At 39.6% G+C, this 72,089-nt stretch overlaps 1 long non-coding RNA gene across 2 annotated transcripts; it reads left to right on the top strand.

The window, feature by feature from the left end:
- The first annotated feature begins 43,196 nt into the window (after positions 1-43,196).
- LOC130142915 (uncharacterized) lies at positions 43,197-55,326 on the top strand. Of its 2 annotated transcripts, none has more exons than XR_008819572.1 (3): positions 43,197-43,293; positions 47,738-47,856; positions 54,452-55,326. It is a non-coding gene; the product is annotated as an uncharacterized LOC130142915 (long non-coding RNA). The 2 variants fall into 2 exon arrangements; XR_008819573.1 differs by lacking the exon at positions 54,452-55,326 and adding an exon at positions 49,560-49,836.
- The last annotated feature ends 16,763 nt before the right edge of the window (positions 55,327-72,089 follow it).

Raw genomic sequence — 72,089 nt, 5'->3', positions numbered from 1 at the left:
TGAGGCTCAGCAGCTTTTTCTACATGAGAGACCACCCAAGGTTACGGCAGTTAGTTTTCAAATGGTTTGGAACTGCCTGCACATCATAAAAGCAAATGCTTTAAACGTTGCACCATTAGCATTTTCTTTTAGCTGTTTTTATAATGGTTTATTTCAATACATATGTGAGGATACTCTGCTCCTTTTGGATGCAATACAGTGGATGTTCACAACTACCTGAGAGAATCCCACTGGACACCAAAGTTATTCTACAGAAGAAAGTTATTTGGAGAAATTTTGTAGTAGTTGCTCATGAAATGTACATATATTTGTTATATACAGACATAGATATATTTGTAAGGAATAATAATACATAATCTTGTATAGATGTCTAAATTGTCTAAGTAGATCAAAATCTAGATATGAATACTAATATGAACATGCATTTATTTGTCTAAATATGAATAAATATATAAATGTATGTGCATACATTACTAAATATTTCACAGACATATAGAATTGTTGTATTTATATACACATATGCAAGTTACATATATAGATATGTGGATAGCTTGATGTATGCATCATTATATATCATGTGTACATATGGTTACTCTTTTGCCATAAAAATGATATTATTTTTTATACACTCGGGACAAAAAAAAAAGAGTACAGTTCCCATGCTTTTTTGTGACTTTTTTGGTTTGTTCCTTTGCTCCTAGCACCCCCCCACCCCCCACTCCCCAATATTTTAAGAAGACGAGTGTAATTCTACTGTAAAATAACTTCCAGATCTGAGATGCTATTTTGTTTATCACCAAGCCTGGGGATGTAATTTTTTTCAGATTATATCAATGTCTAGATGATGTGCATATAGATGGGAGAAATAAAGTCATTTCCTGTTAGGGGGCATGTTACATTAATGATATTTGCCACTCAGTCAGATTGACAATCAGCTTGAAACCATGCATTGGTTCAGAAATACTGTCTTCTTCAGCAGGGCTACAGCAGCAGAAATATCTGCAGCAATGGAGACATTGTGCCACACATTTGCATGCACCACTAGAGCCTGAATAATTTCTTCACAGGACTTCTTTTTCAACATAGATTTAAATTTTTGAGATAAGCAGGTAACAAAGGTTGACCTGAAATCCGGATCCCACTAGGATTTTACTTTGGCTCATTTGATAGCTAGAAACTCAGGTCCTTCTCCAGAAGTCCACTGGACATTAAAACCCAGATACACAATTGCTTTTTCAAAGTACTTTTCAAATGTTTCATCAAAGATATAATTTGAATAACAATAAAATATGAGAACTATTTTAAAATGCCCAGAATCTATGGTAAAAATACGCTTTTTGGCTTGCTTTACAGTGCAAGAGGTTTCTGAGGACAGACTTGTAGTGATGTTTCTGTAGTTGTCAACTTCAACTTTTTCATTTGTTTCACTGTATTCTTTCTGCTACACCTGCCTTTCTCCATGATTTAACTTTTATTTTAATTAAGCAATATCATGAAAAGTCACGTTTAATAAGGGAGTGCAAAGACTTTAACTAATTCATGCTCAACTGCACCTCTATCAAGCAAAACCCTTAATCAAATGCTCTGGTAACCAAAGAGTCTGATCCTTCAAGCTGCTATGTTATTTCTTACAGGAAATGAACATTCCCAGTTACAGCTGGTTTCAGACTCACACAGGTAACACAGACACTTAACTTCTGGTATGGATTGAAAATTTATTTTCACCAAAACTCTTTGGTTAATTATTTTTTTATCTTTCATTGCAAGTATACATCACTTTTCCTTAAAGCTTTTTAATTCAAATTAACATTGCTCAGGTATTTTTTTTTACCATTTACATTTATTTTTTTAAAGATGGAAGGATTATCAAAATAATAAACCCCACATATTTGTTATATTTTTAGGGAAAAGTTCCCTTTCCCACCAAGCTTAAGCTGCACAGGCTTATAAAAAAATCAAGATAGCTATTCTGATTTTTTTTGTGTGTGTATCTTTATTTCTTTAAGAAACTTTGAATGTAAAAATATGCTGCAATTCAGTATATATCCTATATATGTGCCTTAATTATAACCTTGTTGGCTACCAACATAAAAGATAACTTTGCATCAGCAAAAGTAAGAAATTTGTCATGTTTAGTAGTACAGAGTTTCCTGACAGTATCTTCAAATATTGTGGAGTGCATTCATTTGAAAAGGTTAATTTCCTGCAGGTTTTTTTACTGATTTTGTAATTAAGTGATTTTTTTTTTTTTTTTTTTTTTACAATAAGGTTTTCAAAGAATTTAGAAACATTATAAAAATGTTTTTAATCGGCTTCTTCATGGACATCCACTCTTTAAATTAATGAGTTTTTCACATGTCTTTAATTCTGGATTTCTCTGAATCTTTTGCCCTGATTTTTGGAGCCAGGCACAAGCCTGGTGTTGAGATGCTGATAAAAAAGCCACTGTATCCTATAGTTTGGATATGGCAAGGTGCGAGTAAGCTGATAGAGGAGTTGCGCTTGTCAGGAGTCCTACTTTCTGAAATGCTTAGAAGAGCCAAGTCAGTTCCCAGGAGAAGAGGAGTGTATTCAGTCATTTTCTGAATATCCACTGGCACTAGTGTTGCTTTCTTAATAATGGAGGCAGTGGTGAAGCCTCCATTTGGTGATGCACGGTATCAAGTTTGGGAGCCTTTGCAGCACAAGTGGTTCCAATCCAGAGGACAATCATCCCTGCCTTTATCTTTCCTGCCCCACAGTCAATTATTATTTCTTTTTTCAACTCTTTCCTCTGAATCATCTCAGTTCCTTAAGCTTTAACTCAGGCATGCTGGCATCAAGGACGTTGACAGCTACAAAACATGAAGTAAGATTTAATTAGTCCGTAGTACTGTACGTCATCTGACATTCTCTGACCATGGTGAAATCAATAGCCCAAGAAAAAGACATACCAAGACAAATACTAGCTGCTGTAAATATGGAACAGTTTGCCCTGTGACATCACCTCGTAGCAGTAAATAGTGCCCTACAGTGCAGCCCATGGGAAGTGTGGGGCAGTGTCAGGATAGCACCTAAGGCAGGGAGGGATGCCAGAGATTATATCACCATGCCCTTAATATGCCTTTACACATTCAACTGACTATATAGATCTATGTAGAGAAGACAGGTTCATCAGGGAACTAGATGACTCTCTGGTATCTCTTGTCCTCATTTACAGCCTTATTTGCCTTGACAGCTCATTGTACAGTTTCTTTTCTTGTAGGTGCATCTGGTTTCTGAGCTGTGGAAGAAAGGATTGTGTGATCTCTCACAATCTCATTTCTAAGCACTTTCTTCTCTCTAGGTTAAGCTCCCTAGAACTGCTTTTGTGTCTTCCCACTCAGGTGAAATGTCCAGAGCTGGACATTCCAGACCAATTTAAAACCATCCAGTATCAGTACCCGAACGTGGGGAGACTAGTGAAGAAAATACCTTCCGGAGTAAAACAGAGTATGTCCTAAGAAATAACCGCTTTGGTTTAGAGCAGCGCTGAGAGAAGGTTTTGCTTTTGACTGGTAGGTGACAAGAAAGATCTCAGAAGGCAGGTTTTAGCATGGGCTAAATTGATGTTGCGGGGATGTGGGAAACCACAGAAGAATGATTCTCTCTTCTTTCTGCAGGACACTGCATAGTACTTCTTTTTGACATTTTTGCCCTGCAGATGACAGGGAAAGGCAGGCTAATCCAAACAAAGGTTGGAAATGATTAGAGCTATTTGCTTGTACAACAGAAAAGCCATTCTCTGAAACTACTGGAGCAAACAAATGTCCCTGTCTGCATTGGCTTGAGGAGGTGCCAGAAGGACTGCTGCTACTGAGCTTTACTTGCCTTTCGGCAGGTGACTAACACCTAAAGGAATTCAGTAAATGGCTTTGTGGAGAGAGAACTTTTACTTGTGCTGGTGGTGTGGTGCCTGCAGGAAATAACAAGCAATAAAAGCTTCCATGCTGTGTGTAGAGGTTGAGAATTATAATGGAAAACTCAAAGGATAGGGAGGTGAAAAGAAGGTTTTCTGAATGCCATCTCTCTCAGTCTTTACATCAGAATGGTATCATTGACTCTTCCTTACTAAACCCCTTTTCCGATCAGAAATACATACCTTTGATGTGAAAGGTGGTTTTGAACTCAAATTACAGGATAGTAAATCCTTGAGAGATGTAGTTTACAGGCAAGTTTAATCCCTTCTTTAGTCCAGAAGAAAGAAACGTCCGGATGCTTGTTTCCTGCTCCCTTGGCAGGACTGTGTTGTGCTTGAATGGTTTGTTTAGCACTGTTATTCTGCACTAATTTATCTTGTGCTTTTCAACCTTTTGTATTTTATATATGCATATTAGAAGAAAAAAAAAAAAAGTGCTACTTTCACCTTGAAGAAAACTGTTTTTCCTGGATTTCCTCTACAGCTAGTGGACAAAATGATCTCCCAGCAGTCTTTCTGAGCACATACAATTAAAGAAGATTTTCTGTATTCTGTCTCTCTCCATTGACGACAGGAACACAGGAAACCATCTACATTTGGATAAATTTAGCAATTGTTATATCTATGAAAGTCAATGGGAAAATGCTGTTAGACTTAGTTACTCATCTGTCTTCTTTTCAGGGTCAGTGATTATTGTGCAACATTACATACTTTGTAAAACGATAGAAAAAGGCAATGCATTGCCAGGGAGGAATTCTAGGTTCAGAAGAAAACTAGCATGTTTGATTTTGGTTTTTGTTTTTTTTTGAGGTGAATTGATTCACACTATCTGATCAGTTGAAAATGCCTATCTCATAATACAGAATCAGGTTGGTTGACTGTGACTTGCCATGGTTAACCAGCCTGCCTGGACACTTATACCTATTCATAGAGATGGTTCAGTTTTTCTCCCTAACTAATGTATTCCTTTAAAAATGCAGGTCCTTTATGCATTCAGATTCAAACGTGTTTTCAGAAGCAAGCAGAAGGATTTGTGAGAATGTGCACAGAATGAACCTGTTGGATACAGCCAGTACCTATAGACAACACTGCTGTTGTCTACATGTAAAAAAAAAAAAAAAAATTAAAAAACATACCGCATGCCATATGCTCAGAAAACAGGTTAAAGAAGCTGCACAAAAGCATAGCACAAGTACAATGAGGTGCCTGAGGTGTGTATTTGATAATAAATCAAATAAATTCCTTTGAGACCAATTAGTACTAATTGCAAGAACTAATGAATAATGCATTATTCAAGAATGAATTGAAATTATTGGCTTTAACACCCTTTCATATTGGAGAAATGAGCTTTTAAAGACTGCCAGTTTGAAATATTTGGAAGAGGACTGGCTGCCTGATGGAAAGTTGTTGAAGGGAGTGAGAGATATAGAGAGGATGAAATAACTTCATCGTTTCTCTTGCCCATCCCTCCCATCTTTACTTTGAAGGGGAGACTGCAACTGCAACCAAAGGAAGGAAAGAGTCTGGGGAATGCCTCCAACAGTATTGAGCATGGCCATGTTCTTCCAGCATCCCATTGACACCATCATTTTTAAGGAACAACATTACCCTCGTCAGGCCAATGACTGGGATTCAGGAGAGCATTCAAAACTTCCTTATGGGCTCATTTTCAAAAGTCATGCAGTGATATGATTTGTTGCAATCACCTTAAAAGAGATATGTGTGTGTGTGTTTGGTTAATATTTCCCAGTAGTATTTTAGTCATGCGTTATCTTTGGCAACAGCAAATGAAAATGTTGCAGGCAGCAAGACATGGCCATGTAAGATCCCCTTTTAAGTCCACAGGTTAAGAAATAAAACAGGTCAAGGAGCTGCAATGCCCACATGCTCTCTATGTGTTTAATCCATTTATTTCTAATGAAAGCAACAGGGCCTATTCAGAAATATGCCAGTGGAGTAGCTTTGATATATAAATGTAAAAACAGTACAGAAATGATGAAACAAAGCACCGGTTCATAAAGTGGACATTATCCTTCTGCAACTTCATTAACAGAGGCAAAACAGTGTAAGAAACAGTAATGCTAATTATTTGCTAAATGTTTTTCCTGTGCTGTGGTTGTTGTCAAGCATTGGCAATAAGTGTCAGGGTCTGGACTTGGTACCCGTGTCTTTCTTTCTGTGTCTCTCTGTTGTCTCCCTGAAGCTGTTTTCCTTCATGGCTTCAGTGGAGACAATAGAGGAATGAGAGGGGGATGAACCAGGAATTGCAATTGCCATTAGCTGATGTGGAAGAAAGGGGAAGAGCTGGAGGTGAAGCTCTGCAGATGCTCTGAAGAATGAAGTGAAGCGCCCACAGCAAAAACTTGAATTCTCGTGATGCATGACTGCCCAAGATTTCTTTTTCCTGGATCCATCCTGTGTGTATTGCTTTGTTAGTACACCACTAGCAGGAATAATCCATCCCATCCCTCCTTGGGCATTCCTTGGCATGGAGAGATGTATTTCAGAACAATCAGAGATGAGCTGATTAGTTTCATACTGCATTCATCTGCAGCTCCTGAACTCAGACTGTTTGTAGGGAGTGCAAAGCAAATCCTCCTGTTCAGCCTGTGAACTTGGTGGACTGGTAAGAGTTATAGAAACAAAAACATCCCAGGAAAATCCCAGATATTTCAAATTTTTTTTCCATTCTGAATTAGTCCTTTGAAGGCAAAATTTCAACAACCCCCAGTGAAATAAAAAAATGGGTTTTTGTGCTGTGTTCTTATGCTTTGAATGTTTCATCTTTTAAGACCAAGCTTGATCTGTTCATTAAATAAAACCCCCTCAAAACAATCACATTTTTGAGATAGTAATTTTGAGCTACAGAGCCTGAACTTACCACTTAGAAGTTAAAACCAATGTTGAAATCGGAAATCCATTCATTTGGATACTTTCTTGCAAAAACTTAAATTTTCTGGTTCCATGTTTTTTACTGGAGAAAATGTCTAGCAGATAAATCAACAAGGTGCACTACTTACCAGCTTGCTGAGCAATATTAATTCACAGATAGAAGCAAAAAAGGCAGAGCCCCATTCAGCCAATGAAATCCCAGGCAATGGTTTGCAGCTATGTTTGCTATTTTGCTATTTTATTTTTTGTTAGGCTGTCAGTTTAGTCTCTGCATTTTGTGACAGTGTTGGTGATGTCAGATTTCAAGAATATGAAAGATGTTAATTGTAACAACCAATCCTTTTCTTAGAGCGAAAAACCCCAACAATGACAATATTTTTCTGTATTCTCTCCATTAAAGAGGCAGGAGGACTTTCTGGTTGTCAAGCTCTTATCTACATGATTTCCATACTTCAAATGTAGAAGTTGCTTATTGTTGCAATATCATGATTCTTACATTTTACTTCTGTGAAAACTCTTATTTTGGTGAAAAATGGACCAAGAAATAAGAAACCCAAAATTCTGTGGCTTAAGTGCAGCTAATTTAAGGTTAACGTGAAGGACCTTTGGCTAATTCCTTTTGTAGTTGGTGCAAAATCTGGTTGGTAATGCAAAATAAAAATAGACAATGAGTGTATCCTAGTAAAAACCTATGGTTTCACACCTTGGTTGCATACTGTATCGTGGTTGCATGCCCTACCATGGTAGAGAACTGCTTCTGTAATAATGGACTGGTTGCATCCCATGACATGCCACAGCAGTGTTTTGAGAGTGCTCACTTTTGCTAATGTGTGACCTGTCACAGTTACAGAGATAACTGGCTGGCATCAGCAGAATTATAATCACCTGCCAGAAATCAAAGCAATCAGTAGCTTTGCTGAAACATTACACTTGCTTACATTGTTGTTTTTTTGTCATTAAAAATGATTTCTTTCCTGTATCATCTCACAAGCATAACATTTAGTAAAAAACTTTTAGGAACTAAACATTGCATTTGCAAGAGCAAATTTCTTGCTCATACTACAGAAACTTTCTGGAGAGAAGTTCTACCTATAAAAACAAAAAGACCCAAGACATGAAGGTTGATTTAAAATCCAATCTTCTCCTCACTCCCTCCAGGCACAGTTTGGATCCAGGGCTGAAACTTTCATCGTAAGTATAAAAAATTTTCTGGGGTCATAGGGTGTCTTCCCAGAGTACATCTGCATCAGCAGTTTTTCTTGTATTAACTGTGGCCAAAGATTATCTAGGAGTTAAAACATTCCCGTGGATTAATGGCTTTATGGATTTTGACTATAAAAGTGTTTATGTGCTACATAATTTTTGTCTTCGCAGGAGGAAAAATTTTCAAGTGTGGAAAGCTACAAGATTGGCCAGAGAAGCTCAAAATTCTGGAGTGTGTTCCCGGGCACAGCTTGGATCTTGGTAATGACTGTGTTACAGCGATTTAGAGATGATCCTTGGTGTGCAAATACAACCTCAGTTTATTAGTGTATGTATACTGTAGCATGGTGGCTCGCCAGAACTTATCTATGGCACAAGAAGCAATGGAGACATACAAAACGATGTGAAGTCCCCACTTTAAAGAGTATGTGTCCTGGTTTCAGCTGGGATAGAGTTAATTATCTTCTTAGTAGCTGGTGCAGTGCTGTTTTGGATTTGGTGTTTGCAGCTCTGGCAAGAGTTATAGTAGGATCTTTACAGAAACTGAGACTGAATGTCTCATTCTCATTATTAATTTCCCTACTTGTCAGTCTCTGAGATTGTTTCTTGAGCATTGTCTAAATAAAAATAAAAAAGACTGCCAACTGCCACTAGACCAAAAGAACGAAAATGTCCTTCCATTTTATAAATTACCATTTATTAGCTAGAAGGGATACACACCATTAAGCAACTCAGGTCTGACAACTCATTCATCAACTTCTACCTGTAACAACCATTTATAAATGGCCCGAGTGAACAACACAATGGCCCAAGTGAACAGTCTTAGAGTTTAATTTTTTTTTCCTGTTACCAGAAATAAATAATTGTTTTATTATATTTCTAAAGTAAATTCTGGCATATGAGGTACAATGCCAGGAACAATCCCTGCAATGAGACAACCTTGCACAATGCACAGAAGAGACACATCTTTAGTAAATAAGCCAGGCAAAAACTACTGTCCTTGCTTCATAAGAAACCAAGGAGGTGCTAGAAAGCAAGAATCTTTGCTGATTAAAAAGCTGTGTATACATGAATCAGTCTAAAAGACATATTTTATTTTGCATTTCTCTGTAACAGAAAGGGAATGTCAGTCAGACATGAGGAGTGATTTCAGAGGTCCATTTGAGCCTAGCACTACAGGAGGTTTGTAAACACAAGTGTGTCAATGCTTCTGTCTGTTTCAGTGGATTTATTCACATGCTGCACATTCTACACATACTTAAGTCCCTGAGGAGCTGGAAGCATGATTTGCACATTATCAGGCTGAATTTTACACAGCTGCTGAACAACACACAAATCTGAAGCATGTCTCTGAGTTGTAGCACTGCTAAATGAATATGTCTTGGAGACTTGACCTTAAATACAAAATAGAAAGCAGTGTGCACATAGATGCCCTTGGTCGAGTAATAATGACTACATATTTTAAACCTTCTTTGATGTCTTGTTTCTTATATAATTTGGTAGGAAAATACAGAATTTCAATCTGATGTTTCTTTTAGATATTTTTATTGGAGTACTGCTAAGTAACTATAAGCTGTCTACACTTTTTACCCTATGGTAGTGGTGAAAGGGAAGACTTCATATTATTATTTACATTTGAAAAGATGTAACAAATATGCAAAGAATCATAGTTGCTCTAGATTACAAAGGATAGGATAAGGATCATCATCAAACCCATACAATGTATATTTATGTTCATTAATATATTTTCAAAACAGTGATTAGTACAGTGTTAGTACGGTGTCATTGGGTTCTTCCTTTAAAGAAAGAAGGCTGCTAAAACATCTGGGATGAATATTTAAACATAGCATTATTAGAACTACACAAGATTCCCAGACATCCAGCGACAAAAGTGGTAATATTGCATTAATGCTGATTAGCAGCTGAACTTTGCAGAAAGGCATATTAAGGAAACTCTTAAAGACTGAATTAATTAAAATGGAGATTACAGGCACAACTAGATTACAAAAGACAATGAGCTAGAAATTAAGCTGGTACGAATCACTACAACATCATTGAAATCAAAACCTAGCTCAGTGATTGCTGGAGGACTTCCATATCCTGATTCCAAAGTGTCTTATAGAATTTGTGCTGTGCCATTTTAATTGTGCCAATGAAAATTATAGTATTCCTGTAATCAAATTAATAATGACTATACAACATAATTAACAGAATCTGTACAAACTATAGAGCTTTTTTTTCCCTTTTCATCACTATATTTCTGTTTAGTTCAACTAAAGAAAAACATTTTAAAAAGGACATGTTTTGTAAAATTTACAATTTAAATGCTGGGTTTATCATTACTTTTGAATAATATGAGCCTTAGCTCCCTGCTTAGAACAAGAATATCCATTCCAAAATGGTGGCATGAGCTTTTGTAACCAACACAGCAAAATCTGAAATGACATTTTCAAGTATTGAGCCCAAGCTGAGTACTTTTTTTGGTGTAAAATGTTTAGATCACTGTCTTTTCCTTCAGGCAGACATGGACCCTGCTCTTGCCCTAACAATGATACTGTTCTATCAATTTTCAGTTACATTTATAATATATATTGGGGATGAGTTTGACTTTTAGGGTCTTATTTAAATAGGTGGGTAAGTGCCATGTATAGAGATTTCTGGTTTTATGATATGGCAACGAAATACTCCAGTTTTGATTCAGTAATGTCAAAAGTTTTCATGAGGCTGATCTTCAGTGCTGACATTAATCAGTATAATTTATACAGAAGCTAAAATTATATTGCCTCTTTTTCTACCCATATATAATAGGCTGTCACAGAAGGATTTATACCTGTGATATCATAAAGGTAGTTCCCTTTCAGGATTTAAAATCATGAATGACAATAAGATGTAGAATGTTCCTTGGGAAGCTCTGCCATGGTTGCTAGTTGGTATATGAAATCATGCCTTAGGTTCAGTAGATGAGCATTTGTGGGGCCAGGCTGCAAATGCTTGGTTCCACAAATTATTACATATCTATATTTTCATTACAGTTCCCCAAAATATATGGAGAGATGTAAACATTCTTTACTTCTTAAATGCGGAGCTTTCTACGTCTTGGTGTAGCGAGACAATAGCTCTTTTTTGTGTGGTTTTAAAATTATTTTAAAAAAGGGCAAAATGCCTGGCGTTTTGATAAGAAAATAATTAAGTTGGGAGTATAGAAGACACGGTTTAAGCTGCCTTTCACTTTATATTGTTTGTAGAAATCTAACATTAATTATGTTCAAATATAAGCATTGATGAAGAAAGGTCTTTAGTTTGAAAGCACAATGTCCAAACACTGCAGTAGAATTACAATCTCAGACTGTGATATAATTAAGGAGAGAGATGCAGGTCTTCTAGCTGATCTCTTCCCCACTCACTAAGCTCGATCAAGAGGCTTATTTTGCTTTTGTTCAAGGGAAACTGATACCAGCATGTCCTGTAGTCAGTTCCTTTTAGAGAGAAGGAAAACTGGATGATTACAAACAAGCCAATGAGCCTGAGTTGACTCTGAGCAGTGGAGAACAGTTACCACAACAGATTAAGTTCATGTTGCAGAAATATTGCTACTGTTTCTGTGATGCCAGCTGTGACAGTGCTTCGCTGTCAGAAACTTTCAGTGGACTTCTGAAAGTATCATCATGGATCATAATAATTTTTTCTTTTTCTTTTTCTCTTTCTTTTTTTTCTTTTTCTTTTTCTTTTTCTTTTTCTTTCTTTTTCTTTTTCTTTTTCTTTTTCTTTTTCTTTTTCTTTTTCTTTTTCTTTTTCTTTTTCTTTTTCTTTTTCTTTTTCTTTTTCTTTTTCTTTTTCTTTTTCTTTTTCTTTTTCTTTTTCTTTTTCTTTTTCTTTTTCTCTTTTCCTGTTTCTTTTTAATTTCCTTTTCTATTTCCACTGTTGTTTCCTCCAAATATCTCCTTAAATGTATGTTGCAGTAACTGTCAAGGTCACATTAATTGAACATCAGTTTGTGCTTCCATTGAAATTGGATGGATGGTTCTCCCTGCAGTGATTTGTTCTCACCTTCTGCTTTTACAGACTGGAGAAGGTCCAAAGTAGGGCACAAAGTTGATCAAAGGGCTGTAGAACCTGCCTTATCAGAGAAGACTGAAGGAGTTAGGTCTTTTCTCACTAAGGAAGAGAAGGTCTAGGGGGGGACCTCATAGCAATATTCTAGTATGTATAGGGCAGCTACAAAGAGGACAGAGGATCTCTCTTCACAGGGAGCCACAAGGACAAAATAAGGGGCAGTGGGTACAAGTTTCAGTGGTAGGGGTTTCATCTCAACATAGAGAAATGTTTTACAGTAAGAACAAACATCCACTGGAATAATATCCCTGGGGATGTGATGGAGTCCCCACTGCTGGAAGCTTTCAACATGCAATTGGGCAGGGTACTAGATAATCTCATCTAGACTCCCTCCCTTTCCCACAAAAAGTTGGACCAGATGGTTTTTTAAGTCACTTCCAACCTGGGCTGTTCTATGATTCTATGATTAAAGCAGACAACTGCGTTCACCACTCAGTTTTTCCAGGCTATTTTTCAGTTAAATCAGTTCCTTGCCGTGCTCAGCACACAGCTGTGCTAACACTAATGAGGTTGCAATGCAGAGAAGGGGGGTACCTGGACACAGAAAAAGCATGTAGAACCTCCCTTTCTGTCAAACATGTAGATACAACCACAATCTCAACAGTGTTCATCTTCCAGAATTGACTTGTCCTTCAATCTATTTGTGAGCTGGGTTTGAGATATCAGGGAGATTTCCCCTTGGCTCCTTGTGCTGTTTTTTGACTTGCATGCTCTTCCACAGGTTTTTGGTGTCTGTTAGTCAAGATGCACTGGATTCAATGTGAGATGACATAGCTATGGTCAGAATTCCTGTCCCAATATTCCCCAAATATGAGCATCTGGGAATTCCCAATATTTAATAATTCAGAAGAAGTTTTGCTGATAATTCTTGTTGGAAATTGGTATATTTCACTGATGAGCAATGAAACTTCTTTTGGACAGTCAGACTTCTAGCAAATAAGTTGTGAGGATGCAGAAAGCAGAGTATTGGTCATCAGTACTACAATACTACCTTTTTAATGATGAATGGAAGCATTAATGTTTGTCAGAAATTGCTATGCTGTACACAGATGCAGACATCAATTTTTATTCATACCATCGCACTCTCCTTCAGCTGCTAGATAGAATTCAGAGCACTGGGAAAGCCAGGCAGACCTCAAGATTATCTGTATTCTTGCGTATACGGTATTATTACAAAAGCTTCTAGGGCTTTGTTTATCATAGGACCAAATTTTGTGACTATAACTCAGTCTCTGTGATTATTACCTGTTACGGCAAAGTCAGATCTTGCTTGTGGAAGGCATTTACGATGAATACTGGTATCCTTGACAACACCAGAATCCAATGAAATGGTTTGTAATGAGCTACTTTTAAAAAATGCTTCCTTCAATTTGTGTGATTATATGATAATAAAATTGTATTTGGGTTATTTTTTAGAAAATATTTCAGATGTTACTTCATGCTAAATTTCTTCTGCCACTATAAAATATCATATTGCAAGACATATTAAAATATCTCGACTTTCTACCAGGCATACAGCATAAAATAGCTACAGTGGTATAAAATCTGCTCCCCACCCCAGCCCCCCACCCCCCCACCCCCCCGGTATATGGTGATCTTTTCTGTAATATAGTAAAAATAATTTCTTAAAAATCTTAACATTAATTAGAGCAACTGACATTGATACAACATGTATCCACACTATGTCCAGCTTTTCCAAGTGTACGCTACTTCCAGCTTTTCCAAGTGTATGTCTTCCATACAGACATATCTCCATTTAGATAACATGAAAATAGTTCTTCTCAATCAGTACTGATACACGAAGAATATGTAAATGCACCTTATGAGATATGATGAAATTTATATGTCACTATTTTAATTTTCTTTAGTGTCAGCTTTTAATATGCTCAACAAGTAAATAACACAGGAGAAGAGAAGCTGATCTTGATTTTTCTATCTGAATGCCCATGGAAGGGAAGCTGACCTAAGCACTCCAGGTGCAGGGCTCTGATGACAGCCACAGTTTGAGTTGCAGTCACCCATTATTCTGGTCCTGTGCTTGTATTTATCTGGAGGGTGGAACAAAGGGTCAGCCCTCATAATTTTTCAGTTTCAGAATATTGTGTGGGTTACCTTACAAGCATTTTGATCTTCTAATGAAAAGCTGGCTGCCATGTGGCAACCTTGAATTTGCTCCATAAAAACAGAACATCACAGAATGTTGAGGTACTTTCTGAGAACATATCCAGTGCTATATTCATCCCTCCATGGAAAAAGCCAGTAATAAACAAGTGTAACCTGCAAGTTATAAAAAAAACCAAACCAAAACAAAAGCCAACCTACCCCCCTCCCCCAAAAAAAACCCCCAACCCAACCCAAATGCAACCAACCAACCAATGTCAGGAACCTGAAGGTATAGAATAACAGAGCCAGGTAAATGAATGTGATAGCACACAGATGATAAAAAGCTAGGAGCAGTCACTGATAAGCAAAAGAAAATGCCTAGCTTCTTATAAAAGGGCAATAATATTGAGATGAAAATGATAAAGGAAAATTTTGCCAATTTGTTCTTCCAATCTGGGCACTACTCAGACATTCCCTTGATGGATTTATACTGTTTGATAGTTAGTATAAAAGAGATGCACACTCAGCTCTGCTGTAAATAGGACCAAAGTACTTCTTATCCATAGATTTGAGAGAACACAGATATACGTAGGACTGGAACCAGGCCTTTTCAGGTATTTCTACTGCCTCTGTCATCTGAACATCCAGTGGACTCCATTGGACAGATTACACCATTTCTAGTTCCTGTAGGACATGATTTTCTATTATTCATAATCATTAGAACAATGATGAGGATGCTTATTTATTAATTATATGTTATATGTTGGTTTTAACAGTTCCTGCATCAATGTAACTGAATTGCTATTGCTCAGCTGATGGGACAAGAAAATGTTAAGCTTGAGTTTAAGGTTGTCATTAACCATTGGCAATGATGTGTATGTGCTTTATAATCCTCTTACCAGTCTGAAAGTCCATGAATGATGATCCATTATAGTGCAGTAAATAACATTTACATGATGCCTTTGAAAAGGTTATAGTGTAGTCAGAAAATGATAAATGAAAATGAGATGTCTTCTACTTAGAATTTAGATCTCATGTAATCTAAAATCCAGATAACATTTTTTTTGTTGTTGTTCAGGAGGAGTATACCTTTTGGTCTCAAAGAGCAGAGAGTTTGGCTTAAAATAAGAACATTGTTAAATGTTGATAAAAGTTAAGGAGTTATGGAAAATCCCTTTTTTTTGAATAAATGGAGAGCAAGTCAAATTTCAGTGCAAACAACAGGAGAAGAAAACGATAGATATTAACTGACCTCATTTGGAAACTTATTATATAATTACAGTAATCATTCAAAGTTTACTGCCTACCTCGTACTTCAGTATACTTTTTAGAAATTGACTAAATCAAATAAATCACCATTAAACCCCTCAACCTCATTAATATCAAAAAGGAAAGGGAAGTGTCTAAGAAAATGTCATGAGTTTGGGGGGGAGGGTGTGTGCAAATTCTGTAATAACATAGAATGATAGCATTATATGTGGAGCACACTGTGCCAGTCAAAATAACCACAGTACGAATTAATAGTGAAAAACCTCAGTAATGCTGTTAGAACTGAATACAGAAACACTTCCCAGTACCTGCCAATCTCGCTGCTGCTATGCTCACTCTTCAAATGCTTCCCCAAGTCCTGTGGTTCACAGCTGTGGTCGGGAGGGTGTGTGGGTGTTTGTCTGTGCCTGTGTCTGGTACAGGGAGTCATCAGCGTCCTGGGTTTCTTGCTGGAAGGGGTGTGATGGTAGTGGTGCGGGTTTCCTACTCTGTGTTGGAAGGCGGAAGACATAGGTGTTGATAACATCTTCCTTCTTGGGTCCACCTGAGTTTGTTTTCAAGGGTTTTTTTGGCAAGGTCTGCCTACGTGCTCCTTTTTTCCCCTATTAGTTCCCAGTTACTGATCTTCTGTTGTCTTTGCTGTCTCTAGAACTGTCTTTACCCAACAAACCCGAGGCCTGCATGCCTTAGCAACCCTGATCAGCCGCTGCGACCTGTGCCTCATGGCTGGGACCTTTGGCACCATCCCGTCTCTGCAGTCTGCCACAGGACATTTTACAGTACAGCCATGGTGGTTCAGTCCACACAAAATAGCTGCCTGCCATCACCCTAAGCTGAAGAGAAGCTGCGTCACACTGAGGACGTGCTTATCGGCTTGCGAGACAGCTGCCGTCACAGCTGGGAGCTAATACAAAAATGTTGTTACTAGTTATGCCCAAACATCATTTTCAGTGGCTGCGGGCATAGAACACAGAAGATAAATGGAGGGTGACAATGCAAGGCTGAGGGGATGTGGGATTCATTGATCCTGCTACTGTTGAATATCGTGTTTTTCCTGTGCATTCAGAAGAGGTATGAAGGATCTCCCAAAGCATTCTCCAAACTAGCTTCACAACTTTTCTCCTCCTAATGTTATCATAGGGTGGTCTTGATTACTCTCCTTTACTACCCCTGGCAATACTTGGAACACAGAAACATAAACGCAGACCGTGCAAGACTAAAGTATCAGCAGCTGCTGCCTCCATTACCCTCTTGGATGTCTCCCTCGAGGGCTCACACAGTTAATGTAGAGCTGAGCAGCTCTCTCAGACCAACACTTTTCCTGCCTAACCAGCAGCAATTTGAAGACATCAGCTATGATGCCAGTGTCACAGGCTGCCCGGCAGCACACGGATCTTAGAGGAGAAAGGAGATCTGCGTTACTCTGCAGTGCTCTGTCCCTTTGCCAGCCTGGAGGAGCCATGGAAGAAGAGATAAGTCTCCAAGAGTTTTTTCTGCACCCAGGCTGGCACCACCTATCAGGGAGGACTGGCACAGAATGTGTCATTTGTGTTTCTTATTAAAAGAGCGTGCTTCTCCCTTTAGCTGTGTGGCAGAAACACAGAGCAGCTAGAACTGTTGGTAGCAGCAGTGTGTGCTGCAGTTTGTGCTGCTGTATGTTTTGGACACAATTATGCATACAAATGTGTGATGGAACCAGATTTGGGTTGGACATACTCTGCATTTGCAAGATTGATGAGATAAGGTAGCATCACTGGAGTCTGGATCAAGTTGTGATTCATTCAGTACTCCAAAAAGAGAGTATTTTGGGAGGGATGACCAAACCTCCACCCTTACTATGTTCTCTGTGGCATTTACATTGCTATTTTGTAGAACTGTAGAAATCTTAATGAGCTTTGACCCTGTGAAAGGCTACTAACATCAGAAAAAAAATCATCATATTTTGCATACAAACCCATCCATTTTCTGATGTTCAGGAGCTGAAAGAAAAGGCTGTTCCTTTCCATTGCCCATGACACGAAAAGAGGGCAGGCTGGTGCCCTTGAGCCTATGTTTGTAACTGTTGGCTGAAGAACAGCTTTTGAAGCAGTAGCCTATGGCCCTGGATGGCCAGAATGGAGGTCCAGGAAGCTAGGCAGGTCTTTACTACTGAATCGTTGATCTTTTATGCCAACTAATTTTATACATTTTAGGACTATAGACTTAAAGAAGAAGAAAAATATAAAGGAATCATGTTGTAATATGTGTGTGTATATGTATATATTAAATGTGTCATACCTTGAACATAACCATATTAGAATAATACACTCTCCACATATCTGTTATTTTTTATGACAGTTATTCATAATGAAATTGCATGCAAATTTTAATTCTTTGATCACAAGGACCTCACCTACTGACAATAATTAATATTGCTTACAGGGTCTCAGCTGCAAATATAAAACATTCAAAAGTCAAGCTATTTGGCTATATTAGAAAATATACTTTGCTTTTCTCGGGAGGCTGGATGTGGTTTTTATGAGTTATTCATGAAAAAAATATCCTGGGGCTGTATGCACCAGGCACCGAAATTTTGTATAGCACTAAAAGAGGGAGAGTGCAGCATGTGTGGGAAAGTAATTCTCATGCAAAGTGTGTGTTTGGAAGCTACTTGGGTCAAAATAATTTTGCTGTGCCATGGGCAGAAGAACCATCACCTACTTTATTAGGAAAAGAGGGTCTTGTCTTTGGCTTGTTTTAGAGCCACAAATCTCTAAAGTAGAGCAGATGCCCTGCAAAAAGTAAAAAGTATTTTGAGGACTGTGGTGCTACCTGTCTGCAGAGCTGACCATTAGTCAAGGGAAGGGTGTTGCTGCCCAGAGTCCCAACCCAAGGTGTCCCTGTCCTCATCTGCCTCATCATTTGCCACATCTGCTCCCTACTCTGGTAGTACTGCCCAGTGACCTTGAGCACAGCAGAAGGGATTTGTGAGCACCTGGAGGCAGAGACTTTGTGTTCCTACTGGTATCTCCACTTTAGGGTAGTGTCTCAGGCCAGCACTGACAAATTCTGGGTCTTCACAGATAGTGCTGGCAGTGCTGTGACAACATCTTTCTTCAACCAGTATCATCCTGGGAGGGAAGGATGGTGTGAAGATGTCTCAGAGAACAGAAAGAACACCTTCAAACATAATCTTAGAGAATTAATAAAGGTGCTGTAAATTTCCTTTGAAGGGGACAGACAATAAAAACCACTGTATGTGAAAGTAAGGCATTATGAGTGAAAAGGGAAGGGGAAGGTGAAAGGGAAAAAGAAAAGGAAAGAGAAAGCCTAATGGCTGGATTAATATCTGGGCAGAAAAAAGGGGAAGCTTTTGAGTTGCCTAGGGATAAGACTAATGGGACCCTTTCTAAATGTTTGAGAGTACAGTATCCTAATTCCAGAAAAATAAGAAGCAAGCAGGAAAAAAAAAAAAAAAGTAAGTTAGGGTAAGAATCATCTGTATATCACTAATCAGAAGGAAATAATGAACAAACCTCTTTCTTATGCTTTTAAATACATGTTATATTTACTTTCCTGACAGAACTGGTAGATGATGAAGGGTTTAATATTGTTAGATATTAAAAAGCCAAGACTGAAGGATGCAAAGCATTTGTAGAATTCTTGCAGTGGACAGTGTTCATTGTTTTTGTCTTGTATGCATAAAGCTACAAAGGAGAGGCTATTTTAGATCTGATACCAACTAGATGGAATTTGCAGAGAATTTTGAAGTGGAACATAGAATCCTTGGAAATTCTGATTTTATATGAGGAAATTTTATGGCAGTCTATTTGTTTGCTACCATAACTTTTCTTGTCTGCTTTCCTATATGCTTTAGCTTTCTAGCTCTTGATATCAACCAAAACCAGTGAGTTTTAAAAGAGAGAGAAATATTTAGTAAAAAGTTTTCCTTCAAGACCAAGTATCTGCCAAACACTGAGTACAATGTTTAATGTTTTTGGAATGTTGTATGTGCACAGGAATGGTCAAAGGATTAAAATAATTAAACCACTATATCTTGCACTTTTAGGGATGCTAAATAACGATATTTAGTCAGAGATTTACAATGTAGTGTGGGGTTTCACAGTCTCAATAACACAGACTTAATAACACTCCTTCATGCACACTTCATGACAGAAAATTATAGTCCAAGTATTTTTGTCTTCATAAGTTTTTGCTGCAGGAGCTAGATTTTTTGTAAATAAACCTTTCCTCAAAGGCTTCCCCCCTCCTTTTCTGTTAAATATTCTTTCCTGACAAAGAAAGGATTAACCTCCATATTTAGTCTTTTCTTCTTGTCAAGGAACAAGCTGCACTCCAAGCAAATTCAAAAGAATACAGGATTTTAGAAGTCTGGAAGGCACAATGTTTATAAACCTAACTTGAATTAAGTTTTGACTTCTCAAGAATTTGAAGTCTTGCTCCAAATAAAACTGCCTAACCTTTCTATAATGATATGTGAAAGGCCAGAGCAAGGAAAGATCTGACTTACTCTGCTGGTGCTTGTTTAAATCAACATATACTGGACTTCATTAGTGAAATATTAGTTTAAATCAGGTGAAGGTCTGTTGCCTTGGTGAATTGTTAGCCTTCTGTGATACACTTTAACTTAATACAGACATCAAGTAGTTGGGTTTTTTTCTCCTTAGTAAAACAGGACATCTACTTTCAACCAAAGACAAAGGAAATCTGTGCAGGGAGCTCTCTGGTGCTCTTATCACACCCTATTCTCAAACTTCTTGCACCAGATTCATCTCTGGAACACCAGATCTTTCTATTTTGGAAGAGGGAATAAATCAAACCTCAAGTACTGGTCCTACCTTTAAAGACAGCATTTGTTCCACCAGAAACCTCTTTTGCTGGGAACTGCAATCCTTACTGTTTACTAAAATAAAATATTTCTTTCTAATTAGCTTTACATCCGTTCTATATGTTTTATGAGCTTTTATGTGTCCATATCTATGTAAGTGTAATAAAATAATCTGTTCATTATAACTTTCCAAAAACTACTTTCTCCTTTTAGCTCTGTGTTCCTGCAGAAAGTCATGTCTCTGCCTAAAGCCTCAGGATTTTAGAGCAGTAAAAATCTGGGCTCAAATCCTAATCATGATGACCAAACACAATTTCTCAGCATGTCTGCAGCTGCTGACACACAGATTTGAGACAAAAACCTCTATTGTTGTTTGCAAACAAAAGAAAGGAGGAAATTTCTACCTATCAGAAAGTCTCCTTTGTTCACCCTGAATGGCTGTGTCTTCATTTGTCATCAGCAGCTCAGCAGCAACAGCAAAAGGCAAAGAAGGATAAAGGAGGTTGGTTGACTGATTTGTCTAACTGGCATTTTAACAACAGTTGTAAACAAGATCTTTGTATGTTAATAACATCTTTGCAATGGCAAGTCCTTGCTGAGGATGAAGAACTGTCACTTATGTTTAGTTTACATCAAATTAATGGCACAGTAGTTTTTTTTTTCTGCAGATGTGACCTCTGTGATGACAGTCTGTTCATCGTTCAAGGGAATTTTGTACTCACAAGGAGAGTATTGCTCTTGTCAACAGAACAGAGCTTGCTCTCACATTTAAAAACTCCAGATAAAATTACTTCTTAATTTAATATTTTCTTTTTTATCTCTAACCAAAGATTTAACTGCAATGGTTAATATGAACAAATTTGCTTCTCCTTTATCTAGAAGGACATGTGTAAAATGCTACCACATCTAGATAGCAAGACAGAAATTTTACTTCCACTGACAAAATGTCTCTCAGCTTTGGTAATGCAGAGGAAGTTAAAGTAGCAGGTAAAGTAAATTTCATGCTGGAACACTATGAAGTAATGTCAGTGTAAGTCAGTGTGAGATTTGGAGGATTTTATACAAAGTTTGTACCTATGTTGGTCTTAGAGAAAAGAAGTACATAAGATTCAGTGTAGACTTAAGTGTTTGCACAGCAGACCTTAGGCTAACAGCTAAAGGACCATAAATGAAATGGCTCTTCCATACCCAAAAGGCTGTTGAGAGATGTTCATACTTCCGTTCTCCTTCATTGTTTATAGTATAGCAACATATTTTTGAGGTTTTAGAATTGCAGTTCAAAATCACAAGCTAGATTAAGTCACACAAGTGGTTGTAGTCTGTGTATAATTATGGAGGTAAATATCAGCACAGCTGCTTTTCATGATACAAAGAGCTCTTTTAAGTTATTTTGTAAGAAAATTTTTTTACTCTTCATTCTTAACTTTAAAGCCTCCCCTCCCTCCTGTCTACAGCAGAGGTCATTTAAATTGTCTTTTCACGTAACAGAAAACTCCCCCTTTAATCATCCTAAATTACACAATTCTCATCTGTGTTAAGAAATGTCATTTATTCTTTCCTGTAAATCACTGATTTCTATGCAACTGGGCTGATAAAGGACAAAGTGCCACTGGGAAGAGTGGAATTTATTAAGAGATGCATTTATTCATCCCCCACTTTGAGCAACCCACACTATCAAGCCTGAAGCTAATATGAGTCCTTGTTAAATATTTCTGATTGATTACATATCATTGTGCTGAGAGGGACCTAGAGCTAGTATTTATACATATATCATTGTGTATGAACATTGCATATTCAAAATGCAAAACAAATATAACTCATTACCTGTATAGTATATGGAAGACACTGCAATAACATGAATACACTTCTCTCCGCAGGCTCACAGGTAGTTTAACTAATATTGTGCTTGCAAATAGGCTGTTTGAAATCCTGTTGTGGCACTTAACCTGGAGAAGTCACACATAGCTACTGTATGACCATGAAAGTATCTTCAAAGCTCTGATAACGTGTGAGGGGACCTAGAACTGTTGTGTCTTCTTTGTCATTAGCCGTATGAGTTTGGAAATACCAAAGGACAATTGCCTCTTTGTTTTGCATGAGTCAGATTTCCATGCTCATATTCACACATCACCTCACTCTCACGCAGAGGACTGCTGGCTTATTGCTGTATCACCATGTCACAGCAGAGGTCCTATTTCAGGTGATTTTCATTGCTCCCAAGACCCCAGGGATTGGCTACTGCCTTTCCTCCTTCCCCCTTCTCTGCCAGGATCCATGATTTTCCTGCCTCTTTCTCCACATCTGAGACAACTGGAAGAGATAACAGACGGACTGTGAATGCAGCTTCTGGCAGCAGGTTGATAACAGTCAATCATGTATTGTATTCTCCACTGATGCAATCATTGCTGCTACTAAGCTGTCAGGCTGCCTACACAAAATTACATCCTGCTTGGAAAGTGGCTGGTGTGAGTTGTAGAAATCATGCTGGTTATAGTTTGAAACATTTTAGAGAGCTGGCCAACACACTCTGAGGAAGGCATACAGCTCCCCTTTGTTAGTAGCCTAATACGTGGTGATCCCATTTAAAGACCCTCACTGTGGGAGGACAGCCTATCATCTCCATTACCAAGAATACTTTTCAACATTAGCTTTTGTGCTGGCGTCATCCCTCTCTCTGGAAAAGCAGGTAGCTGTCAGGATTCACATATCCACCATTTCTGGCTGGATTACCATGTTTTACCCCAGTCAGTTGTGAAGACAGTAATTCATAGAGACTCTGCAGTAAAACGTGATTTTGATCCTGGATTTTCCCTTGAACTAGCATGCTACAAGCACATCTGGGCCATGCTCAGGTCTCTGTGTTGGCTGCTAGTCAACTTCCGCTAGGAATTTAAGGCTTTGCTTCTACTTTCCAAAGTAATGGAGGAAATGCAGCTACACCAGAAACTGAATTTCAGTCTCTAAATCACAATTTATATTTTCCTCCATTCCAGCCATGCAGAACACAAACTTCACAATGAAACTTCTGTGAAATGGAGGCACAGTGTCCTCCAAGGTCATCCATGAGTAGAACAATACTCCAGAAGAAGGCTGGCAAAACCAGAGTTTAGCAAGACTTTGGAAGCATTGCACAATCTTCTTACAGCAGTATGCACAATTTAACTCTTTCCTGTATTCCTGAAACCCTTACTCATCTGAGTTTGGACAGAAAGGGAATAGTTCAGACAATTTATGAGATGTGATGGACAGAAGAAGGAAAGGTTTTGTTAATGCTGAGTGCACAAATGTAGTTTTGTTTTCATTGATGGTGACAAGTGGTGGTATATAATCTCTTATTTGGAGTGGATAATAGAGGTACTGAAGGGCAAAAATTCTCACTTACAGGGACATTTTCTTCCATTTCCACAGCAAAGTTGGGTGAAGGGAGAAAAGGAAGTATAATCTATCTTTCATGGAAGTGTTTAAACAATAGCAATTAAAACAATTTTATTTTGGGTTCAATCAGTTTAGGTTGAGAAACAATAAGCAAAACCAGCTCTGGGTGCGCGGAGAACTCAGTTAGCTCCACCACACGCACACCTGAGTCCTAAGAGCAGCGTCTTTTATCCCCGGGTCTTGACCAATCTCTTCTCGCCGGATGTTCGTCCCGCTCTTTCCCCATCGGGCTGTTACGGTATGCCTTCTCCTCCTACTGGCTCTCCTTTGGCGTGCTGTTTCAAATCTCAAGGTCTTTGTCTCCTTTGTCAGGCCTTCCCTGGCATGGTTTTGCTTTCCTTATCTCCTTCGGTGGGCTTTTCCAGGCAGCGATTGCCTCAGGGGAGGGGGAAGCCATCACATTGTCTTAAAGGAGAACCACACGTGCCCACTCACCACAACTGCGATACAGGTCCCAGATTTACACAGGGTACAACAATTACACTATCACAGTACATTCTATTTTTGACATGAATCATGACTGCGTTTATCACGAAGATGTAGAAGGTGTAGAATTTTTTAACAAATTATTTTTGCTGAAGATGTACTCAGTGGTGATTTAGGGCATCTATTCAGGCTCCCAGAGTATCCTCACATATGTTTTTCCCATTTTCTCTCTTTTTTTTTAAATGTAAATTTTCTTGCAACACAGTCTCTGGAATCATAGAATAATTCAAGTCAGAAGGACTATAAAAGACTTTAAATCAGTGCTTGTTGGCTTTTGGCCAATTTTTTTAATAAAAAGAAAACAAAGATTTTAGCCAAAACCCATTTGTTCTGTTAAAATCTTGCTTGAAAGAAAAGCATTTCAACAGAGTTACATGCAACTTGCTGAGCTTCAACCTAAGCACCCCCTCTTAAGGTAAAACATGGATGGTTTTGAGCCACCCAGACCAAATCTGGGTCATATCAATAACAATACATATTGATAGCAATAGCATTCCTGGTCTCATTTGAACAACCTTAATGTAAACAAGAGCATTTCCAATGACTGCAACGGGCTTTGTCAAGGGCCTGACTAATATATGAAGTTTCCTTATCAATTCTACCTATACATTAAAACAGCAGATTCTTTTCTTGATTGTACTTCATAGTCAGTAAGTAAAAAAGCACTGGCATGAACTATCATCCATTTTTAAAGTTGTTTTGTGCATTTTTTCAGTGTATGAAGAAATTCTTCAAGTGGCCATGTATTTTACTATTGTCTCAACATATTCAGATATTGCGTGATTCATTTGTTAATGCTAGTACAGCACTCATTACACAGTACTGTGAATCTTCATGAAAATAGTTTATGCTGGGAAGAAGGGTTCTTATTTACATTGCAGATGAGAGAGTATTTATAATGTTAGTAGTCTTTGTCTGACACAACTTCATTGTGAAATAAGTAAATATTTTAGAGGCACTGAAGTACATAACAGTTAGGGAATATAATTATAAACTGCTGGTAACCCCTGCTAATATGACAGTTATTGTAGATTAGAAGAGTCCTTGAAAAAAAATTAAGAATTTCTTGGCTTGCAGCCAGAGGATAGAGATTTGATATCTAAATGTGACTCTAGTCTACTAGATCTTGACACATCCTAAAATTGTTGTTATCATGCTGCAAAGAGTTTTCAGACCTCAGGCTGAAAGTACAATGCATTATACAGTGTTTCTGGTTTCTAACTATATCTGTTCCCATTTTGCGTGGTTAATGCATTATGAAATGAATCCCATTTTATGCCATAGCTCTCAAATATGCATTTGCTACCAGAACAGGTCAGGAGACAGTCATCATGCTCAGATCCAGTTGTCTGGTCTGACTCAACCCCTCACTTATGGAGGCTTCAGTCACATTTCTGGAATGCTGCAGGGCATGGAGACATCAGCCCACATGGATCATTTGCTGCATGAAACCTTGCTAATAATAACACTTTCATCCAAGATAGATGTGTGCTGTGTCTTACATACCCTTACCTACCAAACTCTTTCTATGAACAGAATAATTTAGAAAATCTGGATGGCACTGGATGTTGAAATACAGATTCAATCTCAGTCTTTCCTTGTCTTTCTTCACTTCCTTCTTTGCCCTTTATTTTCCTTCCTCTTCCATTTTCTCGTCTTCTTCCTCTTCCCCCTCTCATCATTATGTCACACTTCCTCATATTGAAATGTCCGTGGCTGAGTGGAGCTATGAGCTCTAGCTTTGTTCTAGACATCTTAGTTGCTGCATGCCCAAAGTTTTCATCAGGTTCTTTGTGTAATGTAAACTACACCTTAATAGGGATTATAGGACCAACTTTCAGATGTTGACTATTCCCACCTTCTGACCTGTATGGTCTTGCCTTAAATCAATTTCTTTACTGTGAGAGTGGCAAGACACTGGAACAGGCTGCCCAGAGAATCTGTGGGTGCCCCATCCTGTAAGTGTTCAAGGCCAGGTTGGATGGGGTTTGAGCAACCTGGTCTAGTGGAAGGTGTCCCTATCCATGGCAAGGGGGCTGGAACTTTATGATTTTTAAGGTCCCTTCTGACCCAAACCATTCTATGATTCCATAAACTCTAGTCTTCCACAGCTGTTACAGGATTTAATGAGTCATCATTGAGGTTGATGGATGAGGGAAGAGCAACCGACACCATCTATCTGGACTCGTGCAAAGCTTTTGACACTGTCTTGCATGACATCCTTGCAGCTAAACTGGAGAGACGTGGATTTAATAGGTGGACCACTCAGTGGCTAAGGAATGGCTGCATTGTTGCACTCAAGGAGTTGTGGTCAGTGGCACAATGTCCAAGTGGAGACCTGTGAGTGGCATTCCTTAGAGGTCCATACTGCAAGCACTGTTGCTCAATATCTTTGTCGGCAACATGGACGCTAGGACTGAGTGCAGCCTCAGCAACTTTGTTGATGACACCAAGCTGTGCTGTGAGGTTGACACGCTGTAGGGAAGGGATGCCATCCAGAGGAACCTTGACAGGCTTGTAAGATAGGCCCATGCAAACATCATCAAGTTCAGCAAGGCCAAATGCAAGGTCCTGCACCTGGGTTGGGGCAACCCCCAGTACTAATACAGGCTGGGAGGAGAATGGATTGAGACCAGTCCTGAGGAAAAAGATGTTGAGATGCTGGTGGATGGAAAGCTCAACATAGCCTGACAATATGTGCTTGCAGCCCAAAAAGTCAGCCGTATCCTGGGCTTCATCAAAAGAAGTGTGGCCGACAGGTCAAGGGAGGTAATTATCCCCCTCTAATCCACTCTCATGAGACCCCACCTGGGGTATTGTGTTCAGCTTTGGAGCCCTCAACATAAAAAGGACATGGACCTGTTGGAAGGAGTCCAGAGGAGGCCCATGAAGACGATCAGAAGGCTGGAGCACTTCTCCTATGGAGACAGGCTGAGAGAGTTGGGGTTGTTCAGCCTGGAGAAGGTTCTGGGGACACCTTATAGCAGCCTTTCAATACTTAAAGGGGGCTTATAAGAAAGATGGGGACCGACTTTTTAGTAGGGTCTGTAGTGACAAGACAAGGAGTAATGGTTTTAAACTGAAAGAGGATAGGTTTAGATTAGATATTGGAAAAAGTCCTTTCATGTGGGAGTGGTAAGACACCATGGGCACAGGTTTGCCAGAGAAGTTGTGGATGCCCCATCCCTGGAAGTTTTCAAGGCCAGGTTGGATGTGGCTTTGAGCAACCTGATCCAGTGGAAGGTGTCCCTGCCCATTTCAAGGGCTTGGAACTAGATGATCTTTAAGGTCCCTTCCAACCCAAACAATTCTGTGATTCTTTGATCATCACTGGCTTCCATGGGGACCAACTGCGCTCTGAGAGAGGAAAAAAATGTGCTGGTGAGGGAAATACTTTCATGCAAACTGCAGGAATGGAGGTAGATAAGCCTCAATTTCTAAAGGTCAAAGTCTCTTACATTTTAAAGCAGTTTGATAGGGTAAATCCAGTTCTTAATTTATGTTGGGATTCTTCTCAGCTATCCTGAGCAGACCAGAAACAGCTGTTTTGAAGACTCCACTTGAGCACGCTATAGAGTCAATGGAGAAGACCAGTCACTTCTGGGGGATGATTCATCCCACCCAGTGATAGAAGGAGGTATCTGCCACCCTACAGGAATAAAATTTTACCGAATATCAAGAAGTCATTCCCATATTAAGGCTTACTTGAGTAACTGCTTTGCCTTCTTTGTAATGCAGCTCTTACTCCTCAAAAAAGTGAGAGACAAAAAGTTTATTAGAACTTCGCTTCAGCCAGTGAAGGCTGGAGCACCTGCAGATCTTGGACAATAGTTGCTTGTATTCAGCCAGCACCAAGTAAGTATCTGTCCTTGTGAGTGTCTTCAAGGGAATTGTACCCAAAAATCTGTATCTAGCCAGGCTTTTACCACTTGGAAGTTTCTTTTCTCATCTCAGCACTGGTCAAACCAGGAACCCTGCTTGGACAGTGAGCGTGTGAATGGGGTTTGACTTCTTAGCCCGTGTGTCTTTCCCCCAACTGTCATGTTAAACAGGCTCAATTTGAACATTACCTAGATTATAAAGCAAACAAAAATGAAGATGCATACAAGCTGGGGAATGGCAGAAATAAGTCAAACTAAAACTTCTCAAATCTCACTTTGAAACCAAAACAGATTCTGTTACTCTGTCCCCCCTGCTACACAACTACTCTCTGATCTTCTACATTATTTGCTTTATCTAGGTTTTCCTGCCTTTGCAAATGTCTCTTATCAGCTGGAGCTGCAACCTGTAAGGTTTCATTGCTGAAACATGTTTCATTGCTGGTGAGGTACAATTTTTCAGCTCCATTGTTTAAGAATCTATATAAGGATCAGGTTTTCCAAAGTCTTGTAACAAGAGGTTCAAAAGGACACTCCATGCAGAGATGTGAAAATAAAATTCTCTGGAAAAGCTGTAGCCACATACTTTGTACTAAAGGCATTGATCCTTTTTTTCTTAAATACGTGTTATAGACAAATGTCAGTCTTTGGAAATATATGTTTCAAAATGATTGAAAAGACTGAGTCCTTTTTTTTTTTTTTTTTGGGACAGATTTGTGAGCCAGGACAGACAGATGTGAAAGGGAAATCTGATCCCCTGTATATTTGTATATTTATGTATAGTCATGCTCATGTCACTCAGAAAAAGATCAATACTTGCTCCAATGAAGGTAAACACAAATCAAACAAAAATTACTTTTCAGTGGAAGTGAAAATGAAGGGTTTGTTTTGTATCAAGCAAACAAAATACCAAGACAAGATGAATATTAGGTAATTATGTTTATCATTTGTATCTCATTTCTTTTGTGTCACAATGGCTAACTTAAAACCTTTTCCCAGAAACTGTCATTCTTCAGGACTGGTTCACCTACAGCTATAAGCATGTTACAAAGCTGAATGGAGATGACATACAGTACCTCTTCGCAGCTAACATCTGCTGCCAGCTGAACCTGCACATTTTGCCAGTCTTCAGCTTTTTGATTTAGCTGCTGAAGTAGGTTTCTGTGGGATTTCTTTCATCTCCTTGAGTAGAGACTAAGTGTAATGTAGTTCACACACCAGTTTAATCCACTTTACTGCTATGTAAAGCAACATTTAAGGGAAACTGAGCTTTATAAAATCTAGAGCTATATTAGCCTCTGTCCTGATACTGATAAAATAGCTTAAGGGTCTGTATTTCTCCTGCTGAGTCACCTCAGGGATTTCTTCTCCAGCCATGAATGCAGGTATCTCCCATAAAGTTTTTCCACTGACTGAGCACTGTAAAGTTTTCCCTTTATCTCCCCCACAGCTCTCCTCTCTGTTTTGCTTTATATTCTTCTTAAAGTATCTAAACTTGTTCTGGAGTTGAATCTTTATATAGCTGAAAACTTGGCAGAGTGAGCACTGCCAGTGGCATTGCATGAGTTGTCTGACAGACACCTCTTTTGGTGTTTTCAGGCCTGACATAGCAGACAATCATTTCTATCTCATTCCTCTACAGTGGTGTTACTGGTATGAAGGTTCTTATTCCTGCAATGGACAAGATACCCACTCAAAAGTCAGCTTCATTGAATTAGATACTGCACATACAAGAAGGAAAGATGTTCTTCTCCCTCAAATGTATCAAAAATATCTGAAGTGAGGAATGGATTATGGTTGGGAAAGAGGTACGAAGATGGGGGAGTTGTTTTTCCCAAGATCTGTTGGTTATCTAGAATGCATCCTTTGATCTCCCTGTTCCTTTGTTCCCGGCAAGGGGACTCTCCCCATGTGATGAATAATCCGTCAGATTATTTGCTTTATATGTAGTTCTCTATGTGGTGGGTTGACCTTAACTGGCCACCAGCTACCCTCCAAGATGCTCTATCACTCCCACTCCTCAACAGAACAGGAGGGGAAATACAACAAAAAGCTCATGGGTGGAGATAGAAGCGGGGGGATCAGTCAGCAATTACTGTCACACGCAACATAGACTCAGTTTGAGGAAAGGAATTTAATTTATTTCCAATCAAACAGAGTAGGATAATGAGAGATAAGAACAGTCTTAAAACACTTTCCCCCACCCCTCCCTTCTTGGGCTCAACTTCACTCCCAATTTCCCTACCTCCTCCTACACAGTGGCATAGGGGGACAGGGAACAGGACTTGTGGTCACTTCATCACACACTGTCTCTACTGCTTCTCCCTCCTCACCCTCTTCCCCTACTCCAGCTTGGGGTCCCTCCCCACAGAACAAGGTCCTCCACAAACTTCAAATGGATCCTTCCCTCAGGCTGCACTTCTTCAAAAACAGACTGCTTCAGTGTGGGTTCCTTACAGGAACCCTGTTTCCTGCCAGAAAACCTGCTCTTGTGTGAGCTCTCCACGGGGTCTTGGCTTCCTTCAGAGCACATCCACCTGCTCCAGTATGGGGTCCTCCATGAGCTGCAGGTGGATATCTGCCCCGCCATTAACCTCCATGGGCTGTGGGTGGATATCTTCTTCCCCATGAGGACCTCCATGGGCTGAGGGTCACAGTCTGCCTCACCATGAGCTTCACCACAGGCTGCAGGGGAATCTCTGCTCCAACACCTGGTGCACCTCCTCCCTCTCCTCCTGCCCTGCCCTGACGGTCTGCAGGGATGTTGGTCTCACATGTTCTCTCTCCCAGCTGCTGCACAGATGTTCTTGTCCTTTCTTTAATACATTATCAAAGAGGTGCTACCAACGTTACTGATGGGCTCAGCTCTGGCCAGCAGTGGGTCTGTCTTGCAGCTGGCTGGCAGTGGCTCTGCCCGACATCAGGGAAGCTTCCAGTGTCTTCTCACAGATGCCGCCCCCACAGCCCTGCTGCTGCCAGAACCTTGCCACATAAAGCCAATTACACTCACTGTAATAGAAACACCACAGGGTCCTCACACAATCACAGATGCCTAGTTCTGCACAGGTGTATGTTGGTGTGAGGGAAAAGAGAGGAAGAGAGGAAAATCCAGTAAAAAGTTCTGTGAAGCACCATCAGCATCGCTGGTAGACATTGCCATGAGTGGATTTTCTGCCCTACCATTTCTCATGGAAAAGCAAGGATGAGAGGAAAGGCTGCTGTTGCAACTATATGGCTCACCCTGCTGAGGCAGCCTTGCTGACCTTAACTAGTGGAGATTACTTACAACACTTGGTGAAATTTTTGCCTATGTGTTTTCTTTTTTCTTAGTACATAAGCTTTCAAGCATGATAACGTTACACAGGGACTGAGCCAAGAGTTTGGGTGAAAGGCAGAAACACGATTCTCTGAAGGAGCTCCCAAACTTGGACTCATGCTTGGGAGAGGTCAGGGGAGGGCATTTTTACTTGCATTTGCCCTAGAAAAGGGAAGACTGAGAAAGTGAATGCCTTCACTAGCAGTAGGTTTCTTCTTACACAAGGGGTGGCTTGTGTGGATACATATCAATGCATATTATTTTGCAACAGTTGCAAATAAAAGCCAAGGTTGTTTTTCTGAACAGTTTTTTTTACAAGGAGGTATAATGTTTTGTGAGTGAGCAGATATTCCTATGGAATAATATTTAGAATGTTACTAGTAATTTATTTCTTCCAGCTAAGAGCAGTTCCAGATGCTCCTTTATATTTCCCACCCCGAACATGCTGTCCAGACATATTTCTGTAAAAAAAGCTAAAAGCAGCAATTTGTGTTGGAGGAAAGGTCTTGGGGAATTATTCTTTTGGTGGGAAAAAACATAATTCCTACAGAAGTAATCAGAAGGGTGACCAAATTAATGTCCTTTGTGAAGGTGTTGTGGTTTAACTCCAGCCAGCAGCTGAGTACCACACAGTTGCCTGCTTCCCCCTCCTCCCCAGCCCAAGTGATGCACAGCACAGTTGCTCACCACCCACTGGCCGATGCACAGTCAGTCCCACAGCAACTGGCAGTGACTGGCCAACTTCCACCCGTTCATATACTGGCCATGATGTTCTGCAGTATGGAATATTCCTTTGGCTAGTTCCGGTCACCTGTCCTGGCTGTCTCCCCTTGCAGATTCTTGTGCCCCTCCTCCTTGGCAGAGCATGGGAAACTCCACAGGCTCTTGACAAAGTGACACCACTTTGCAACAACTAAACATCAGTGTGTTAAACATTATTCTCATACTGAATTCAAAACTTAGCATTGTACTGGCTACTGGCAAGCAAATTAACTCTATCCCAGCCAAAACCAGGACAGAAGGACATAGTGAAATGCCTTTTAGCTAAGAATACAACCTCTTTACAAAAAAGGGAACACACACTTATTTCTCATAAGTACCAAACGAAGTTCCTTGACATTAATTCACCCCAGCTAGCTGTTCACACCTGAAAAAAATCACACAGAGAAGAGCATTTCATTTCTTGGCTTGTCTGCCACTACCAACCCATTGCAGCATCCTATTCACCAGTAGGCTTTTATTGCAATGAAATTTTGATTTTTTGTTTTGAGCTTTTAGTTTATTAGGTGCTTTTGGGACCTAGAATATTCCCCTTCCTCTCCCCTCAAACCCTCAAGTTTGGCTGGTTGTGTTTGGGGACCCGATAGTTGTGCATGGGGACTAGACCCTGCAAACACCAGGACACGGACCGTTTCTTCTCAGACATCCACCTTTGTCTCTGCTTTTTTTAACTCAAAACAATCTCCTCTTATACCTAACATCAGAAATTGTGTATTGCTGTTATTTTTGAAAAGTGCTAGGAAAACAAACACTGCAACAAGATACTGAAGTATGAAGTGTGTTTAACGGAACAGGGGAACTAGCAAATTTTAAACTTTACCTTGCAGTACAAATGAGCCCTATCAAACACAGTATATTTAAGAAACTCATTACTGTTAGACATAATACAGTCAACAAAGACTGCACTCCACCTCATCACAAAATTAGTTTTGTTGCAGTTGTACCAGCAGAAGAGAAATTTGCTAAGATTATTTGCCTATAGAGTGACCTTATGTGTTATTATGCCTGTATGTATAGCACAAACACAACATGTTCAGCTGCAAACACCATATTGGCAAAAGGCAGCTAAAGTTAATGAGTTGCTGGAGTTATATATGTATTGAGATAGGGAGTCCTTTCAGGACTTTAATGTTTCCCATCCTTTTAAATTACTTATTTTCCTGTGTCCGTGACAGGTTATCATTTCTGCAAATGAGACCAGACAGTTCTAATTGCAAAACTATGAAGCAGTGACAAATAATTAAATAAAAAATACACCTGGGAACAAATCTGCTTCAAAATGTGAACATACAAGCAGACAGCTGTGCTTTTGGGGGCCTGATCACAACTACAAAATAGAGTTTAAGTGTTAGATTTCTTGTGTGCTGAAGTCAAGGATACATTTTTCATTTCAGTTGATTTTAAATCAGTCTCTAAATGAGGAAAATTCTACTGCCCCAAGCATTCTTTTTCCAACAGACAAACAAGTGCAAATTCATTACCATCACAGAAGCAGGTAAGCACAATTTGTGCAGCAGCTACACGTAGGTGCAGACTAAGTTATTGAAGACCATGTCCACAACATCAGACACTGTTGCAGGTAAGCCTGACAGCCTGGAAAAGTATAATTTCAAATTCAATCTAAAATCAAATGACTGCTTTCCCTCTTCAGCCTTCATCACACCTCTCCCCAAAACGTGCATTTCTGTTAAGTGTCTCTATAAGTACTGCCAGCAAGAGTGGCTCTCTCACCTGGTCCTGGTGCGAGCCTGGCTGGCTTGTATTTGATAAGTCTGTCCAATAATAATATTGACAAGAGTATTAGTAGTATTAGAAATAATAATAATAATGAAAAATGATTCGTCACTTGAAGCTTGTTCCTGTCTCCTGTCAAATACGCATAAATACCATGGCAGAAATCAGCTTCAGTGGAGGGAAAACACAAAAGGGGACACTGCAAATTGAACACAGTAGTTACAAGCCAACCTCTCTGAGAAAGAGATCACGGTCATGTGAGCTGCCACATGCCCAGCAATGTACCATAACAAGCAATAGCAACACTGGGTCTTTCTTACACCCACAGAAAAGTTTATTTAGCCACTTTATGCCTGATACCATTTAATCTTTTGAAAACATACAAGACAGAAAAGGACCTGACAGGATGGTAAAATTAATAAAAAAATCTGATCTCCCATCATGTGTATTTGTAATCCTCCAAGCACAAAAAGGCTGTGGTTCATGTTAGTCATATTAGCCATTACAATGACAGTTATCTTGAGATGTTTTAAAGATTATGGTAGGATACAAGCTGCTGTAGCCTTGCTATTTTGGCTGTCTGCCACGAAATGTAACATCGTGCTTAATAACAATTTGCTACATTATGCAGATTCTTATTTCTCTAATTCATTTCTATAGCAAGGCAGCTGCTCCTGGGGGTAGTTCTAGGGAGCTTATCCACTGTTTACTTAGGTAGAAAGGAAAAGAAACAGTTTGGTGTCTTCATGTCCCCTGGCTTAAATGTCAAAAACATTTAAAAAAAAAATAATCATATGACCTACTGGAAGTACTGAAATCTTCCAAATTGGGTTCAAAGTTATTATTTATTTGTATGACAGCAACAATTCTGAGCTCTGGAAATTTCTATTTTTGGCCTAGACCCATTGCAAAAACACTGAATGAAAAGGTAGTTTGACATCAGGCATGTCCATGACTTTCATTCATGACAGTCAGCCCATGAGACATTAAAAAATAGTTAATCCAAGAGTAATAAAACACAGCCTTTCATTATTCAATGGCTTTGTGGAAACAAAATGAATGTGTTGGTAAAGTGCCTGTCTTTGTCTTAGGCCTTTGTTTCTATCCTGTGAAGATGCTGTGTCCTACCCCACGAAATTGGATGCTCTTCTCCCGTGGGAGAAGTGATGGTGCAAATCCTGTCAGCCTCCCCACACATATTATCTGTCCCTATGGAGAAGCAGATTGGATCTTCATGCTCAGATCACAGTCCTTTGTGATAAATAACTGTTTTTAAGACTTAAGGCAAAAAATTCTAACATGTCATTTTCATCTTCCCCCTCTTCAACACTACATCTTTTTTTCTGATTGACATTTTTACAGTAGTAGAAAATTATGCTTTTTTGGGAGGCCATGATTGTGAAGTGAGAAGTGATCTCTTAGAGGAGCTACGGGCAGTATTTCAGAGGGCTCTGAATATTGCTAACATAACCTTGCCCTGGCCTTTCTGTTTCCCGTAGAAGTGGCAGGGAGAGAGTGCAGATGACTGCGTTGATGCATGTGTCGTGACTTGTGTTGTTGGGCAGGGAGGCTGCTGTGCTCTGAACAAAATGGAGAATTCCAGCCTGCCAGGGTTCATTCCTCAATGCAAGGAGCTGCTAGGATCAAGGCTGGAGCTGAGGTAAATACCCTGCAATCCACCAGGACTAAAAGGGTTACATAAATGTGATATGCCATAAACCATTACCCTTTCATGTGATATGCCCAGGTCTGAACAGTCATCTTACTGGTGTTGCAGAAATGGCTCTGAAGGAAAAAACAGTAGCAAAACTGTCCTTTGTTACCTTTGCCCCCTGTCCTTCACCCTCTTTGCTGGGGCAAGCTACTTGTTTTCGTGGGCTACTGAGATAAGAGGCTTCATTTTCTTTTGGAGTTTTATGTCCCAGAACAGCATTTCTTTTATCTGGCCAGGTTTTGGGGTTTTTTTGCAAAGAAAACATTGATTATAGTTTAACTACTTTGAGGGGTAAATCTTTGAGCTAAAGATCTTTGTGGGATATCTGTTATTATAAATGAGAAATTGCTTTATTTCATTCACATGAACAATGCCTTGAGGGTGAATGAATATTACTGTGGAAGTCAAACTCCTTATGTCAGCATTTTTTTATTTACATACAGCTTACATTCCTCTTTTCTTTTTCCATGCAGAAACCAAAACCGTGCAACTTCACCCTTAAAAACATACAGAGAAAATATTTTCCTATAAGATATGGCAGGACCAGAGTAAAAGAATGGTTTGCATGCAAGTAACATTTTCAGAGTAAACTCTTTTCATTGTGTGGTTTGGTGGGTTTTTTTTTGTGTGTCAAGCTTCTTTCCTTATTCCATGCTGCTGTTTAGGTGAAAGCATATAATTAAATTCCATTTTTTTTAACCATACGGTGCACTTAGATGGGCTACCTTTCCCAAAATGAAAGGAAGATGGGAACATTTATCAATACCTTACATAATGGATTCTTAGCAGGCATAAGCAGTGAATGATAGCTTTAGGCAAACTTTTTGTTTTCTTTATGCCTAAGGTTCCCTGTCCCACTTTTTATCTGCCTTTTAGCAGGACAACAGTTTTTGGATTCCTGTGCTGGGTCTACTCCAGAGAAATGTGAAAGATTAACTTTTCCCCTTTCTGTTGCCCAGCCTTATCTGTTAAATGAAAGCTGTTTCTTTATGTGCCAACAGCATCTACATTTGAATTTATGCTTCTGGCCATGTTCAACCCTTGTCTCCACAGTAACGTTTAATTATATGTCTGAATGTCAGATGCTCACAGCCAGATCTGTTAATTGCAGCAGTTTAACAACAGAATGCAGAACAAGTGGCATGAAAAACTCACATGTCTTTCACACCAAAACAACTCTTTATGCTCCAGTGATGCTATAGTGTGACCAACCTGTTGCTGGTCTTCCTGGACTGGCTGTGGGATTCTGGAAAGTTGTATATTACCCAGGTCAGGAGGCATCAGTCCTTTTTACCTCCGTTTTTGTCTTGACGGTGCCACTGATTCATGAAGTTGCAGAAGAACAAAAAAAAAAAAAATAAAAAAAATTCACATAAGACCTGATTCAGAGTCTGCCAAAGCTGCTGAAGTATGTTCATTCATTTAACTGGAACTGGTTCACATCTCCAACATATTTCAGTGTCCTAAAGTAGGTGGGGAAGATAGAAAGATCTAGACCCACCTTGCCACTCTAGCCCTGTTGACTGCACTGCGAGGAGCAGGAATTAAACACATCCCTCAATAAGGATTAATTCATAAAATTCTCCTCTTTCTAGTTCAATCTTTATATGACATAGTTTACCTCACTCATTTTAAAATAGCACATTAATTTTCTTACTGTAAAAAGGGGGCAGGTTATCTAACGTGATATTTGATACAAAGACATTACTAGAAGGGTATGTATCATGAAACCTTCTTCTACATCTTCAGCGTATAGACAAATGTATATAACAAGACAAAGATTATTTACTTCCTAGCATTCTTCAGGTACAAAATGTAAGAGTCACAGGAGATGCAAGTTTTACCTTTCCACTTTAGTTCGAAGGCCAGATCTAAGTGTCTACCAGCGATGTAGATTAGTGTGTTATTTTCCTGTCATCATATGAAGCACACTCTTTTACAAGTAACATAAATTGGTTACTTTTTGTTATTTTTTGCCAGCTCCAAAAGCTCTCTCTTAAGACTCACCCAAGATTTTTGTGCTTTCTGCTGCTGGTAACACAGGTTTTGAAAGGCAAACAGCAGCCTCATTGGCATCCTTTGCCTTTACTCACCCTGTGAAAGGTATCCCTGATAAGAAGTGAGGAGAAAAATTATCTTGAGAATGTGGGAGAAAACATAGGAGTTTATATGTTCTGTTCCAGTTGTGTACAACTTTGCAAGAATAATGTAAGTGAAAAGTAGTAATAAATCATTGTCATTCACAGCATTCCTGTCATTTATTGAACTAGGTACTCTTACAGGGTCTCCTGGAGAGTGCTGAGAAAGGCATATTCTTCTGCACCCAGCTTTTCAAGCAGAACTATGTGTGAGGTCCATAAAAACTTGAGTGTGGATGGCAAACCAGCCTCTCTTTGGCAAACTGGTAAAGGACCATACCTGTGAGACCAGAGTTTGCTTCCAAGAAGTGTGGCTGTATTGGTTTTTCAAACAGGCCTACAGAAAGAATGCACCTATTAAAGCAGTGTGTGCAGGTGGCTCACACAGGCATGCGGTCCGACTGTGAAGACTGGAGGGGGATGTGCAGACCTCTGCACGCAGTCTCCATTTGGTACCATCTATTAACCGTAGTCTTCCCTGTGAGGAACTCACCAGCAGACAAGACTCCCAGCCTTGTGTACAGCCGTCCTGCCGCTTCTTTTTCCACACCTGTCCATAAGAACTGGAAAAGAAGCCGCTGTGCCAGCAGCAAGGAGGGGGCAGTGTATGGGGATAAGGGCAGGGACAAGCTGCTGCTACTGACAATCATTTGCTGAGTTGTGAGCATGGTTCAGACAGAAGATTCGTGTTTTCCCAAAGCCCAGGGCAAATGGAGAGCTTGTGCTAGGTCCTGTGGTGGCCTTCCACAAACTGCAGGAAAAAATACCAGCAGAAGCTTCTCTACCCAAAGTTAGAGACAAAGGGTATGATACTTAACTCCTGAAATCTCCTGGGGAAAAGTTATATTCTTGTCATGTGGGCAGAGGGTGGCACTTTGGAATGTAAACTTCCAAATATTTAAGCAAATCTATTGGGGCAAAAAACCTTTGAATTAACAAAAGGAAAATACAGAGGGAAAAAAACTTGGAAGGATATTGTTAAAGTAAAACAGTGGCATGACTTGGAAAACTGAAAAAAATCTATAAATATTTCGATTGAGGTTTTTTTTTCTATTTATTTGTTTTGATATTTTTAGTGTTTCTGTTCAATGAACTGAAAGGTCAGATTTCATAAAGCACTTTCCTAAGCACTGCCTGCCTCTGATCACATGGCTGTTTGATGATGTTTCACTTTTACTTGAACAGGCTCATGTATTCTTCCACCTTGATCTTAAGGATGTGGGAAAAGAGGTTAAACATTTCTTTTAATGTCTGAGCCCCAGTCTGTCTTCATTGGTGCAAAATTTTTTTGCAAATTGCTTGGCACATTTAGGTGAAGGGTCTGTCCCTCTGTCCGGTTTCTCTGTCAGCCCATGATGCCTGTGTCATGGGACACAGTGATGATCTACATGTTCAAGTGGTGTCTGATTCATCAGGTGGGATGAACAAGTTGTGAAGTTTTCATTGCTTTTGAGGATTTGCCATTGTAGCAAGTAAGTGTGAATCAGTTCTTTCTTCTGTAGACATGAAGCTGTGGTAGTAGTTGCTAAGCTCAAGTCCATATGATTTAGAAGAAAAAAATATTTCAGGCTAAGCATGGATTGTAGCTGTGAAAAAATCTGAATCACTTGCACAGAGAATATTTGACAATGACTTGCTGAAACTGGAGGAAATTCAAGCAGCAAATTTGGAGCTCTGTTACTACTGAAAAATAGGAAATAATAAATGACTTGTCATATTTATTAAAAAAAGTCAGAAAAAATACAAGTCTGCATGATGTCTTATTTTCGCTTTTTTTCCATTAAAAGATAACAACTTTGAATATTGTGTGTTTGTCTTTCTGTCCATTTATTCAGGGCCTTTGTGGATCTCTGTTCTGGATTAGGACACTACTAGGATTATTGTGCAGCTCTACCAGTTATTAAATTTACACTGTAGTTTCCATGATAAGACTTAATTTTTAGTTGCTTAAAAATATGGAACTTTTTACGCTGGAAAGTTCTTTGCTATCTGTTGTCAGACTGTGTGCTCAAATTTGGGATTCCCAATGGTCTCCAGTCTTCTTGTTAGGTATATCTGCAAAACCCATTGGTAAGATGCCCCTTCACACTCCAGGAAGGTATTGCAACGTCCTGCTGAAATCAGCTCTGTACCTAGTTCTGGCAATGGTGACTGTGAGCAATTTTCATTAACATAATTTGTTGAGGTAAAGCAGTGAGATGAATTTTTTTTCAGTATTTTTCTTGTAGAAAGCAAGAACATCATATATCCAGTTTCACTATGAGTGAAAAATGCATCTATGTAAAGAAAACTGCTTTCTAAATTTTCATGAACTGTATTTTGTCTGGACATTTTATTAATCTCAAAAACACAGCTATTTATTCTCTGAAGAAAAATCTTATGAAAACATATGTAGTGATTATGTGATTATAAAATCTTAACTCACAATGCACAAATTTCAGTAGGCCTTCAAATTCACAGAGGCTGACTTTGCAAGCTGTAATAACATTATTTTAGTGTAGGGGCTGAACATAATGAAAAGTTTACAGTAAAATAGATATGATGTGCAATGCAGATTATGACTTCCCTCATTGCACCCTAAAACTTTACTTGCTGTGCTGCTTTATCTGTTGACAGAGCCATTTATATAGAAGTATGGTTAAAAATCATTTTCTATTTCTACTCTGTTAGTTGTAACTGAATATTTATCCATTATTTTTCTGATCATAAGGCTGATAAATAGATGGAAGAACAGATTTATAAATAACAAAGGACAATAATGAACTAAATTACAATATGACATCGCAGGCACAATTACAGAAAATTCACTGGACTGAGGCAAAAACGTCAAAAGGAATAAGCCTTAAGCAGCCAAATAGTTGATACTAATGAACACAGCAGAAAGAGCCATTATTTCAACAAAACTATTTGAAATATTGATCAAAATGCTAAACACTATTGATTGAAAGACAACAAATATTTGAAATTCCAAGAGTGTTCTATAGAAACGAAGCTGCTGATTCATTGTGATTTCTACATTTTGGGAAAAAAACGATGACAGTGCAGTTGTGCTTTACTCATTTCAGAGCGGGACAATCAGGTCTGGTGGAAAGGCTACATTACTTTTGATGGCAGCAACACTACAACATATTTATATTGCTTCCATCAGTGGGATTCCAGGACACTTTTGTTAATGTCATTTCCACATGGCAGTCAAAACTCTAAAAGCAGTACAAGGATTTGAGGGTTTTTCAAAAGTTGTATTTTATAAATGGTTTACAGATGGTTCACAGGTTGAAGGTGAGTGCTAAAGTTTCTGAGCCTTGCAGCATTTGGGCCACTGACTTCAAGCAGAGCCAAAATGCCACTGAGACCATTCAAACACTGTTCTCTGCTGTAACCTGACAGTGATGAATGGACCTGCAACAGACAGACATCCTGGCAGGGACAGACTGTCCCGTAAGTCAGGATATGTACTGCCTTCTTTTCTGGCAGTTAAGGATGTTCCTTCATGTTTCTGTTGTCCCTGCTGGCACTTTTGTCTAAATCAAGCAGCCGTCCCTGTTAGGGGCATCAAGGTGTGAGGTTTGCATTTTGCTTTTTCATAGTGAGATGTGCAAGTATGTCCCTGCTTCTTCCTTTGCAAGCTTGCAAAGCTCCTCTCAACCTCCCTTGTCTTTTTGTCTTGCTGCTCATCTAACTTCCGTTTCTTTTCCAGAGAGAAAACATGACCACACATCATCTTGGCCACCCAAAATTTCCTGTATGGAGATTACCAAAGTGGCAAGTCCTTATCCACATGCATTTGCTACCTACATTTCTATTCTTGGACCTGGATGGTGGAGAACGTGGAATAGCAAAAACTACCCAAGCATTTTATGTCCTCAGGTTTCTGTAAACTTGGTTGAAAAGTCTGGGAACAGTTTTCTAGCCATAGCAATTGCTCATGATATGCCTCTGTGTACATACAGACACGTATTTACACTGGTGTGAGGCCTGGGTTTGCTTTTTCTCCTTTCTGTTTATTATTATTATTGTTGTTGTTATGATGATGATGATGATGATGATTGATTGATTGATTGTTTAAATCTCTCCCTAGTCTTTTCCTTTTTGTCCTGATTTTGGCTGGGATAGAGTTAATTTTCTTCTTGGTGGCTAGTGCAGTGCTGTGCTTTGGATCTGGTGTGGGGACAGTGTGGTCAGGGCACTTTTCAGTTTCTCAGTCCCTGCCAGCAAGAGGGCTGGAGGGGCACGGGAAATTGGGAGGGGACACAGCCAGGGCAGCTCATCTGAACCAGCCAGAGAGGTGTTCCAGACCAAGGCACATCATGCTTGGTATATACACTGAGGGGTTGCTCAGGGGCTGGCTGGGCATTGGTCAGCAGGGGATGAGCAGCTGTACTGTGCAGCACTAGGTTTCTTTTCTCCCTTCTATTTGGACTCCTTTCTTCTCCCCTTCTCCCTCCTTTTCATTGTAACTGCTATTATCATTACCATTATTCTTTTAAAAAAAAAAATACTTCCAATTGTTACATTGTTCTTATCTCAGCTCCTGAGTTTTACATTCCTTTCTGGTTCTCCTCCCTACCCCTCTGGGTGAGGGGGACTGAGCAAGTGGCTGTGTGGTGCTTAATTACCAGCTGGGGTTAAACCGTGACACTTTCTAAAACCAGATTTTCAGCTGATGGAAAAAAATCAGTGGGAGTTTACCAGTTAACAGCACCAAAGCATAATTCCTTTCTTTTAAAATCCAGAATAATACCTCTCAGGTTTTTTTCTTATTTTCCTCTGCATTTTAGCAGAAGTCTTTCTAAATAATATATTATGCTTTTACAGGACTCAAGTGTGCTGAAAAAATGCTGTTAGGGTTGGAGAAAACACTCTGTTCATTCACCTATCCATCCATCCATCCGTCTGTCCACCCGTCTAATCACTCACCCTATTTTTAGGTCTTCAGTTATGACTGTGAGGATGCACTGTTGCTCGGAAGTGGCTTACCAGCAAAAGGCTGAAAGAGAAGTCAGTTAAATCAGCCAACAAAACTTGCATTTTGCACTGAATTAGCCACTGTTCTTCTGTGTCTTGGTATCTTCATAGACAAGCAGCAAACGTGACTTGTTTGTCACACAGCTCTCATGCCTGTGAAACAGTAATGCTATAAACGTATCATAATGCGCATTGTGAGAGGTACCACATGAGGTCTGATGGCATGGAACAAGGGACAAGGACAGTGCATCATCCCTAAGCAACCTTGACCCCCAGGGGATCACAAATCAATGTGAGCTCGTCCCCTGCTGGCTTTGCTGTGTTACAGGGACTTACGCAAGCATGAGCTGGGAACATCACGATATTGGCAGTGACCTCTGCCTCAGGAGGAAAGGCGTACCATGCTTGCAGGCAGGCAGGTAGAGCAGAACCTTTGCTATGTGGAAGAGGTCTTATACACAGTGTAAAGCCATCAAGGACTCTAAATTTATGAGCAATTCAGGTAAGCATTTCTTCTTGTAGGCCTCTGATTTGCCTCAATTTTTAGAAGATACTTTTTCTCTCAGACTTCTGGAAAACAGCCACAGTCTCTCCTCATTTTCCATCACTGTATTTGCTACCGTGGTGGCTGCTGTTACATTCTGGTGTTTCTGCACGCTGAGTAGCCTGAAGTTCTCCCTCTTAAGCTGATTGCTGTGGCTGCAAGTGCCACTCTGCAGGGTGGGTTTCCGGGACTCATTAAAGAGATTACATTTACACTGGTAGTTTATCCTGTAAACACACTTTACCTCTGAAACTGTATTTGCCAGTTGCTGCTCCGCCTTGCAGCATGAAGTAAGATGGCATGGATTTGGTGGTACAGGAGCTTGCAGTGTTTCTCTTCTTTTTGAGTTTGCCTTTTGACATTTCTTTTTTTCTGTGTGCTTTTTAAATGTTCACGTGACAAAGAAATCCCTACCTTTTCTTCCCTCCCTCTCTGCCTTCGAAAATATATCTGCATTAAGTACAGTTAAGGTATGAGTGACTCCTCCAAAAGAGAAATGTGTCTTTAAGAATGTTGCTAAAATGCCTGGGCAGTACAAATACCAGGTGAGATGCAAGGAACTATGGTTCATGACAATTTCATTAATCTCCCTCACACAGGGGTTTACTATGGCTGCTCCAGGCAGAAGGTAGAAAGACAGTGTTGGCTACAAGTTCGTCATTTATGTCCACTATAAAGGATATCCAGGAAAAAAAAACCAGTGACCTACAATGGATGAACTGTGTGTTGCAACAACTGAACTTCTAAATCTGTATTTAAAGGAACTCATAGGGTTGTTTTTTAGCTCTGGTTCAGGGAGTTGAGCCCAGAAATGAGCATTACTATCACTTGTCTGACCTGCAGAATAAGACAAGCCGTATATCCTTTTCTAATAATGTCTGCCCTGAACACATAAACTGTATGTAAGCCACTCCAGCTTTTCATTCGGAGTATAGCAAGTCAGAGATCTGGAGGTTCCATAGCATCCTTAGGTAAGATCAGGACTTAGTGTTCTGCAATGGTAAACTCATTGAAGGACATCACACATCTTTAAATTTGGTACCTGTTTGAGTATTGATTGGACTTAAGCCTTTAAAAAGAGCCTTAGAGGTTTCAAGGGGCTATGTCTTATTTCATCTAGTTTCATTTGTTCATCACTATCATGGTATGGCCTTAGAGGAGAAAGATGACATGTACATTGAGGACTTTGAGGACTTTAGGTTGAAACTGTCTATCCATGTGAAGCAGAGAGCAATGAGGCAATGCTGGTTGCAGCCAGTCCATATTTCAGAGAAGCAGGTCCCTTGATGATGTGAATCAGACACAGCTTTTTGTACAAGCCTTACAGAAACTGTTTTGGCTTTCTGAGCTCACTCCCTTTCCAAATTGTAAAAGAGTACGAAAAGCTGCATCACCTGTTTCCCCCTGTTGTGCCGGTGCAGAATGTCACCTCTGTCTCTGCTGGGCTGCACAACTGGCAACCTGCCTGTCCTCAGCCATCCAAATGCTGGGTGAGGTCATTGCATTATCTTCTGTCATGTCCTGGGCTGGGGAAATTTTCCTTGGGTGAAAGCTGAAAAACGTCCTTTGAATACCTATGGCAGGCTACATGCTAGTGCATCTTAGGGTTATCAGAGAAACAATACAGCCAAGAACTATGTAATGTAATTGATGTGAAATAAGACCAGAAGCTAATTCCAGGTTTCAGACCATTAGTTCCCAATTCAGGCAACCTGAAAATTTTTACTAGCTTAATATTGTTTGGTTCTTGCCCTGGTTTCTATTGGGACAGAATTAATCTTCCTAGTAGCTGGTACAGTGCTGTGTTTTGGATTTAGTATAACAATGTTGATAACACACGGATGTTTTAGTTGTTGCCAAGTAGTGTTTATACTAAGCCAAGGAGTTTTCAATTTCTCAGGCCCTGCCAGCGAGAGGGCTGGAGGGGCACGGGAAACTGGGAGGGGACACAGCCAGGACAGGTGACCCAAACTAGCCAAAGGGATATTCCATACCATGGGATGCCATGCTGAGTGTATAAACTGGGGGAAGCTGACCAGGGAGGGCAGGATTGCTGCTGGGGGACTGGCTGGGCATCAGTCAGTGGGCAGTGAGCAATGAGCAATTGTATTGTGCAACACTTGTTTTGTTTTCCTTGGGTTTTATTTCTCTTTTTCTTTTCTCATCTCCCTTTCCATTACTACTACTACTACTACTATATTATTATTATTCTTATTATTACTATTATTATTATTATTGTTGTTGTTGTTATTGCTATTGCTACTGCTATTGTTATACTTTATTTTAATTATTAAACTGACCTCAGTCCACATGGTTTAGCCCTTTTTCCCTCTGATTGTCTTCCCCATCCCATTGAGGGAGCAGGGGGAGCAAGTGAACAGGTGTGTGGTATTTAGCTGCTGTGTGGTATTTAGCTGCTGGCTGGGGTTAAACCAGGTCCTGCTTGGGCCGCTACAGAAGGTTCTTTCAGCAGTATATGGTGTGAGGGTTTTTGGTGAACTCTGTTGCCAGGTCTTTGAAAACTGGTTTTGGTGCTAACAAAGGGGAAAAAAATAACTCATCATGTTCCTAAAATTCAGCTGCCTGTTTGGAAATTTAGCATTTAAGTGCCCACTATTAAATAATATAACAATAATGCTTGTATACATATATGTAATATAAATAAGGACCCTGTAAGTCCAGCATTTTGCTAGTTCATGTGTCTGTTGATCCAGATGTTTCAAAGGCTTGAGGAGACAAATTTAGCCTCAGATACTATCTGCTGCAATATTTGCTCTTATCTTGTGTGTCCTGTTTTATTACCTCAACACAAAATGTATCCCTTCTTTTTCTCTGCTGTCAATCTGTATTTGAGATTCTGTGACACTGTGATCTTTCATTTTCCTGCACTGGTTTTCTTCTTTCCCATTTCTCTGTGTTCTAAGCCTTCAGTGGGCTGAGGTATTGAAAATGCACCTCTGCAGTCTGGACTTTTAAGAATTTTTGGCATAGGTTCCCAGGATACTGAGGCACAGTCCAAGAGGGTGTGATTGGAAAGATGGCAATTATGACAGGATATTCACACCAGGGACCAAGGAGACCATGTTGCATCCCAAGTACAAAACTGATACACATTGAATTACCTGAAATTTTTTGTTGTGTTTCAAACCAATTCAGCTGCTAGCAATTCTGGGAAAGGATACAGAAGGCAACACATTTTGTGAAAAATATAACTACTGCTTGTTCAGACCTCCTGGGAATTCAAAGTATTGACTGGGAACGAGGCAGTGGAGAGAGGATTATTTAGTCTGTATTTGGACAAAGCCAGAACTGTGCTTTTGATGAAGGTCTTTTTTGTGATGCAGTCATGAGTGGCTTGAGATCATAAATCCTGTATAAATCACAAGATGACCATATAATCCTTTTCATTCTTACAGGGCTCTGTGGTAAACCTTTATATTTGGAGCATATCACAGCTCACAAGCAAAGATGTCACTGTACAAATTAAATTTACTCATATTCTCTAAAGGAGATATTAATTCACCAGTGATTATCTAATCTTTATTTTCAACTCAAATCTGTGTGTCTTGTTTCCAGTTTCTTTTTATTCTTTTCTCTTTGTAGAAACAGGTATTTCTAACCAACTTCTATCTGTCCTCCCACTTCTGTTTTAAATCCATTACAATAATTTGATCTGTAAATCTAATCCAAAACCTGCTGAAGTGAATGGAAAAGATTTTTAATGTAATTTTCTTATTCCTGAGTGTGATGCTTTAACCCTTATTTTGGAAAAACAAATAAAGAAAAATAAAGAAAAAAAGAAGAGAGAGATAGCTATTGAGATATTTACAAAAAAGGCAAGGATTCTTTACTAAGTATCTGTGGATACATTTTGAATTCATGTAAATTAGTATTATTTTAATAATTTAGATTTTATAAAACTCAGATGTGGTGAATGATAGCTGTTAGTATATTGCATTCTGCAACATTTTTACCTAGATATTTTATGACATTTCTTTGCACTTTTCTTTCCTGGATTGTTTTGTGTTCTTTCTTTTCAAAGTTAGTATCTTTCTAAAGTGTATCTCAAAGTCACCTTTTCTCCTTCCTGTTCTTCTCTACGGTGTATGCAGTTTCCCACAGCTGAAAACAGAAGATGCAACTAGCTGGAACAAATGCAGAATTTTATTTTGATTGGCCTCTTCTTTCTTTTTCCATAATCTGGGGAGTTACAATGCAAAATCCCTCTTGTGTCAAAGTCTTTAAAATGTAGACTAATAAAGCAAATATACCAATAATCGGTGCTTAGTGCCGCTTGTTATTTTTATTTCTAATTCTTTTTTAAACTGTAAACATGTTCACATTCATAACATGGAAAGATAGATCTATTTTCCCCTTCTTTTAAACATGTTGGTTTTTATAGGTCTTCACATCATTTAACACTAAGGCCCCACGTGAGCATGCTTGGTTATATGACATAAGATCATCCACAGACCCACAAAGGAGCTCAGAGAGACAATGTGGGGAAACAGAGGAACCCAGGTAACACCCAGTCCTGATCACGTGGACTGAATGGGCCAGAAAGTTGATGTGCTGCCATCTTACAGGGCATGCCTGATTTCTGCGGGGGTTTTAAGCTGAAAAAAAAATCCAAATCTGTGCATGCAGAACAGACAATTGACATACTGTAATAACCAAAGTGGTCACATTCATAGCTTAGTAATAGCTTCATTGCTCATGACGAATGTTCCATATCTAAGTTGCAACTACTTACCTTACAGTTACAGCAAGAACCTCATACCTGTCATTAACTAGTCGTCTTTGGAGTCCTGCAGTGTTTGCAGGGTACAAGCTCCCATTTGCTTTGAGCCACCCTGTTTCTGAGTTGTCCATCCAGGAAAGGGTACCCAAATGCATGGCTTGGCCTTAGTCTTACTCTGTCAGTCTCTTTTTCTGAGCAATTGACTCATAGGTTGTATGCCCCAGCCCCATGGAACTTTTCATTTCCACCACCAGATAGTTTCATGTGATCAACCATTTTGGTTTTACCTAAGAGCTGGATCAGTAAGGCCATGGTGCTTTATTTTACACAGCGTACCATTAAGACCATTTGTTCCTACAGTGTGTGGCTTAGTATATCGTTATTTCCACACTGTTTATTCCGGACTGCACAACTAAAGAAAAACAATCCTTTTCCTGTATTAAGATACAACTTAGTGCAAATACATGTCATAAGGGAATAAATACAATAATCCACTTACATTTTCCAATCAATAGTGTGTTATAAGGGAATGAATACAATAATGCGCTTACATTTTTCAATCAATAGTGGATACCTTCCTGGAGGATACAGACAATTCAGGAATACTGTGCATATGATACACCCCACCCCCAATAATATTAAATATCCTCTTCCCAAAGAGTTTAAAAAATCTCTTCTAATGCTTGTCTTTATTTCTTACTGGCCAAATTAGTATAACTGATGATAAAGTGATTTTTGCCATGTCAAGGAGGTTTTGCAATCTCTGTCTTCACTTTGACCCAAGAGTTTTCTCATCCATTTTCTGCCTGTCCTGCTGAGGAAGGGGCATGAGCATGTAGTGGGTGGGTGTTTGACCCTTCTCTGAAGTGATCTTATCACAGGTGTACAGGCTCCAAAACCTGTGGGTGACCTGCCCTTAGGTACCAGGTGTGTGGTTTGGATGGCCTGGGCCATAGTCCCTGAGGCTGTCTGTAAACCAGGGGTATCACCGTGGCCTTATGTCAGAGGATGTGGCCAGGACAAGTGCATTAAAAGGTATGAGACAGCAGCACGTCATGATGCTAAATAAGGACATGGCATTACTCATATTGTATACTGGTCCACAGTGTGTTACCACACAGTAACACAGACTGTATTACCAATTACTCTTTAATTTTCTTTTCCCATTAGTAATGGCTCAAATAACTTCAACCTTCCAGCTGGCAGTTTTTCTTGCACTGTATTAGTAGGCAATTAACTGCCTTTAGAAGCAGCCTACTAAACTGTTTCTTCTTGGTCAGTCTTTATGTCTTTAAGCTGCTGTGATCAGTGCAAATTTTGAGAGCTTTTTAGCAAAAAACTTGGCTAATTTATTGTCTCCTGCTGTGGATCCCCAGAGATGTGTACAGCCTAAATCAAGACAATATATCTTGTCAAAGTGAAGAATGAGTTGAAAAAAGCTTTCATAAAGGGTGTAAATAAACAACAAAATGTGTATCTATAGATTTCTAAAACTGGAGTCTCTACAGACCAGACAAGTAGACTTAAAAATGCTTCCACAGCTGGAGGTAACTCCTTACAAGTATTACCCCTATTGTATGCCCCTGATCAGATATGGTTTGTGGTAGGAAACATTGAGGTAGTTGTTAATGTGTTATCCTCTAAATCTGTCCTCCCTCACTCCAGCTCCCCCACATAACTTCTTGTCTCAAGGACAGAAAAAGGTTCATCAGTTCTGTCATAAATATTCTATTACCGAAATATTACCCAAACATCAATACCTATTTTGACAAGTACAAATATAAGAACTGAAAGTGAACAAGCATCTAGAGGAAAATATAATCCTTGAGATATTTTCTTAGATATCTTGAGGACTGATAAATTGCTGAAGATGATGTACACAATGTAATGCTTACAGATGTATTACAGAGAGCAAGAGACACACAGGGTGACTATCCAAGGAACCTCTTGATTACAGAAATTTTGGATAACTGCTGAAAGTTGGAATGTGAAAAAAAGGAAAACCAAAGAAAATAAATTATTCTAAGGAAATGAGACTGGAGCTTCTAAACCATTTTAGGACTTAGAGGAATGAAGCTGGGTTAATTAACATTCATAACATACAGCTGTGGGCTGGCTTCAGGGTCCGGGGGGTGGGGTGGGGTGGGTGGGGAGTGGGTGGGGGTGGGGGTGTGGGGTGGGGGGGTGGGGGGGGTGGGTGTCCGATGTAGATAAAGTACATCTGTGGCTGGTTCTGTTAAGTGGTTGAGCAGCCAGTGAAGAGAGAGGAGGAGGAGGAGGAAGCAAAGAGAAGAGAGAGAGTGCACACCCTGGATGAGGAGATACTAGCAGAAGGCAGCAGGACTGGCATGAAGTGTGTGTTGGGTATGTGGTGGTAAAAGTCTTTGTTGCAGCTTGATAGTTTGGAGAGTGCTGTGACAGAAAGGCATGTTGCTACAGCATCAGGTGAAATGAGAGGTAGATGCAAACAATTGCCTGAACGTGAATGCCCATGAATTCTTACAAGTGCACTTGAGAAGCTTGTGGCTGAGTTGTCTGAAATCAGGGAAGCATCTGTGTATTGAGGGCTGATCGTTACAGTAATTCCCCCTGGAGGAAATCAGGGAAACCACTTTCCAGCCAGCATGTTGTGAATCTCTGCAAGGCACAACTCACCAGCCATAGTGCTGCTAGTGAGTAGGTTCTAAGAAGAATTCTATAGAATTATAGAATCATAGAACAGCTTGGGACCACAAAGATCATCTAATTCCAAGCCCCCTGCCATGGGCAGGGACACCTTCCACTAGACCAGGTTGCTCAAAACCCCATCCAACCTGGCCCTGAACACTTCCAGGGATGGGGCATCCTTGGCTTCTCTGGGCAACCTTTTCCATTGCCTCACCACTGTCAAAGGGATGACTTTCTTCCTTATATCTAATCTAAATCTACTCCCAGTTTAAAGCTATTACCCCTTGTCCTATCACTACATGCCCTTGTGGAAAGATGAACCACAACTCACATATAAATAATCACTGTTTCACAGACAAGATAGATCCTATCACCCACAGTCTCATAGACCTGTGAAAAATAGGTGCAACAGCCTGTCATATACTAGTTAAAGTGAAAGAAAGAGGACAAATAGTAATGCAGTCACTAATGAGGGAAAAGCACAAAAATGAGGAATAATTCAGGTTGTAAAGCACCCCAGGTCTCTTCTTCAGCCTCCTGCTTAAAACAGAATCATACATGAAGACAGACTGCTTTGCTCGGGGCTTTAGGCAGTTGAGGCTTAAAATTCTCCAAGGTGACACAACCTCTCCAGGCCCTCACTCCATCTATCCTTGTGGAGAAAAAACTTTTTCCTGACTTCCAGCCTAAGCCTTTTTAGTTTCACCTGATGCTACTCTCTCTTGTTCTTCTGTTGGGCACCTCTATGAAGAGCCTGACCTCAGACCCTTGATCCCCTCCCTGTAGGCACCAAGGTGCTTTCAGGTGTCCCAAAGCCATCTTTGCTCCAGGTTGAATCATCCCTGGCCCCACAACCTCAACTCATAGGCTTAGTGCTCCAGTCCCACTCCCTTGGTGGCCTCTCCTGGTCTTGCCCTGTTTTGTTGACTTCTGTCCTGATTTGTGGGCTCAAAACTGGACCCATGACCCAGCTGTGGTCTGACAAGTGCTAAACAGAGGGGATAATACCGGCTCTCCCTCTGGGCTTTTGTCCTTGCTGAATTTGATTGAACTATTTTTAGCTCATTTTCCCCCATGCTAGTCCCTGTGGGTGGCAGCCCTGCTCTTACACATATGGACTGGCCCCCCAGTTTGGCATCATCCACAAACCTCATGATGGATCTCCTTCACTTTCCCTATGCCAATAGTTAAAAAATTAAATAGGACACATCCCAGGACAGACACCTGCTGCACCCCAGTTGTCACCAGCCTCCAGGTACAGCTTGGTAACTACTGCCCTGTAAACCTCTCTCTTGCAATCAATTTTTTTGGTTGGCTGGTTGTCCATTTTTTTATCTTGGGAATCAGATAAAGGACATCAGGGCATCTAGATTTCCTTCTTTGTTTTTCTGTGAGGATATCATGCTTTGCATTTGTTCTGTGCCTTTGAAAACGATGTATATTCCCTCCCTGGAGGAAACTGTAAGATTTGAGTAATTTGGCTTGTACTTAAAACAAGGTTTTTGGTTTATGGCTGGACTTGATGGTCTGAAAGATCTTTTCCAACCTAAATGATTCCATGATTCTATGATTCTATGTTGTCCTATCCTGGAGTAACGAATATCAAGTGATTTCATTCAATGTTCTTGCCTCTGTGCCGATGGAATTATTTAACATGCATGATGAAGTACATGTCTGCCTCTAGTAAATACAACCGCAATTCTGCATATTATTTTAGCAAGTGCTTGACAGTAAACAACCGGACACACACACACACATTGATTTTTCTACTGTAAGCTGCAGTGTCTGTAACATACTGTAACTAAATCTGTTGGCAGATGTGTATTTCACAGAATCAGAATCACAGAATGGTTAGGGTTGGAAAAAGACATCTGGAGATCAGCTAGTGCAATACCCTGCTACAACAGGTAGCTAGAACTGGCTGTACAGAATCACATCCAGGTGGGTTTTGAATTTCTCCAGAGAATGAGACCCCACATCCTCTCTGGGCAGCCAGACGACACCCACTACACCTCATCTACCCAGGCAACTGTTCCATCATAGGAGGCTATCAGGTTGGTCAGTCATGATTTCCCCTTGGTGAATCCATGTTGACTGCCCCTGATCACGTTCCTTTCCTCCACATGATTGGAGATGACCTCCAGGATCAGCTGTTCCAACACCTTTCCTGGGACGGAGGTGAGGCTGACAAGCCTGTAGTTTTCTTTTTCCTCCTTCTTGTCCTTTTTGAAGACTGGAGTGACATTGGCTTTCCATTCCAGTTCTCAGGCACACGCTCTGTTTTCCATGACTTTTCAACTGACTTAATTGTGTTTGTACCATGAAGAACACCTACAGCTGGAAGCATTGGGCCTGTATCGGTTTTTCAGACATTAACACATAAGAACAAGTGCACACTGAGAGAGCTTGTGTTACATGTGAAAATGCATGTGACAGAAAAACAAGGAGTCATTTATTGATTAACAAATAGCACAGTAATATTTCACTAAGTACAGCTAGAACAGCAGCAGAGGAAAGAGCAAAGACACACTTTTTTCTTTGGATTTTTTTTTTTGTGTGTAATGCTCCGTATCACTTATGTATTTAAGAGAGAAGGATAATACCAGTAAGTAAAAGTGGTAATAGAGAAAAATGTCCTTTTTAACTTTTTATTTCACACAAAGTAGTTGTCAGCATTTTTCTTGGGGAACATCCTACAGACATACTGCAGTGCAACATGTTGTATTACAGTTTGCTTCTAGGGTATAAGGAAAACTAATCTGACATTCCTAGACAGAGCTGGGTCAGATCTTTTTGCTTGGTATTGCTTACAGGTATTTTCTCTCCAACATTTTTTGACTTGCTTTTGCTCCCTTAGGTTACTAAAAAAATAACAAGACACAGTTTAAAATTGGTCTTTCAGCAATTTATGTCAAAATACATATATACTGATCCTGTGAAAGCCCAGAGGACAGACTATGTATTTCCTGCTAGTCTGGTAGGGCAAAGGTCTTCTGGTATCTCAATATATTTGTATTAACCACTTCCAACATACTGATTGCCAACAGCACTAAGTGCATTTGTGTTAAGGTACAGATTCTGCAAGGCTTGAAGGGGAACTGCCAATGTTTTGTTAGCATGACCACAGACTGTCATCATTTACTACCATCAAAGGGGCAGATGCAAATTTTTTCCCTTTCCATTTTGGTTATTGCAATGATAATGTCCATGAAAGTGGAAAGATAAAAAAATGTCTGCCTGCGTTTGGATAAGCAGCACCCAATTCACAGAATCACTTGCAGTTATTTCCAGATGGGACAATATTCGTCCAAGAAAGCAAGTGCCCTGTGTCCACAGAGGGTGACTGATCTGAGAGTCCTACTGTGCTCTCTCTGCCCAGTCTAAGAAGTGCCAACAGACAGCTGGCCAACACAGCTCTGTCGCTGGCCCATAGTGATTGCTCCAGCTCTACTCTTTGAAGGGTACGGTGGAGCCAAGGATACATTTCCCTCCCATTTATTTTGAGCAAGGATATTTTTTTTTTCTATTCCTTGTATGTTCCTGCACAACCATGAAATCCAAACTGCATTGCAGCCCTTTTTGATTCAAATAATCCATTTTATAGGCTGAACTTGCTAAACCATTGCTTCAATACACCCTCTCTGTCACATGCTATTGACTTTAGTGCTACTACCGCTACTCCCTCAAGTGATGAATCTTTCTTCACAGGCTGGGAAGAAGAAAATCGATTCCAGAGTCCCAAACAAGGAATTAATTTGTCATGACTTCAGTAAGCACTATTATGAAGTTTTGTTCACCAGATCGAAGTTGTGGTGCCTTAGAACACTCTTAGAAAAGACAAAGGGGAAGTGGTGAGGAATGTTTTCTCTGTGGTATGCCGCATCTGTCTCTTTTGCATATTTATGTTTGCTTGTATGCATGGGTAATGATGGCAGAACAACTTCTTTGGAATTTGTTCAGGTGTGTGGACAAGTTGTTGCTACGTTAAGCTTTCAACTGCTTGCTTGTTTTAACCTTTCAGATGTGAAGCTTGTGCACATAATGTCATGTTTTAATTGATATGGCAAGTTAGTGGAAGTATTTTGTTTAGTTGTTTGGTTTTTTTTAACTTACCTTTTCAGTAGAATAACAGTCTTTCTGATCAACCAATACAGTTTGAGGAGTGCAAAAATTTTTTGAAAAATTAATCTCAGATCAGTTAAAGAAAATTATAAAAAAAGTTGATGGCTGAATAAACAAAAGAAAATCAGAAATAATTCTGAGTCATGTGTTGTGTTCTTACTTAGTAACAGGTTCTCCCCACACAGACTTCAGTTGAATTTCATTGCCTTCAGTGGTGTCTGATTAACAAATTTTGGGAAGGGTACAGACAAGAACATAGGACTTGGGAAAACAAGGTAGATAAAGTAAATGATGCAGACCTCTACCATCTGTAAAGTTTTCCTACAGTCTGTCTACATAGTAACACAAATGCTTGTTTGTCCAAAGTCTGATTGCTTCTTTACTACTTTCCTGAAATGTGGCTTATTTTGCTTCATGATAATGTGCGACTGAGTTGTTATTGTAAGATTTTTATGTTTCTGCCTTTTAGATATAGCCATTGCATCGCCATCTTGATTATATATACAACTAAGAACGTATTTCTTTTATTTAAGTTTCTACTGGGCAAGCTTCCTACTGTTAATATAAAATTATATCAAATATTTTTTGAGACATAAGAAGCAACAGATTTTGTGTTTATCTGTCTACCCATCAATCTATATTTTTGAGAACATATTTTTTAGTAGTCATTCCCTTTCACACAAATTTTCAGATACAAAACCAAGCATGCAATTACTGAAAAAACATCTGTCTACCACTGATTTTTATCTTCCACTTGACCCAGTGGAATTGTGAGCTAGTAAAATTCATGCAGGCAAAAAAGGGAGCAGACTGAAGCAGAGCAAGAGGCTGGTTTTGTTGTGGTGGTTGGTTTGTTGGAAAAAGGTAAGTTGTATGTTTGTTTTTCTGAATCTCTATTTCTAAAGAAATGGGTTGGGGTGGTGGTGGTGGTGGTGGTGGGGAACACAGAGGAGGGGGAAAGGAAGTGGAAGAAATACATCCGAAGTCCCATCTTTCTAATGTAGATATTAACGATGAAGGGTTTGGCAAAGGCCTCTGTGAATGGACCCAGGCTGTGGGTCTGACTCTCCTGAACTCCAGCTGAACATCTGTTCCTCTAGTTCATTATTTTCCTGGTGTTTTCCCTGGTCTCCCCTCTCAAAGTGACTCTGTTGCTCCCATTTTGTACATATTTTAACTGCTTTTCCTGGGAATCTTAAAGTTGGCCAAAAATATTTCAAATTGTTTCCACAATGGATCCTGGTGAATGCAGTGAAAGTTGCCTCACATGCTCTTGGCATCTTTAAAACTCTGCCCTTTGGTAGCTGCTTCAGGAACTGGAGGCATTTTCTGCTGAGCTCCTGGTGACTCCTCATTTAATTTCATTATGGCTTATGACTTTTCAGCCTCAGCCCTCAAGATATGCTAAGCTTTTGATTAACCAAATTACTTACAAATGTAAACATTTCGTTGAGTACTTTAAGATGTTCACAGGGAGTAAAGGAGGAACACAGTGTATAGCTGAAAAAAATCAGCTGGATTAGAGACAAATAAAATTGTCTCTAACACCAGCTATTGCCTTATGGTGATTCCTGAGCATTGTATGGTAGAAAGGTAAAAAAGAAAAGCATGAAATCCCTTAACAGAGTAAACAGTGCTAGACAGAGAACCATGTCTAGGCTGAAGCTCCATAGAAACAAAGAGCCATTGGAAGAAATTTCAAATACCGTTTTTATCTGTGTCTTTCCAGGTCACAGTAGAAAGTCAGTTGAAGCATTTGCTCTATTTATTAATTGTTGGTTAAAACAGAGAGAGGAGCCCAACTTTAAAGCTGCACTATCAAAATAATGAACTGTGCTTTAAACTTGAGATGTGGAACATGAAATGGAGAAGCTACAAAAAGAAGGATGGAAGTACAGAGTGATTTCTAATTGATTACATCTTGAAGAGCTAATTTTACAGTTTTGCAAGGCTGACAGGAGGTCAGTTGTCATTTTAATCTGAGGCAATAAAGGTGAAATGGAAGATATAGAACTGATTTTTGACAAGACATCTGAAATTTGGCAAAAAGTAATCAGTTGTCAGAAGCATTGTGTTGTGATGTAGTTATGACTGAGAAAACTGAAAATTAGGAGAAAAAGAGCAAATGAGTAGGCAAAATTCAGAATCAACTCAAGCAGGCACAATATAAAGAAGCACATTCACCATGAAAACAACTGACAGTCAGCACATGGCTCTGCATTAAGGATGAATTTGTGTAGTATTTATGAGAACTGGGAATTAATGGAGGAAAAAGATTTCATGAGGAAGAGCTGATGGAGTCTTTAACAGAAATCATTCTTTCAGAAGGCTGAGTTTTATGAACAAGCTTATCTCTTTATCTTTGCAGTTAATTAGAAGTTGTGGTGTGATGGGGATGTCGTGGACGCTGGCTGGGTAGAAGGCACTGAGAAAACTGAAAACATGTTAGCATAAGCAAGATTAAATAAGAGCAACACATGAAAGTTTTTATTGAAGTGTCAGCAGCTTTTTAGTATTTTACAACAACATAGTTATATTCTGCTCTGTTAGCATTTAGCTCACATTTACTCATTTCTCTAAGTCTTGGGGGTTACACTTACCAGTTAGACATAGATACTGTACACAGAACTAGATTTGGGTTCATTCTTTCAGTTTCTGAATACCTGTAATACTGATAAGAATGTTCTCCAGGTACTTAGAGTTTTTGCTTTTATTTTTTTTTTCTTTTCATGCAACCTTTCTATCTCTGAATTCAACATAGAACATAGACAATCCAACAGAAAGCATAAGGAATGGTAGACTTTCAGTGTAGTAAATGCAGATTTCAAATACTTGATTACTTTAAAAAGTGAATGTGCTGTTAATTGATTTGGGTTAGAGAATCAGATAAATATAAGAGGAAAGATAAATGAGTCATTATGAACCAAAATAAATATGCGTGAAAACTAATGAAATAATGAACTATTAATGAAGTTTATGGACTAGAAAGAAGTATGAAAATGACCTCTCTGAAATTATGTTCAGCTGCAATGAGATTTGGGTAGAAAGACTGGTGGAACCTCATCTTGAAAACCTTTCAGTCAAAGGCAAGGTAAAAATAGAAAGAAAAAAACCAAAACAAACCAAAGGGTAAGGTTACTAGTCCTTTTACCAGGTCCTGCAATGACAGGACAAGGGGCAACACTTCTAAACTGCAAGTGGATATATTTAGACTGGACCTAGGGAAGAAATTTTTTATGATGAGGGTGGTGAGACATGGGAATGGGTAGCCTGGAAAAGTTGTGGAAGCCCCATCACTATCACTGCTCTGGCTTTTCAAGACAGTATGTGGTAGAGTATGTGATTTTAGAGTAATATTTATGCTCCTGTATTTATTCCTACTTTAGACCTGACAATATTTATCTTCAGGATGTCTACATAACATGTAAGTCTGGGATGTCTGTTGGTCTCCAGATGAACAGTTCAGCTCTCCTTCTGCTAAACCCTAAAGGTCCAAATACATAAAATTCTTTGAGCCTTAAATAAAGAAATCACTACAGTCATCTAACATTCTCTCCTCCACATCTCTGTTGCAGTGTGGGACCAAGAATCCCCCAGTCAGCATGGTTAAAAAGCAGGAGGATGTCTGGGAAGTGGTATGGCCAAGCTTTGGAGGGCGAAGCCAGGATAAGTCAGGAACCTACAATGAGTTGAGCACCAGCTGTGGGACTGGATTGTGAGGGTTTTCAAGGACACTTCATCTGAGGAAAAAAGTGCAGTGCCAGACTGAGTAGGCAAAGTGCAGCAGTTAAACCATATACCTTGTGTAACTGAAGGATCTGTCATGAATGTGTAGGTAAACACAACTCCCCTTACTTTTCCGTCACAATTCAGGCAAGATCCCTCTCCCATGCATGCAGTACCACTGCTGATTCCTGATTAGACAGATTTGACCCAGCAAACAGATACCACTGCAGTTCTTAATTTTCAATATATGTATGTATATACTGTTCTACATACTATGATCTCTGTACCCTGATTGCTTTTCCTGACCTGGTGACACTGGCCAAGATTGAAATCCTTTCCCTTACAGAGGGCAGGGACTGCAGATACTCCTAGTTCTATGAAGAACACTGGGCAGCTCAAGTAAATAATACTAAAAGGGATGTGAATTCTGAGTATGAGGCTTGTGAAGCAGTGCAGTGAGAGATAATAATTGCACTCCAGGAACAAAATGGGTCCAAGAGCATCTCATTCTGAAGAAATACCCTTATGTCATTCTGATCATGACTGGCATTGAATTATATTAAATGTAATTAGGTTTAAATAAAATCAATTAATTAAACAGAGCTTTTAATAGAACAAGATATTTTAGGACTTCTTTGGGTCAATCCAAAACTTAATTCTAAAAAACCAAAGCTTTTTCTGACAACTGCTGTTCCAAAAGCCATACAACACATTTATGACCATAGTAATGCAGGTTCTCCCACTGTAACTCATGGAGGTCCACACTCTGGAGTCCTGTGGAGGACCACACCCTGGAGCAGGTGGATGTGATCTGAAGGAAGCTGCAGCCCATGGACAACTTGTGCTAGAGCAGGCTCCTGTCAGGAGCTGAGGTCTGTGGAGAGAAGCCTACATAGGAACAGGTTTTCTGGAACAAAATGTGACCCCATGGAAAAGACCCATGCTGGAGCAGTCTGTGAAGAATTTCAGCCTGTGGGAAGGACCCATGCTGAAGAGTTCATGAAGGACTGTGTCTCATGGTTGGGACACCACGTTGGATCAGGGAATGACCATCAGGAGGAAGGAGCAGCAGAGACAGCATGTGATGAACTGACTGCAAGCCCCATTCCCTGTTCCACTATGCTGCTCAGGGGAAAAAAGTAAAGAATCTGGGAAGGAAGTTGAGACCAGGAAGAAAGGAAGGATATAGAGAAGGTTAAGTCAAAACCAGTTCACTCAACACCAGAGAATTCACTCTGTAATGCAAGGAATTGCAATATATTTTCTATAGCAATACATTTTTCTGATTGCTCTGAAGATTTTTTCTGGAGCAAAGATGTGACAGACAGATGTGATTTATGCCCATGTGTCCTGGTGTTGGCTGGGATGGAGTTAATTTTCTTTTTAGTAGCCAGTACAGTGCTGTGTTTTGGATTTGGTGTGAAAACAATGTTGATAGGACACTGATGTTTTTGGTTGTTGTTGGGTGTTGTTTATACTAACTCAAGGACTAAAAAGTCCTCAGGCCCTGCGAGCGAGAGGGCTGGAGGGGCATGGGAAACTGGGAGGGAACACAGCCAGGAGAGGTGACCTGAACTAGCCAGAGAGGTGTTCCATATCATGGGACATCACGTTTGTTATATAAACTTGGGGGATTGGCTGCAAATCATTGCTCAGATACTGGCTGGGCACCATCAGATCAGGGACTGGCTGGGCATTGGTCAGCAGGTGGTGAGCAGTTGTACTGTGCATCACCTGTTTTCCTTTCTCCCTTTTCCTTTGGATTTTATACACTTCTGGTCTCTGCCCTCCTCCAACTCCCCCTTCCCCCAACCCCCCCCCCCCGCCCCGCCCTGCTCCCAACTGTTATTGTCATTATTGTTATTATTGGTTTTCCATTTTTCTTCAATTTCAATTATTAAATTGCTTTTATCTCGACCCTTCAGTTTTACATTCTTTTCTGATTCTCCTCCCCATCCCTCTGGGTGAGGGGGAGTGAGCAAGTGGCTGCGTGGTACTTAATTACCAGCTAGGGTTACACCACAACACCATGCTTCATGAGGGGCATTGGGAACAGTTGCAAAAGCATATGAAGTACAGTACAGTCTTACGATTAAGAAAACATTTGCTCAAGTTCACTGCCCTTACAAGAAACAACATTCTGCATTAAAATTTAAATAAGGTGAAAAAAACAACTGGGAAGGATTGTGACATAGTAAAGAGCTGCAAAAGGATATGAAGTACCGTGTCATGAACAGGTAACTATTTGCTCAGGTTCACTGCCCTTATGAGAAACAATGATCTGCATTAAAATTAAAATAGGGTGAAGAAAACAGCTGGGGAGTACTGTGAGTCAAAAAGCTCAGCGTTCCTGAGCTGCAGGAAAGATATGCAGACACCTAAGAGCCACCAAAGTGTCAATATTAAAAGCCTTTAAAGTTAAGATTCCCCATGGGCATTGCAATCTGCTAGCCATTTTCCCAGCTGTTCTGTGCTCCTGTTCAATTTAACATTGACCATAAAACAACACCTGGTTGCTGATGGAGCAGGCCACTGAGTAACTTCCAGGATGAGAGAATCATTTAGGCTTACTGCATTCAAACACAACATCGGAGTCTGAAATCAGACCCTTGGGCACTCTCCCCACAGAGCTTCCCAGCACTGGGGGAGGCCCTCTGCCCTGGGCCTGGCCCACTCCATATGAGCTGCCCTCCTCCAGGATGGCTGGTGACCTCAACCTGGTCAACCTCCGTGCTCTGTTGCCACCAGCAACCAGGCTCTCTTCCTGCTCCCCCAGCGCTGAGGGAACTCCTTCTGTGGAGGCCACGGACACAAAACACATGCAGCATTTGTCTCCTCGGGCTTGGACTGCTCTAGGGTCCTTATGCTTAAAAAAAGTTTCCAAATTCCTTCCTAAGTATTGAGGGTGGCTGACGTGCGGCTGGGGCGGGTAAGAGGAGTGCAAGTCAACCTTCTCACCAGAGAATGACACCGGAGAGCAACACTGGCCTTTCTCTGCCTGTGGGTAACCTTCTGGCCAGAGAGACAAATTTCTGATACTCACTTTGTGTTCCACACTGGAGGCATATTGCTAGAGTCAAAATATGTCTAGATTTCTTCAAGCTTTTGAGAAGTGTGTCAGAAATGGTCAGAGAAACAAGTGTAGGGGAGGGGTGGGGTAGTACCTCACTATTTCTGAGCAAAGGGAAGATTTAGAGGTTATTTGAACAGGGATCCCACCTTATTTTTTCTGTTCTCATTTAACTGTAGTAGTGGAGCCCAATTAGTCAGTTGGGAGTTTATGGCTAACGGTGTGTTGGGGCTGGCGTAAAGAGAAGCTCAGTTGCAGGAGAGACACCTCCAGTGCTTGCTTCTCATTTCAGACTAGCAAGGTCAAGTTATGCCATTTTGTCTTTTCAGACAAAAAGAAGTCTGAGGTTTGGTTCCAAGAGTGCTCGGCATTACATTTACATATGCCTTCAGATATTACAGTAGGAACTAATCCAGGGAACTACTGCATCTAGTCAGCCCAACACCAAACAACATCCTAATTTCTCTATCAGGTAAACTTGCCCTAGTCTGCAGAATTACACTGGTACTAAATCAGGCAGCACCTGGATTACATTATGTTTTGCAAGGAATGAAATATTAGTAAAGCTGGATGCTCTGTCCCTGCTTATTAGTAGAACTAAAAGCACCTGTTTTTAACTTACTCCTTAGCTATCACTGACTAAAATTATTAATCTCAAATTGTTCTGAGCTTTTATTATTAGAGGCAACTCTTGCTTAACAACCAGAGCTTTTCCTTTAGATGAAGACAAAAGACTTAAACAAATATGTAACTCACGTCAAGATCAATTCAATAACGAAAGAGAAAACTTATTACTGGACCAGGCAAATGGAGCTGCCTTTGGCAGGGGGTGCGGGTGGGTAGGGGTGGTATATGATTTATTAGAGGAGTGTATGTATGCCAGTAAAGACTGAAAACCAAAGTAAAGAAACAAATCCACCGAACAAGAAGAATATGAGACATTGACAATGGCATGCGTAGGTCAAGATACAACTTTGGCAATTAACAAATAACCATAAGGTAAATGACATGTAAGTCAGCCAGCATTGGAAACAGGAAGAGCTGAAGCAAAAGCAACCATCAGAGCACATGCTGGGAACCACATCCCTGAGACAGCCAAATTCAGACTGATGTCAACAGGCAGCAGAGGTATGTATGCTGGATGAGGATGAGCCCACCAGAATACAGATTAGTCACAACAGCAAGCTCAGCAACAACACACGTGCACTGCTGATGGAAGAAAACATCAGCAGAAAGCTGAAAACTGATGTTCTCAGCACAGGGTGATACTAGTGAATCTATAAGAAAAAGAAAAACAGAGAAGAAAGGAAAAAACAGTGATAAAAAGAGAAGGAACGGTAGTCAAACAAAATGCTTTTCTTGGAAGTGGGTATTTGTAGGCAGTCCTTGAAAAATGAGGTGAACCAGGACCAGTATGGAGACAACGTAAGTTAACAGAAGTAGTGCTTGGATGTTAATGTGCAGCTTTAAAATTTAAAAATGTGGGATTTTCCAATTAGGCATGCTAACACTTTGTGAAATAGAGGTGCATCTCATAACACTTTCTTTGACCTGTGAGGCTAGTTTGAGCTCTGCATTACACGCAGTCTGGATACTAGCAGCACTGCAGTAACAGCAGAGCATTTGTGCAGCTTGTTGCTGAGTAAAAGACCTATGCCTGCTGTTGCTAAGGTCTGAGCAAACAACTAATGAAAAATTTGAAGGCAGTAGTAAGTCCACTTGCCAGACATGCCTGGCTTAGTTGCATATGCTATTGGTAGTGCTCTTTTACCCTTCCAGATCATGGCTTTATCCTTTATTCTGCATTTTATCTTAAGGGGGGGGGGGGGGGGGGGGGGGAATACTTTTTCACTCTTAAATTTTTCTCTTTTTCCTATAAAGAATAAACTTTCTATCAAGAAGGCCATTGGCCAGTTCCTCAGGGTCAGTTAACTAAGGAGTGTCTTCAATGAAGCATGTATCTCCATGTAAGTGTAGCTCTTCAAGGAACATCAGGCACATTGTTTTATTTTGCCTCTGTGAATCTGCACTGAGAGAGTACTGGGACCAGCCGTAGAGCTCTGATTATTCCTGCAAAGTGGTGTTTGGGTGCAGAGAACTGTGCTCTGAAGAAGAGCAAATCAGAAAGGTTCATGGGGGAGGGAGGACTGATAGATTTCAGAAGAGAACCAAGTGGGTTTACTTGTAGCCACTTTAGGTTTGTAGCCACGTGGCAAAACCTGAACTTCTGTCAGTGATGCCTGTAACACAGAGCTGCTAACAGATTTGCAGAGGTACCTTTAGCTAGGATCATTATAACAATCTTTAGATCTTTATACTCACAAGGCTTATGCTAGGACTTGTGCCACCTTATTCGTACCACTGTAGATGCAGAGAAGTAAGTTTTCTGCAGGAAGTGCTAATGGGATTTAGAAGCAAAGACCAAACCCTTCATTGCAAACCCTGTAACAAGGACTATGTCTGCTTGCATTGCTTTTCTTCCTTGAGAAAGAGCATCTTTAACTGCTATATTCTTGCATTCATGAAAATTTGATACAGTTAGTGAAGAAGTTGGACATCACTCTTTCTAATTTTCTCTGACATAACAGTTTTTTCTGGTAAAGTTCAAAGGGATTAATAGTCGTGGGTTTAGCAGTAGTGTGGAGGCACGCAGAAATAGTCAGTGATAGGATGACATTCCTCTTCCATGAGAGACAGAAAGAAAATGAGACACTTTGTGGTCCGTCCTAGTGGAAAAGCAGATTTCCACCATTTATGCCCTTAAGTGGTGACATCATGGTGCATTTTGTTGCACGAGCTCTCAGTGCAGTGCCTCTGTTAACCTGCTGAGCAACTTTGCTTCAGCAACAGTATTTCATTAACCTTCCTGGTGTTATTATTGCTGATCTTTCATTATAGCGATCACTGTACAGATTGTTAACATTCTGCCTTTGCAAGTAGAAAACATTATGAAAACTCCCTGGACTTGGTAATGGGAACAGCATGCTAATGTTAATTATAGCAAAGGCATTTGTGAAGCATTTAATGACAACCTTCTTGGTATGTGTTGGCTTCCCAGTCAATACTGAATTACAGATCTTTGCTAATATTAAGACAAATCTACTTTTTAATATGGTGTATTCACTCAACATTAAAGAATGACATCCAGTTATTCCTAGCTAAAATGTGTGGTCAACCTGTCATACAATTTACTCAATACCTTTTACAACATTTTTATTTATCTGATTAATTGCTTTTATTTGGCCAGGTTAGTTTACACAGAATAAGCCACAGCTAGTGAAAGGGAGGTTTGACAGTCAAGCTTTAAGAGCAGAAGATTAGTGCTTTAAATCATACTAATTTAAGAAATATGTTGAATGGATTTTGTAAGATGATGAAGTCACTCAGCCTATGTACTTAATTTGGCCTAACTGTGTTTCACAGAAGAGCATCCATTCCTTGTCTTCCTCATGTCTTAGGCAAAAAAAGTTGAATATGTAAGTTCCTTAGAACAGATAACATTATTTTCTGTATCTGTCAGTTTGATTAAAGGCAAAATATTTGTTTGAAAACAGTGGTTGAAGGATTTTTTAGCTGGGGATCTGACCTCAATAACTGCTGTAGAATAAAGTATCGTGGAATAGTAGCCCACTGCTGCTGACGGGGAGGACAAGATCCAGGCCACACCAGTCGGTCAGGAGTTATGGAGGAACTATGTGTATACCTTTACTTCAGTAATTTTCTTTCCTTTTCTTTCTTTCTTTCTCCACTTTGCTACCCCCCTCCACCCCTCCCCCGACCCCAGAGAAAAGTGATCAAAATTGACGAGAGAATCAGAGATCATTGTGATGTTTTAGAAGACTGGCAAATCAAACTGCCTTTATGCTTTAAAAGAAACTATCACCAGGCTGATGTTAGGAACTTACTTTGGGGAAATGGTAAGTCCATGATTGTAAGAGACTGCATCGGTGAGACCCACCATTGCCACTGCAGATGTGTTTGTCTCAGCATTGCTATGGCAGGAAACTCAAGCCATCACCACAGGAAATGTTTATCTCAACATTCTTAAGGCAGGAAACCCACTGACCAACAACATGGAGCAACAGGGGGAGGCTGATCCTGCAAAACTCAACCAAACCCCTGTGCATGTGCCCAGACCTGGGGCTGGGGGGATCGAGGGGCCTGGAGACCTCTGAGGACCACCTGACAGCATTGGGCACACACACCACTGCTGCGTGGAAGGTGTGATTAAGCAGAACAGCTTGTGACAACCCTATAAAAGAATGGAACCAACTAACATTGAATGGAATGTTCCCTACCAGAGTTGGAAATGAATCAGCTGTTCGGACAGCGCAGCTCTGGGGTGGTAGCTATTGCTGTGAACTCTTTCGTTCTTTCTTTCCTTTCTTTCTCTTTTTATCTCTCCTACTCTCTCCCATTTGCATTTGCAAAGCTCTTGCTGGGCAAATAAAGTTCCTTGGCTCTTGACTCCGTTTTGAGTCTTAATTCTGTTCCCAAGAACACAAACAGAACCTCGCTCTGGTCTTGGACTGGCATGTGCCAATGATTCAACAGTTTCACTACTTTTAACTATATATGCAAATCAATAGTCTTTAACAACCATATTAGCTGTGATGTTCAGTCACAAGGAGCTGATGCCACATTTTTGTGATTCAGTCTTTGTGGATGAGGATGAAGTTGAGGTGATCATGCCTGAATGCTCACCAACAAGAAATGTAAAAAATACAGCCTTGATACTACTTGTCCCTTCCCAAAAGGGAATCATCTGCCTCTGATGGTGCTTATCTTGCCATCATTTTTGCCAGCTATATTTCACGGGCAGCATGAAATAGACACTATACCCTGCCTATTGTCAGTCCTTTGCTACTTGTTTTCTGTTCTCTATCTTACAGACTCTATAACTGAGTTCCTGGTTACACCTTTTCTCATACTACCTGAGTACTAATACAAACTTTTAAAAAACACTTGTCTTTTTTTGCCTTTTTGATGATCACATTGCTTGATTGCTTATATGACATCATGGTATTCCAAAAGTCCTTATACTATTGTTGCTTACACTGTTCTAGTATGGTTTTGGTTTGTTGCTGTTTTTGTTTTGTTTTATGGCAAGCTAATATAGGTATAGGTATAGGTATAGGTATAGGTATAGGTATAGGTATAGGTATAGGTATAGGTATAGGTATAGGTATAGGTATAGGTATAGGTATAGGTATAGGTATAGGTATAGGTATAGGTATAGGTATAGGTATAGGTATGGATTAGTGCCCTCACAATTTCTCGAGTGCCCTAGGCCTCAGATTTCACTCCACATTCCCTTATTAGATTGCTCTGCATAAATAACAAGGACTGGTCTGAAATAGTTTACACAGAACTGAAAATGAGTAGACTCTGACATGTTGTCTTCCCAATCCTTTCATTTTACACTAATGTTAGTTCAAAATATTCATGGTTTATTACCACAATCTACAAAATAATGAGATGAAGTGGAAAAAAAGAGATTTGAAAGCCGGTGATGCAAGGGAGGAGAGGAAGGTCTTTACCTCTGCGCTGTTTGTGTTTACCTCAAATACCAAGCTTTCCTGTGCATATCCAAACATTGAACCTGCTTATCTATGAACATGAAAGCCGAGATGCTACAGACACTCATGACATCTGAAAGCCAGGATCTGAGAAAAACATCAATATATTGTGAGACTAGTAATCAATGGTCAGCCTTATTGTTGTTCATACAGTGGCATAAATGTCAAAGGATGATAGATGGTAGCAAAATGTAAATCTGGTATTTCACTTAAGCACAGATCAGGGAAACTTCAGTACTGTTTTAATAAGTTATATACTTCAGCTAACTTTCATGTATCATGAGCGTTTCAAGACCACTAGCTCAAAGAAGTTCACTTCTGGTGTAAAGCTACTTCTGTGCAGCCTGATGCCCGTGCCTGGTTCCACAGTGAGGGTAGGCTGCCGTGAAATCACCTTTACTGGCAACCACAACCACGCTGAGTTTGCCCTCATGTAAGAAAAAACATAAACTAAAAATCACTCAGCAAACAGACACATACATACACTCATACATAAACACACACACACGCACACACTATATGCTATACAGTTTCTGTTTGCTGGCCTCCTGCTTCCTGGGGATACTTTCCCCAGTGCTTACAGTTATTGGCATATTCCTGCTGCCACTGGACCTACTGGCATGAGAGTGTCTAATTACTGTTATCATGGAGAAATTATGAAATCTATTCTAGGGCCACCATTTGGTTCTGTTGTATCTCTTCGTTTTCCTTGTTAAGAAATGAAGCCTGTCACCATATAGTTGCTTCTTTCCACCATTATACTGTTCCCCTCAAAAGCTGTTTCTTTCAGTTTCTTGTGAGCTTGTGTCCTCTTGTGGACATTCCTCCCCAAGTTAATCTGATTCTGGCTCCTTAGCTTATTCTTCTCTGTCCTCCGTGGTGGTATGACCATCCTAGAAGTATAGTGTTTGGGTTTACAGCAGTGCTCTAAATATAGAAATAAATACACTCACGAGTGTATGCATTTTTATTCAGAATTATTGTTTTATGTAATTTAATAATCTCCTCTCTGTCTGGTTCTCCAGACCACCTTAATGGTTCTATTTTCATCCCTTTCCCTTGATAAATTCATGTTACTATCCAAACCAATATTCCTTCACAAGTTATTACTCAATAACTCATCTACCTTTCATTTTCTTTGGTCTGGAAAGGATATTAAATTGCTAATTACTTTCTATTGTAGTATTGGAAAATATTTTCTCACAAATATCAATCTTTTCATAGAAACAGAGGAAAGTAATGACACAATTATAATCTCAACCTTATTTTTTTATTTCAAATCAGAATGATACCTGTGTACAACTTTCAAGCATCTCATTTGCTCTGAGAAAACTTCATCATGTTGCTTTATTAAATTGCTGCTACACTTACCAGGATTGTCCCCCCCAAATCATTCCAGCTGTTTGCACAAAGGACAAGGCGTGTCCTCTAACAATGCTGGGATAACAAAGTTAACTCCCATAGGTCAACTGAAAGGACTGTTACTTCCCTTACTTCCCATCTTCCTCCTCTTCTTCCACTTGTAAATATTTACAGGACCTTTTATTTTCTTTTTTTCCCCTTGGATAAGGTATAAGACTGTGTAAGGCTGAGCAATAAACATGTGATTCACAGGAAAGTTGTTCCTGGTTTTACTCACACTTCATTGCATCTCCCAAAGTAGTTAGCATAAGATTTGTACTCTGATTAATGCAAACCATGACAAAAATAGAGTGTTTAGCTGGTCAGTTCCACCATTATCAGAAAGAGCTCCTCTATACTCGTTGATCCTCAAGGTACAAATCAGCTTCTCAGGGATGAAATGCAAACACCTATTGCAATGCAAATGAGCACCCACTCAAAAGCTGAGCAATCCTTGCAGGACTGTTAGGAACCTGTATCTTATTTTGTAATTGCATGTAGGATGTATGTATTTTCCTAACAACATTGTTTAATTGAATCTGTCAAATATGCTTTGCCTAGCAAATGAAGTGGGATTTAAATATAATTGTGTACACCATAAAGTGCTAGCTGGCATAGGAGGGTTATCTGCTTTAATTGGTGGCCTTTCTCACTGGGGCTTTGTTAAGCATGTGCTTGTCTCATTTGATGCATCCTGTGGCTACTCAGAGCTCAGGAGGGTGGTCCATTCTTCACAAGAGTCTTAGTATTTTCACTGCCCCAGTTATTAAACGGCAGTCTTTATGCTTCCTAACTTATGTACTGCTTAATCTGTTCTGTGCTCATATAAATGCTCATTAGGGATCTCTACAGGCTGTGCAAAAGATTATTAGTCGTAATTGCTCTGGGAACCCATGTGCCAGCAAGTGCCCTAGGGTGTGACTTGCTTGACCTTTTAATTTAAAAGGAGAATGAGCAATAACATAGAGTAGCTACAAGATTGCACGTCTTTTTTTGCCTTCATGTATGTGGTTCTAGGTCCTGTGTGTAGGTGTTTAGTTACACATGTTGATGAAGACCAGGTTGTCTAGTTTGTTAGCTATGGGTTTATGTGGGCTGAGGGATTTTTTACTGTTTGGACCTCCACTACTGCATGGGGTTGGAGTGTAAAACAGTTCCTGTCACTGTCATGCACAAAACTTACTCCATATTCAAATAAGCATGCAAGCCATCAAGTAGACTGCATGAATGGGGACTGTAACTTCATCCTTGAACTCATTAAATACATAAACATACCGTGAAGAAGCTCAACAATGACAAATGCAGATGCAGATTGTGAACAGAGAACAACATGAAGTTCTCATTCTTTAAAGCTACCTTTTCCTTCCCCTCATGTTATGTGCAGTTAATCCAGACTTACTTTTCCCCCCATTGTTCTACGAAGAATACTGAAAACAGTACAGATGGGCAATGTACATTCAAAAAAAGCAACCAATTGAAATGCTATTGACTTTGAATGCAGGAAACATAAAGATGCCACATTCTTCAGAGATACTCATGCATTAATCTTTCTCCTCTGCTTTTACTGCTGCTTTGATCAAGAAGAAAAAAATTTTTGATATTTTATGGGCAGACCTTGGAAGAGTTCACTGCTTTAAGTTACTCATTCAGATATAGTATTCAGGTCAATTGGATGGCATATGCAAAATAAAATCTATGTTCCTTGATAGCCATTGGACTTGTCATTGTGTCCACACTGTCCTCTTTCCCCTCTCTACCTCTGTTTCGCCATGAATAAAACAAACTAGTTGTAGTCCTGTTCTATGGTACTTTCAAATTAATTGAAAACGTACACTGATTTTGTTATAGATATTGCATGTTTGCATACTGCCACAAAGATCCTATTTTCTCCTTTTTTTTTTCTTGTTTCCAACTTGTTTAGACTGATTCCTTTATCTCTGGAAGTTGCCATGGTTTTAAGAATCTTTCTAACACTTTGGTCCATTTATGAAAATTCATTTTTAAAAACTGTGCCTATCTGCATGTCCTAGATAATAAATATACTTGTAGTTAAGTTCTGGCATTATCTTACCTACAGGACAGAGTTTTCCCATGAATGTATATGGATCTATCTCTCATAAAATGATCTTTATGATTATACTAATCAATGAGTTCTTTTCTTATAGCATGGCTTTAAGCACCTTTTGAAAATGAAAGAGTATGGTTTAGTTGTAGATATGCTAATAAGGTTCATTTTGGGTAATATGATATTCTTTTTGATGGTTCTTTGTATCTTTCAACAAAAAGATGAAGACCTGGTAAAAAAATGATTGATTAAAACCCTGCAGTGATGTATTTAAAATTCCCTGAAACATAAACTAGCATTTCTGATGTACAGGTTACCAGATTTAAAACCTCACCTTTCCTTCTAGTAGTTAATAAATATTACTGCTTATGTTCCAACTTATTGATGCTTTCTTTTTTAATAGAAATTGTTTTTAAAATCTGGCAAAGTGATCAGTGCTAATAATGGATGTTTCTCTTCCAAGTTTCCTTTTGGCTTGTGATCCTGTCAAGTTCTCATCCAATAGCTTTTTAAATGGGATTGAGGATTAGTTTAGACAAGTTAAGTAATTTTATGTGTGATTCATGTGAATTTCCTGTTAATTAGAGCACCACTTGAGAGCCTATAAAGAGAAAAGCATGTCTGTGTATGTCAGTTCAGTAGAATATTCTTCTTCGATAGCCAGGTTGGCTTAACTGAGTTTTACATATACTCATACAGTGATGTTGCAACAGATACTTTGGAGAAAATATAAAGTCTCTTCTATCAGTCTCTATTTAAATGTAAAGTAAAGTAAAATTAACACAGTGAGATTTCTAGCTATCACTTTCTAAAGCCTTGTTAAGTTGTTCTTGAAGTAATAGACCTAAAATTTGGGTTTACATTCCTAATTTCCACACTTTCATTGTCAGTTTTATTGATTCTGAAGATCATTGACTAAAGATAGCAGGAATGTGCACATGACACATTATAGACCCATTTGTGGATGTTGTAGGCCCAGATTCTCTGAGGCTTTTAGCTTTCTAAAGCTTGAGAGAATGCTCCAAGGAGTTTAAACGACTTTCAAAAGCTAAAACTTTCTTAGTTTCCTCTCATTACTGGTATTAGTGTTGGTGTGCACCTTTATTAAATGTATTCTACTATTGTGCAACTCCAAGCTTGATCTGTCTAACCCTGTTTACAGTGATGTGCCTGTCTCTTCCACACAGTTTAATAATCTTTGTTCTTTACTATCTACCCTTTTTCTCTTTTAGCTTACAAACACATGCACATATATCAGATATATGGCTTTTCCTTTACATTGTTTTCCTGTCTAGCAATTTCTTTTTATCATGTGAGGTCTCCTTCTGATGTTTTACTAGTTTCATCTATTTTATTCCAAGTGATGCTACTTATGTTTTCGTA

Source organism: Falco biarmicus, chromosome Z (genome assembly GCF_023638135.1).
Source record: "Falco biarmicus isolate bFalBia1 chromosome Z, bFalBia1.pri, whole genome shotgun sequence".
Lineage (NCBI taxonomy): Eukaryota > Metazoa > Chordata > Aves > Falconiformes > Falconidae > Falco > Falco biarmicus.
The sequence above is the reverse complement of the archived record's forward strand: the minus strand, read 5'-3'. Positions and strand labels throughout refer to the sequence as shown.